Below are 72089 nucleotides of genomic sequence, written 5' to 3'. Positions count from 1 at the left end.
ATATCGAGTATATTCGATATATCGCCCAGCCCTAGACCTGTGTCTTCTTCCTCTGTAGTCTTATTTTTTATTTCTTGTGTTTGGTGGAGCTCTCTCAACCCTTAACTCATTCAGTGCCAGCCGTTCTCAGATTTTCAACCCCCTTCAGTGCCAGCCGTTTTTGAGCATTTTGACTGATTTTAAAGACCCACAGAATATTTTCTACTATGACTATCTGAAAGATTGAAGCCTCTACTTTCATAAAAAAAAAAAAACTTTTGTAATCAGCCATTGAATAGAGCAAGTTTTACACAAATCTTCAGTTTCAGAGCAAAAAGCTGAGAAAACAGGCTTTTTCTTTTGCTTTAGTGACAACTCTAACATCTGTACATCGTTTCCTTATATAAAACAAAAACAAAAAAACGCAGACCGGGCTTTTGATGGCAAAATTATTATTATTTATCTATCTGGGTCAGATTTGAATAGATTTCTTACTGTATTTTGGCGTTCCTCCAACTTTCTCTCCCATCAGTCTGCACACACGCAACTTCCTCTTCCTCCCTGACATACAGAGTGTCACTGCTTGCGCCATTTTTTTATGGTTTTATCTTTAGCTTCCCCACCATCATATGGAGGCCATGTTATGGCCTTACTCATGGTTTCCAAATGAGACTGTGAGCCAGTGTTACCAACTTCTTGGTGGGAAAAGTCACTATTGGTTGTCCAGAAAGGTCACTGGGAATCACTGGATGACACGTGAAGTATGTACTCTACTGGCTTCCACATTCACCAGATCTCTGTCAGAAAGAAACAAGCACAGATATTCTCCAAATAATAAGAGAGAATAATCACCAAACTAAGATAAAAGTCCATTTAACCCTGGAGTAGATTAATGGTTACAGCAGCAGAAAAAACTGACTGAGTCAAAGATCATTATTATTTTCAAACTAATTTAAAGCTATAGCCTCAGCCCACTGCTTTAATGTACTGTGGCTTTGTGATATTTACCAACCAGCTGTGTGATCAGGTCTGTGTGTGCAAGCAAACAATAGGGATTAGTAGAAAAAGTGTCAACGGTGTGAAAATAACTGTAAACAAAGAATACTGCTCAATTATTCATTTTATATCACAGACTGGACATCAGTGCAGCTGCAACCATTGTTAGAATATCTGCCAGTATGGGTTACATTAGCGGAGTTTGAGATTCTTGCCGAGGGGGGCAGAAAATAAAAAATAAAAAATTTAATTTATTAAATACTGTATATAGAACGCCTCGAGTTTAGCTTCACAAATAAGGAATGAAAGCAAATGTACCAATCAAACTGTTTTTATTAGGGTCCGATGTCCCAGAATGGGACAGAGGAACCTATTGTTTTCGCTTTTATTTATTATTATTATGTACCTCCCCACTTTGAACGCTAATTCGACCGCCTAAAAACGCCCGAAAACTCACCGAAAATTGCACGCACCTCGCGCCTGGCGAAAAATTCGATAAATTGGTGGCGTGAAAAAAACCGAACAGAAAACGCACGCGCAGCATCGCCAAAAAACGATTGAACCGCACGACCGCCAGGTTTGACCGATATGTACGAAAATTGCCACATGTAGTCTTCGGCCCAGAATGAGCAAAAAGTTACATTGTGACCCCGCCCAAAACCAAACAGGAAGTCAGCCATCTTGGGTCAAAGGTCAAAAATGGCGTTTCGCCCTCGAAACGCATCTGCGCGAACTAGTCTGAGGGGATTCATCCGATTCGCTTAAAACTTGGCAACACCACAAAGGACCCATTGAAGATGAAAAGTTATCGAAAGAATTTTTGTATCTGTCACGGTTTGGTCGTGGCGCCGCCACAAAAATGCAATGCTAATTTTCGTTAGCACGCAGAAATGTCCAATTCTCCATAACTCTGACACACAAACTACGATCAGCTTCAAATTTCACACAAAGGACATGTGCCCAAGCTTGGTCATGACTGCTTTGAAACATTTCCCATCATGCATTGTGTTTTCGACCGGTGACATTTATGGTCATGTACACGTTAGCATCAACAGGACGCCGTTCTAGGAAAAAGCTTATAACTCTAGATTGCAAAGTTCAAACTGCTTCATATTTGATACACACGATCACTGTCCAGAGCTAAACAACAAACGATAACCAATTTACCCACAATGCCTTGCGTTCTCAGAGGGCGCCGCTTCTGTGGTCGTCCTACACGAGCAGCTGTAGCGGACAGACGATATGTCGTGTTGACTTCAAAACACTGTAGGATGAACCTACACAGAGGGGAGCAAATTCCTATTGAAGAAACAACAGACTGTGGTCAGTGGGAGGGGCCTAAAATGTCACTGGAAAATTCTTCACCATCAACACGCTGTAATAGGAAAATGCTTATACCGCTTCAATGCAAAGTTCAAACTGCTTCATATTTGATACACACGATGATTGTCCATCCATAAACAACGCTCGATGACCAAATTACCCATCATGGCCAGTGGGAGGGGCCTATAATCACACAGGAAAATTCTTCGCCATAACTACGCCGTTATACGAAAACGCTTACAACTCCAGAATGCAAAGTTCAAAGTGCTTCATATTTGATACACATGATGACTGTACAGCCCCAAACAACAAACGATAACCAAAAACACCCACCATGCCTTGCGCTCTCAGAGGGCGCCGCTTCTTGGGCCGTCCTACGCCAGCAGCTCTAGCGGCAAGACGACATGTCGTGTTGACTTCAAAACACTGTAGGCTGAATCTTATTAGATGGAAGCACATTGCTATGGCAAATAGAGCAGGCTGTGAAAAGTGGGAGGGGCCTATCATGACACAGGAAAATCCTTCGCCATAACTACGCCGTTATACGAAAACGCTTACAACTCCAGAATGCAAAGTTCAAAGTGCTTCATATTTGATACACATGATGACTGTACAGCCCCAAACAACAAACGATAACCAAAAACACCCACAATGCCTTGCGCTCTCAGAGGGCGCCGCTTCTTGGGCCGTCCTACGCCAGCAGCTCTAGCGGCAAGACGACATGTCGTGTTGACTTCAAAACACTGTAGGATGAATCTTATTAGATGGAAGCACATTGCTATGGCAAATAGAGCAGGCTGTGAAAAGTGGGAGGGGCCTATCATGACACAGGAAAATCCTTCGCCATAACTACGCCGTTATACAAAAACGCTTACAACTCCAGGCCAATTCCCAAATCCCCAACAGTGGTATATGTGACCGTGGGTTACCGCCCCCGGCCGCTTCATCGGACCCTATGACGCCGCTCGCGGCTTTAATTATTATTATTTCTCATTTCTGGAAAATATGTTTTGAAAGCTGTATTATGGACCTGCCAAAATAAATCCAAAATGCAGCTTGAAATGTTCAGACCCCCTGTAACTTAAAGAAGGAGAGAGTAAAGTTGTTCAATTTAAGCAGTGTGATTATTCATAATGTTCTACATGATATTTGATCCAACACTGGATATATGTGCTTTAATATGGGAGATACACTTTAACATGGATGGACAGACTTGCTGGCAGTTGTAAATCACTAAGTTAGACAACAGGTAGGAGAGAATATAAGGATACATACAGTACATAAAAATGCATTTAAAAATCCAACAACATAGGTTATGGTATTAATAGTTTCTAACAATGTAATTCTGTCTTCGCTGAATGTCTACGTGCTCCTGCAGCTGGTGGATCCCGATTTTGCCGCTCAATCCTCCGCTTTATATCCAGACAAGCACGCACTGATCACGGTGTTTGCTCATGCACTATTCCAGTTGGCTTGTTTTCTCGGTGCATCACTGCAAACAACTAACTTATGAGTCTACGGATCACCCGCGGTGCAAACAAAGCTCTGAGTTACTACGGGAAACGGGAGGGTCAAATGTAATTAGCTGGTGCGTTCCTTGTAAAACTGGTTTTATTATTTCGTAGTCACTGTGTTTTTTGACACTTAGAATATTTGTATATTATGTACATTATATGAAGAATCCTATTTTTTGAATATATTTGGGGAAGCTGTAATGAAGTAACTACCCACCCCCCGCCCTCCCGCAAACTCCACATGTGATGGGTTACCATCAGCCATCATTCTTTTCTGCACTTAATTTAAAGACTCCAATCAGCTTTACATTCATCTTTTTGGACGATTGAAGAAAAGTTCATAGAAAAAAAACCATACTCACTCAAAGGACAAATTCACACTGCTCTCAGAATGATCAAGGCTTGGATCCATTCCAGTGGCATTCATAGGGGGAAAAACCACAGAGAACAGGACATTCATGTGCATAGAATATAGAATAGAATAGAATAGAATGCCTTTATTGTCACTGTACACATGTGCGATGAAAGCCAAGTCCAGCAGCAGTGCAAAACAGTGTAAGAAATAACCAATATATACAATGTTACTTAGGATATAAATAGTACAGGAAAGGAGGTAAAGTGAACAGTCATGGGGAGTATGTACATTTTGCATAAACACTAAATAACCACATTGCTATATACAGTGTCTAGTGTATATGTGTATATAGCACATTATCTATATATACGTACAGTTCAATGGTGTTACACAACAGTGTTTTAAAAAGTGGCTGAGGAGAGTCCGTGGGTATGAATATGAGATCAGTGCATGTGAGAGTTCAGAGTGGTTATTGCATGACGTAGTGTTGTAGACAGCTCCAAGATAGAACCTACTACAGCTCAGAAAAATGAAGGGAACACTTCAACAACACCCTGTGACTCTAAGTCAACCACACGTCTGGGAAATCAACCTGTCCTGTTAGGAAGCAACACTTATTGTGAATCAATTTCAGCTGCTGTTGAGCAAATGTTACAGACAACAGGTAACAACAAGAAGTAATTAACAAGACACAACCTATAAAGGAGCTATTCTGCAGGTAGTGACCGCAGATCATGGCTGTGTTGGAAATGGAACCCTCTGTACTATACACTACAAACTCAATGGCCGTTTCTCAATTCTAAGTATGCATACTCCGTACTTGTGAACTCCTGGGTACGGACTTGTGGGCGCTGACTTGAAGAATGGACTTGCGGAGTGCACAAGCGGATTTTGGCATTCTTGTTGTTTTGGGACAAAGCAAACATTGTTGTGAACAACAGTAAAATAATATGCGTAGATGTCATTGTTGTAAATATTAAATATTTTGTAAACCAATAAAACATTTGGTGATGAATAAAAAAAATTCTGAACAGATTTTATGAACATTTTATGTATAACAACAATAATGAAATCTTTTATATCAAAATAAGGTATTTGAATTCTCACTTAATGATTAATTTTTTTAGGTATTGAATTCATAATTGTTTAAAAAAAAATTATAATAAAAAAAATAAGCTAGAAACTAATAAATAAATAATTCAGGATTGATTTTGGAAATAATTTAGGCGCACAAACAACAAGAATATTATTATTAATAATGATAATAAAAATAATATAAAAGTAATTCTCCATTTTGAATAAGGTTTTTTTTTAATTCTCATTAATTACATGTTTTAGGTATTACATTTAAAAAGAAAAAATAAATTCTGTCCTGAAAATATTTTTTTTAGGTCAAAACAGAATCTGCATCACTTTAGGTATGAAATTAAACTAACTAAACTAAACTAAACTAACCCTAATCAAATGCATTATTATTATTATTATTATTATTATTATTATTATTATTATTATTATTATTATTATTATTATTATTATTATTATTATGTTCAGTATGCTGGTCAATGTATTTTTACACGTGCGGCTTATCCTCCTCCTTCGTCATCTTTGAAATCATGTGCTTGTTCGAAGTGCATGCTGGGAAATATGGCTGATGGAGTACGCACAAGTACTCCATCAACTCCATTGGTAAAATGGGCGGAACAAGTTCTCATCCGCGGATTTACAGCGGACTTGCTGAGAAGCTGACTTTGAATTTGAACAGGACTTGGGCTGCGTGTGATGACGTTTCACGAGTCCACGAGCACATAAGTCTGTACAAGTACACAGATTGAGAAACGGCCAATGAGAATTCCCTCTGAAGTATACTTCCAAGTTTCCCAAGATGCATTTCCAACCTACCACAAAAACCTGAAGCACACTGAGGCTAAATATCTTTGTTGATTCTCCACCTTTGAAAGTTCTGAAAACATTTTAAGTGAGAAACTGACCAACTAGAATATCAGCATGTGGTCATTTGATCCATAAAACTCACCAAAACACATTTCATTCCGACATTTCAGATATTTTCTGAGACCTTCCATTGTGCTACTGACTAAACTTTGGGTTAACTTCAAAACAAGAGCCCTATTTACAAAAGTGTTAAAAACTAATGGAAGACAAGAACAGATGCTTTTGTTTTGAAATGAGGATGTTTGATTTTCAGCTTGAAGCTGGTGTCTTGGTCTGAGTTTACCTCCGTGCTGTGATTATAACCCTACCCTAACATAATTCAATAAACAACTAAAACGTGTCCATTCACTTTGAAAACAAAAATAAACAAAAAATATTTATTTTTTTTTTAGCAAAAATTCATTTTTTGGTTGCGCGCATGCGCATATACAATCTCAGTACGACGTGAACTCAGTACATGACATCGGTCCCAGAACCATTTTACATTCCACTCACAATGCATCATGGGGCGGTTGAGTATGACTAGTGTCCCCATCCTGTATACTTAAAGGTCCCAAACTTGCCTGTTTTCCAGAGTTTTAGCCTCTGAAAAGACACTTTCATGATGCCTTTTCAACAGGTTGTGTTGGGGCCTTCATGCATATGCATGAGTGGGCGTGTCTATAGACTGTTGCTATCCACACACTCTTGTTATTGTTTTCTGCCAAATACTGCACATTACAGTAAAACACATGGCAATTTAAAAAGTGGCTATTGTGACTGAGAGTCCAACAAAAGCTCCTTAAGAGGTTGTGTGTGTATGTGTGTGTGTGTGTGTGTGTGTGTGTGTGTGTGTGTGTGTGTGTGTGTGTGTGTGTGTGTGTGTGTGTGTGTGTGTGTGTGTGTGTGTGTGTGTTTGTGTGTGTGTTTGTGTGTGTGTGTTTGTGCTGCCAAGTCACTTTCTTCTCCTCCTCACCTGTACTAACAACAGGAATAGTGCATTTAAGGTGATGATCATTTATTTTGACCAACTGCTGCGTCGCATTTGGTAGGAGGAGCCAGAATTGTCGGGAGGAGGAGTTTCCGCCTTGTGACATCACAATGCAAAAAAAATCCAACTCTTCCAACTTTTTACAAAATTTGGAATAGCAAGTGAGGAAGGAAACAGAACTTTTTCAACTTTGGCCTCTTGTGGCTAAATGTATATCACTAGCAAAACCATTATAAAGTGCATTTTTTGTAATACTTCCCCTTTAAAAAAGGTCACTATATAATATACATCACTGTATTTCTTGCATACTCAATCTTTTCATACTATCTAATGTGAATGCACTACATACTCATTTTGGCGTCAAACTTAGTATGAGTAGTACGTTAGTGTGCGATTTCAAACACAGTCTTGGTCTGTCTTCATCCTTTCTGGCTGATTTTTTGGTCACTTTTGCTTTTTGCCAGTGCCTTCACTACTAGTTATTTACTGTTTTAGAAAGGGTAAAAAGGACTGTAGAAACACAAACAAAGAGCAGTTGTGGTCTTGATCAGTTAAGAAAAAGTTAAGAATCTGAGATTGAGACAAAACAGAGTGAAAAACATCATAGACAAAGACCAAGTCTTCCATCCATTTTGTCCTAATTCAGGGTCACAGGGAAAAATAATTCCTGAGACCAAGACAACAACACTAGCATGACATCTAAATGTAAGCGTGCTGAAAGATACAGTCATCCAAGCTGCAAAAAAAGGAATGGGCTTTTATAATGGGCTTGCATTTGGAAGAATATTCGGCTGAGTGAGCACACACGACTGTGGTCAAGAGGACAAACATTTAGTACCATGAAAAAATCCCTTCATCCTTCTAGATGCTTCATGCAGATTATGGAATTTGTAGTAATTTGTGCAATAAACGTAGGTAAGGGTTACATCCTGACCACTATATGCAAAGGTCCCACCTGTTTTGCCTAAGATCTCTAACAACATATTTTATTATTCATATCATCGCCCATCATCAAGACTAACTCTGCATCTTACCAAACGTTAAGCTATGCCTGACCAGTTTTTTTACTTCAAAGTTTAGTGTGTTCCGATAAACAATGTATATCGGAACAATTGTTTTAATGCGTGTCTACATACCGAAGATTTTTTGAGGGATAGGTTCTGACTGGAGTGCAGAGTATGAGCATTTTTTTTAGAACATCATCAAAATGTTAAAGAATAAAGAAACAAGCTCCATTAATAAATTACTTTGGTGTTTCTCCAACCAGACAGTCTGGCCTAAAGTCAGCTGACCTTCCATTCAGATATGGGCAACTTCTATATTTGTACCACCAATGTGCTTGCACTACATGACAACAAAAACACAATATGACGACAAAATTGCAAAAAGTGACTCACAAAACACATATCACATAACAAAAAAGCCCAAAATTACAGTCCTGACGAATCAGTTCTCTTAGAAAACCACCTGCCCCCTGTTAGAAGATCCTGGTTGGTGCAGATCTGAGAGCCGCGTTTAGGAAAGAAGATTGTTCAGGATAAATGTAATCCTTTCATTTACCGATGGCATCATTTCGGAAAGATATAGATTTATATCTGATGGACTGGTCTACAGTCAGCTGATGAAGCCTGTGTCTCTGTATGCATGGACCAGTGAGTCATTCATTCATTCATTCATACGCTATAATACGCTGACCGCATCAGCAGGAAAATGCTACAGTGAGACAAGCGCTCTCATCCCAGCGTGTGTGTGATAAATAGGTCTTGAATAGAAAAACGTGTGCGCTGTAAAGGAAACTGATCAGAGCACTGTCCGTTTATCATCCCGCACAGGCTGCTACAATTGCAGATCTTTGTTGTTTTTTCTGTGTGCTGTTTTTGATCCAGCACACTGTTTTAGGCCCGGGATGTGCATGTCTCCTCGCCAGTTTTGCTTTTGTTTATCATCCAATCTGGGTTAATATCATAAATAATCTCACGCTTTTACACATTCACAGAGTCGGCGATTCTTTGCCAGCATTCCTTCCTGGTACGCTGCACTAATTCACTGTTTCTCTTCACTGTCATCATGGATTTAAATTCATTATTGTTGTTTAAGATCATAACCTGTTCCTCCTTTGTAAAGAATCTTGCTCTGCCAGGTTCTCCATTGATTGATCAGACGCTGCAATCTCCACCCCTTTTATGTGAGCGCGCACGTACCCAGAAAAAAATTTGGCTTAAATTAGCGTGTTGTGATCGACTGTCGTAAGAGAGCTCCTCTCTGACAGTGAATGTTTGGTGAGTTGAAGCCCGGAGATGAATCCAGGATATATTTATCTAGATTTGTAGCGTAGAGCCTAGATGTATCCTTCAAGTTGTAAAAATGGGGAAAAGAGGGTCATGTGTTCAACAGCAGAAAGTTAAACGTGCAATTCAAACGTAGGCAACTTTTTTCACAGCAAGGGCAACAAAAATGTGGTTGAAAGATCTGAGGACCAAAGTTCCTGCATTTTTGTTGTTAGTTTTTTGTGTATTTTAATGTTGTTGCCTGTGTTTTTGGTGTCATTTTTATTTGTGTTTTTTGTTTAGTTTTGTATTATGTTGTGTATTTCTGTTGTTGTTTTGTGCATTTTTTGTCATTTTTTGTCATTTTTAACATTTTACAGTTATTCTTCGTACATTTGTTGTTGTTTTGTATTTTTGATTATTATTTATTGTTTATTATTGTTTTCCTGTCATTTTATGTGTTTGGGACCACACAAAACTGGACCAAGGGCCACATGTGGTCTCCGGGCCACCAGTTGCCTATGTCCATGCTATCTGAATGCATGTAAGTATCAGGGAAGTCTTTTATGTGCTCATGAAAGAGAAACAAAAACTTCTTTCACTGATTCTCAGTAACAAACACTATTCACTGTGAACAATGAATAGTAAATGTTTCCACACAGTGGAAGGTACAGTGATGTTAAGTGTTGCTGATCGAAGTCACAGGAGAGACGTGTTTGGTGCCGCGGAGACAAATGTGTTTACTCACAGACCTCAGCTTGATTACAATTCAAAGACAGTCTCACACTGTGAATTCACTCAGGAAATCTGACCTCCATTTTGTAAGAGAATTTGCTGCTTTGATGCTATGAAATTAGACAACTTTTATTTTACCTTGAACAAGATGGACCTTTTTGAAAAGCATGATATAAAATTGAAGAATTTATTAGTCCCATCTCTGGTCTTTTCATTAAGCTCCTTAAGTCTGAGGTTTAGTGGAGGCGTGCAGGGAAAAAAAAGGGAGACAGAGACGTCACATAAACAGCCCGTTACACACATATTTCATGTTTGAGAAGCATTAGCGCTCTACAATTACATCATTCAGGGATATTCTAGAGTCATCACACAGTGGCATTAACCATGGAACATCTGGTTATGAGGTGTGAATATGAAGAGAACGCTACGATTTCAGGACCATTCACACGAAATACATAAATAACCAAAAACGGAACAGCAACCATCCCTATGCCTGTGTGTTTCCTCGGCTAAATTTTATTATTTTGCACCAAAGAGAAATGAATCACTGCACTTAAGCAAAAGAAGTGAATTTATACAAATTCATTTAGGTGATGTGTACAATCAGACCTTCAAATCAGCTTTATTTATGGATCATTCCATGTCATTTCAACACATTTTCAGGACATCCAACGCACTTTGGTCTCAAAAAATTATGAAAATTTTGATTCGATGAACCCTTTTTTCAGATATGGCCAAACTTGTGAGGAGGGTATGTGTTTATTTTCATACGTCCTTATTTTTCTTCTATTTTCTGCTTCCAATATCTCAGGAACTACACCACATAGGAAACTAAAATTTGGTATCGTAATTACCACTGCACGATTATGGCCAAAATGATCATCACCTTTATTTTGATCAATAATGTCATCACGATTATAATCACAATTATTTATCATGTACTACATTTAAATGAACAATATGTACAGTTTGCAGTGCAAAATTAAGCTTTAAATAAGAATAAAACATCGAAGGTGACTTTAAAACTCATAAATAAAACTTCTGAAGTAAAACAAAAGTTTATTCTCTCTCTATATATATATATATTTTGCCATATATTTAATTGGCTAATATTTCTCACCCATTAGTTTTTGTCATGATTTATTTTGTCATAGCTCCTTCAACTAATAAATGACTTCCTTTCATCCTCCATGCTCAAATTTCAAAGGTATTATTGCCTCTAATGAAAATGTGTTATATAACATTTATAACACTTTTTTGTTATATGTTATTATGTTGTAGAGCTGCACGATTATGGCCAAAATGATAAAATGATAATCAAACTTATTTTAATCAGTTTTGTCATCACGATTATAATCACAATTATATGTTGGGGTGAAAAAATCTGTTTTTATTACACTACTTTTAAGTTTTAGACAAACAATGTCTGTACAGTTTACAGTGAAAAATAAAGCTTTAAATAAGAATTATACTAAAAACATTATTTCAAAAAAATTTTACCAAGAATTTAAAATGTACCCAAGGCCATCTGAATAAATGCACTATTACAAAGTGCAGAGGCCATATTTTAATTGTAAATATAAATATTGCAGTCAATCAGGTTAATTTAATCGTGGCAACCAAAATTGTGATCACGATTAAAATTTGATTAATTGTGCAGCCCTAATAGTAATACAGCTCCACCTACTATCCTATTTGGTATACACGCCAGCCCCTCAATATTGGAAAAAAAAAACATTTGGACTTGTACATGTCAGGGCCTTCAATAAACAACTTTGTATATGCCTCAGCTTCCTGTAATTTAAACTGTTCACATCACTGATGATTAGTCACATATATGTATTATTCTTGGGGGGCAGTCTCTTAAAATCCCCAAAAAAATTTTTTCCTGTTTTTATTGACCCATAACTGCATGTGGGAATGTACTAAACTTTGTTTTAATTCATAGTATAAAGATTACTCTTTCTAGGGATATGAAATATTTTTTTTTATGCGACGTCTTCATTTTTATTTTGGACCTCAAATTTGGGTTATTTCACCACTTGTGAATAGGGATGTAACAATTCACTCAACTCTCGATACGATTCGATTCACGATACTGGGTTCACGATACGATTCTCTCATGATTTATTTTACAAAATGGGACTGTAGACATTGATGACTGAAAAATATTACTTTATTTTTTTCGGGAGAAAACTAGAAAATACTGTACTATTTTCCTTTTATTTTTCATTGTCAAAATAATCCCTTGATAAACTATTCAAAACAATGCAAATTAACTAAAAATACATCTTGAATTACCTCAATAAAGGAATAATACAAATAAAGAAGAAGCCAATTAATTTAAATTCTGGTTCTATAGTAAACAATGCAAAACTGCATAATAGTTATTTTTCTTTTTAAAAGTGCAACTGAAAATGTATTTTGTGCCTTAACAATTGGACTTAAAAAAAACAGTCATTGCACTGTATTTACATCAGATATGTGTTTGGACCAGCAGAGGGCGCTGGTAACCCATTGGTCGGTTGGCATGCAGATATCCTTGCAGTGAAGAAGAGATGCTATGCTAGCAGACAGAGCTAATAGAAAAACTTGACTTTTACAGATATTCACATAATATTACAGATATTCTTTCGGTGCTAAAGGGGTAAGGAATCATTTATGAACATGTTTAGGAGTAGAAGGCGGACAGAAAAGGAGATTCCACCTCCCGCCTACGCTTCTGGACAAGAGAAGGATATATAGATAGCGCCCTCTGCTGTTTAAAAAAAGTACTGCGATTCAATTTTCAGAGTATCGATATGAACCGTGATACCTATGAATCAATTTATAACTGCCTTACGATTAATCGTTACATCCCTACTTGTAAATATTAAAAACTCTATACATTTGTTGAAATTACATGGAATGACCCTTATTTCGTTTATGCACTGTATTTACATGCACTACAAAAGCATCAAATGACACTTATCACATGAATAACAAAAGCACTCAGAGAGCAAACCTCCATTAAGCACTAAATATGCTTTTTGTCAGATATGTTCAGTTACCTGGCTCAATGATCAGGATCACGGTCCAATGATCATTCACATTTTAAAGACCTGGAAGTAATTTCTATTCCCATTAATACCCTACAGCAGTGGTTCCCAAACTGGGGTACATGTCCCTCTAGGGGCACTTGAACACCTCTCAGAAGGTACACAGAGACATTTGACAGCTTATTTTTTAATTATAGATTTTTCATGCACACAGACTGTTTTTTTAATAATAATTTGTGGTAGAACTCTTGCAAATACACCAAAAGATGAATTTCAAATTTTAAAATGAGCAAAAAATCAGAAGCAAATAAATAAAAATGCCTAAATTTAAGGTTTAAGGTGTTGGACGAGACACAGGAAAGAGTTTAGACGAGCCTGCAGACACAAATAAGTAATGTATAACATGGGTAGTTGTGATAAGAAATAAAGGCTGGGGTACATGGGGCAATAAAGTTATTGCCCCATGTACCCCATAACATTGCCCTACAGTATAGGTCCAAATGTAAGAACTCTGCAGGGGTAAATCGACATATAGATTTTTGAAATTTCCTTGCTGAAAAACAGATTCCTTTTCTTGTATTCTGTACAATACTGATGCTGCCTCTGGCCAGGTCATCACTGTAAGTGAGAACTGGTTCTCAGTGACCATCCTGAAAAAATGAAGGTAAATAAATAATAAAATAAAATAAACTTTGTAAAATTCTGTAACGGTGCGCAGAGGTATGAAATAAAATAACCCAAGTAAATCCTCTAATAGCTCAGGAGAACATGCAAAATCCTGACAGAAAGACCAAGGCTGGTGAGGCTTTTTAAAAGTAGATATTATACAGTATCTAAGCCCTTTAGCAAGGCCGATCAATGCTGTTTTTGAGTTAGAATGAAATCTAACAGATTAAATGTAACCTCAATGTTTTTGAGATGTCCTCATTTTGTATGTTGACTATAACTGAAGTGTTTTTTTTTCAGCCACTTCCACACCCATTAATCCTCTAACAAAAGCAGTATGACAGTGATAAAATGACCATCTCTGCTACGATGCACAGAACTTCTTTCCAAAGGAGCAGTTCATGAAAGGAGACACTGAGACACTGAGTTTGGAAACAGAAGCTTCAGTGCTGCCAACACACAGTATCTATGACAAGTGATCCAATATTTGCTGAGTTGGAACTTCTTCAATACCCCTTTCTACATCTTCTTAAAGGTGTGAACCGCCCACGTATTTGTCTGAAAGTAGCCACTAAACAAAGTCCCTCTGCTACATTCTGCAATCTAATTCTTTGTCTTTACCTCCACTGGTCATCTCCAACTAAGCCTAAAGCAGATAGAGGCAGAATTACAGTATATAGTGTATCGCACAGTTGGAACAAACCTACTTATAACTTTTCTCTTTATCCAAAAACTTGTCTCAGAGTGGCTGATTAGTTTCTTTTTTGCTCTCACAGCCAGTGTAGGTTTCATCAAGCAGGCCGAGGGTTTCTCATCACAGGAGCCAAATGGAGCACACATGGTTGGGAGACCCTCAGGGACACTTTTCTCATCTCGACTGAGCTTTGGTAAGAAATTAACTTACAATCCAATACGCACATGACACAAAATTACAGTATTTTATGCTCCTTTACTACCATGATCAAGTGTTTGACACCATGTTACATCTGTAGCAAGGGTTTAATGGCTTGTTGTCTGCTGCCCTCCACAGGTCACACAACTACACTGCAAGTTGGTCTTTAATGGCATCACAGTGAAAACTGTATGAAAGAGTTTGTTTTTATGTCATTCATGTTCAACTTAATTAAAATATAACAGGATTTTCCACTGCTGAACAATCACTTTTATCAGTCCTTGTTTTACTGAGTTTCTTTAGCTCATTGAACTAAAAAATGTCATTCCTCTTTAATAAAGTTGATGGAAACATCTTGAAGGTGCAGCTCGGACACTTAATCAGTGATGAACTTAGAGATACAGGCTGTGTTCAAAATCTCACACTAACATACTCCACATTACACACTTAATGAGTACATACTGTCTACTCCGTACTATTAGTATGATTAGAATGGGTCGTTCCCATCTAAGTATACTTCCAAGTTTCCCAAGATGCATTTGGAACCTACAACGCCAAAAACCTGAATCACACTGAGGCTAAATATCTCCAGTAATTCTCCTCCTTTGAAAGTTCTGAAAACCTTTTAAGTGAGAATGTGACCAAGTACAATATCAACATGTGCTCATTTGATCCATAAAACTCACCAAAAGACATTTTATTCCTACATTTTGGAGATTTTTGGAGACCATCCATTGTGCTACTGACAAAACTTCTGGTTAACTTCAAAACAAGAGCCCTATTTACAAAAGAGTTAAAAACTAATGGAAGACAAGAAGAGATGCTTTTATTTTTGATTTTTAGCTTGAAGCCAGTCCCAGAATTATTTTACATGTAGCTCACAATGCATCATGGGACGGTTGAGTATGACTAGTTTGCCCACCGTGCATACTTAAAAAATGTCCTGATATAGTATACATCCTGGTATTTCTCGCATACTCAATCTTTCCATAATATCTAATCAGACTTAGTATGAGTAGTACGTTAGTATGTCATTTAAAGCACTGTCATTGGCTATTTGTTCTCACCTTGGTGACCCAGCTAGTGAATGTTCCTCGGTTTGTGTTTAAACACAATCTCCCCCCACTTGATTCACAGCCACCTCAAAGCATTTTCTGCAGCTTCACTGATTTTGTTGGTGGCTTTTTCTCCTGCAACCTCAGAATCCTAAAAGCCCAGTGCAGAGACTGCAGTTTTTCACCACTACTCCCCGGGGACTGGGAGCTCTCAGAGCACCACTTACTTTAGGAAGCATCGTGTGTACACGTTGGCTGGGCTAGAGAGGACTTCATACACCGACTGAATCAGAAAGTTGAGCTTTCACAGTTCTGACCTCCAAATCTCTGTCCAGGTGATCTTTTTGTCAGATTCATGGTCCTGTTTGATCCAAGTTTCTCTATGGAGTATGGTTCCATCCCTCTCTTCCTCTTTGTCAGACCACAAAAATGCTGAGTTTTAGCCTCACCCCATTTATTTAATGTCAATAGAATACAACAGAAGTTTAAAAATAATCATTAACATTTATATATTTTGAGCTCTAATAATATAATACAAATGAGAGGCATTGCAATTTAAAGGAAAAATACTAATAATGTTTTTAAAGTAGCAGGATCTAGAAATCAGACTCCATAGTGACACCACGGTGGTTAGTGTAACTGCAGCCATCAGTCAAGCTACCACGGGAACGCACATCTAATGTTTGTTGACAATGGCTATAAATACGTAATACGTGTAAATAGACCGGCAGTCTATCCAGTTTATGTCACGTGATAGGTGCACCACTTGACTTAAAGTTCCGTCAGTTTTATTTTAGCTCATAGTTATTTTTAGCTACCCCGCTAACCCTTTTATTTTAGCCCTACCCTTACCCAGGAAATACCCTAAAATGTTTTTTTTTTTTTTTTGTATATGTATTTCTAACGGTGGAATTTGCCAAGTTAAATATATTAAAATGAAAAAATATATATGTCAAAAGTGGGATTCAAACGGCAGATCCTTAGGGCAAGGAGAATGGAGCAGAGGAAAATTATAAAGAAATACACAGTTGAATCATTTCTTTTTCTGCACAATGACATGGATTATCTTTGATACATGGATTATGTAAATAGATCCGATGGGTCTCTTGCGTGTCTTTTGTTTGTGTTTTGCTTTCGCTTGTTTCCAATGCACTGATCTGATGTTGACGTTCACAATTGTTTGTTAATAAAATTAGTGCTTACAACCTAAAGGTATTGTGGACAATGTTATTTTTGCTTCAGATTCCGTGTGGATCGTCAAGACTATTGGTCCTCCAAATTGTCAATCATTCTGGTGATATGTTTACGTAAGGTCGATGTACGTGCTTGTCCCAAGCTAGTTTTCAAAAAGTGGAGAGGGCGTTTCTGTTCTAAACTTCGGGAAAATCCACTCTATCTGTAGCACGGTTATTTATTTACTCTCCGTTCATTGACTGTTTACTGCAAGACCTGCGCACATGCCTCTGCATCTATCTGTGGAACCAAACAGTAATTTAGTCCCCTGTGCTTGTCTCCAAGCCGTCTTTTTCTCTTTCTTTTTTATTGCCGGGTTATTAGGACGGCTCTCCAAGCTGTCGTGAATGTGCACCAGCGTAATTTCATGTCATCACCAGCGTCATTTGACTCAACTAACCGACCTACCTACCTACCAACCAACCAACCGACCGACCAACCAACCAACCAACCTAAATACCTACCTACCTATCATCTATCTAACATTATTAGGTGGTCCCAGGTTCTCTTTTTATTGGTTAAGTGGTCCTTGCTCTGTAAATGTTTGAGAACCACTGCCCCAGCACTAACATGTCCAGAGTGGTGTCATTTGACACCTATACCTTTAAAGTCCAAGCTGGTGTCAGATGGCGGGTGTGAACAACTCAGCTTGTGACCATTGTTATGTTCCTGAGGCCACTACTCCCCCCTCAGCTAGGGTGGGGGGGTGGCTGGGTAGGTTCCAGGACACAAAGACCTTTTGTATTCTCTTTTGTGTTTCCCATACAGCAGCTACAGAGAAGTTGCAACTTATATTTCAACTTTTGCGACAGAAAGTCGTAAGTAGTAATAGTGAGACGTCAACACAGTTTGTTTGCATTCTTGGTGAAATTTATTTCTTAGAGATTTTGTGAACATTTCTGGCACTGCCACACCTCCTTTATGCATTTGCCACATGCAAACTTGTCACAACTTTTTCAAACTTTCACTATGGTTCAGTACTTCCGCATTGGGTCAAAGGTCAAGAGGGATAATGTCAGCATAACTGATGGTGTAAACAGAGATTTAGATTATTTTTCCCTGTTGAAGCATTGATTCTTTGTGCATCTTGTGCACTTTCTTCAAATTTGTAAAATAATAGCTTAATAAAATAATCATGGCCCTGGTTAGTGAATGGTGGACCTCGTGAATTTACCTTTTTAAAGTGAGAACTCAAACAGTCCTTTTCACACTCGGAAATCTCGCTTTACCATAAATAGCAACAATACATTTTATTTATAAGCACTTTTCAAAAACAATAAAGGTAAATAGTGAAAATACAGGAGTAGGAAACAGGAGCTTGGTTGCTTTAATACTAGGGATGTAACGATTCACTCAACTCCCGATACGATTCGATTCACGATTCTGGGTTCACGATACGATTTTCTCACGATTTATTTAAAAAATGGGAATGTTGACAAATGACTGAAAAATACTCCTTTATTTTTTTGGGGAAAATACTGTACTATTTTCCTTTTATTTTTCATTGTCAAAAGAATCCCTTGATAAACTATTCAAAATGATGCAATTTAACTAAAAATAAATCTTGAATGAAATAAATAATGGAATAATACAAATGAAGAAGCCTATTAATTTAAATTCTGGTTCTATAATAAACAATTCAAAACTGCATAATAGTTCATTTTCTTTTTAAAAGTGCAACTGAAAATGTATTTTGTGCCTTAACAATTGGACTTTTAAAAAAAAAACAAAAAAAACAGTCATTTTACTGTATTTACGTCAGATATTTGTTTAGACCAGCAGAGGGCGCTAGTAACCCAGTGGTCGGTCGGCATGCAGATATTCCACCAGTGAAGAAGAGAAGCTACGCTAGCAGACAGAGTTAATAGAAAAACGTGACTTTTACAGATATTCACATAATATTACAGATATTCTTTCGGTGCTACAGGAGTAAAGAATCATTTATGAGCATGTTTAACAGTAAATGGCGGCCAGAAAGAAAATAGTAGCAGATTTCCGCCCGTCCCATCCGCTTCTGGAAGGATTAATATATAGCGCCCTCTGCTGTTTAAAAAAAGTACTGCGATTCAATTTTCAGAGAATCGATGTGAACCGTGGTACCTATGAATCGATTTTTAACTGCCTTACGATTAATCGTTACATCCATATTTAATACTGTTTTTCTTATTCTAATTTTATTTATTGTGGTTTATTAATTGATCACAACACACATGGCTCATATTAATTTGGCCATTCTTATCCAATAATTCCATATAATGTTATTTGGATTAACAAACATCATCTACCTGGGACAAACACTGGTTTCTCAACACTGGCCATCATTTACACCAACCCCCAAAGTTTGTCACTGCCCAGCTGCACATTCCGATCGAATGGCTGCATTTACATAAGAGACGTGGCCCACTGAGTTGCAAATCAGTGTCATTTGGCGGCCTCTGGGCAGGGCAACAGGAGTAGGAAAATCTTGGGCATGCTAGTGCTAGAGACTTATTATGGACCGTTTTACCTTTGCCAAGATCACAGCAGACATATTGAAGCCCAGAACAAGGTTGCTGAGGAGGTGAGTAGTTGGAAGGTTTCACAGAGTTCCCTCTGAACATTGTCTTCTCTATGCACAATAATCAGTAAAACTTGTCACTGTAGGTGTCTCAGCAGGCTGTGGGCATCCGATGGCTGGTGTAGGGATGAGACAGCAGCAAACTTTCCTCCTCCCAGCCAGACTTCTCTCTTTTATCAGCTGTACCAACTCTTTGCACCACAGGTCTGGTACAAGTTTACATACTGGTCTCACAAGAGCACAGTGCTAAAACTCACCAAACAAAGAACACAACTTCAGGCCAAAACCATGCTGGATAAACACTGCCATCTTGTGGGCACAGTAGCAGTTCAGATGACACTGGGATATTATATCCCCAGCACGAATAGAGGGATAGAAAGTTTTCTACTTCCTGGAGGCTTTTAAGAGCTCAGCTCAAGCATGGAAACCAAACCATTCAGCCTAGTTTCAGTCTTCAAATGCAATCCCCAGCTCTAATGTTGCCTGAGGTCTCAGAGAAAAGTATCTGATTAATGTGGTTTCAATTAAGGATTCTGTGTTGCAAAACTTATTTGAAATCAGTTAAGCCTTGAGGAAGTGTGTGAATTGTAGATCAGTGCTGATAAGACAGCACAATAGAGGGAAAACATGCAGATATTGTGTCTAAAGGTGTAAAGAATACTAATATCTGCTACTCAAGTAGAAGCACTGTTACTTTATTGAAATTGTACTCAAGTACAAGTAAGTCATACATAAAATACTCAAGTACAAGTAAAAAGTATCTCAATTAAATATTACTCAAAGTACTATTTACTTTCACCCCCCATGTTTCTTTTTGGTAATAAATCTCAGGCTCTAAGTATAGATAAATGTTGTTTATTATTTATTATTGTTTATATTATCTATTTTACAGTATAGCTAAATTAATTTATTTTTTATTATTTATTATAGTTAATATTAACTATTCTGCGATGGACTGGTGCCCTGTCCAGGGTGTACCCCCGCCCAGCGCCCAATGAGAGCCGGAGATTGGCACCGGCAGACCCCCACGACCCTGAACAGGAATAAGTGGGTCTGAAAATGGATTGGTGAATGAATATTATCTATTTTATAGTATAGCTAAATTTATTAACTCTAAAACTGAGAAAATAACATCCATTCAGTGCTGTTTTGGCGCCGTGTATTACGTTTAATCTGGTTGGTCGGTTATAATAAGATCCATTTGATTGTTGCCTGGTCATTTCATTTTTTGTAGTTTCACAATGTCTGTTGATCATTTTTAAAACAAATAATAATAATTTACTCAGTAACAGTTGGGTGTAGAAATGTAACTATTTACTTTACTTATTTTGAAACATACTTATGTACAAGTAAAATTACTGACTTGGAAATACAGTATACTCAAAAAAGTACAAGTACCCATAAAAGCAACTCAATTACAGTAATGTGAGTGCTTGTAATTCATTACTTTCACCTGTGCAAATGGTTATATGAGTTATTACCAGGCCCTCATCACCTAACTACTGTAACTTACTTCCAGTTGAGTTCCAGTTGAGTGGCATTGGTATGTCATATAATACTATTCAGCTGGATTTTGACCAAATGACCAAAATTATACAATCTTAACTGCTTGCATATTTAAATTCTTGTCAGAATCAGAAATACTTTTATAACCCCAGGGGGAATTACTTTTGTTACAGTGGTTATGACAAGGTGAAGAGAAAGAAACATAAACAAAAGATACCTACATGTTTAAAAAGTCAGAGACCAAGACAATAATTATAATAACACAAGATTGAATACAAGTGCAACTAAACGTGCAAATATATTTCAAATATACAGGTAAAAGCAGGTGTCTACAAACTACACTATATAATCCAAGAAGCTGTTGGGTTAAAGTGAGATGTTGGAGAGTTTGGGGGCCACAAGCAGGAAGGGTTTCCTGTGGCGTTCTTATGAGCACCGTGGTGGGATCAGCCTGGAGCAGAAGCTGCTCCTGTAGCTGACCAGCACGTCATGGAGTGGGTGGGACACATTGCCGCAGATGGATTTAACATGGACAGCATCCTCCTCTCCCTCACTGCCAACTACAAGAGAGTTGGAGACAAAGTGGAGGGGCGCACACACACATGCATGCTTCTGCGTCCACCACCGCCCTCAAATGGAAAGAAGTCTGCAGTATAAAAACGAAAGTAAATGGGAGCGCAGATGCTGCCCCTGCTTTCAGAGCCGGTAGACTGGAGAAGAAGTCCGGTGCTCAGCCGCTTCGCTTCAACCAAGAGAAACAATGCAATGGCAGCATCTACAGAAAGTTAATCACGACAATGACGTCAATCGGATCCGCAAATTAAGACATTAAAGCCGATCACATCAATTGCATATTATCGGCCGATCCAATATGACCCATCAGATCGGTGTAAAGCCTAGGTATTGGCATGTCGTATCTACTCAGAGCTTAACTTCCCTGTACCAGCGTGACAGTGGTTTCCCTGTGCGTCTTCTACTTCTCACCCACCATTCTTTCTCTTCTGGGGAGTGGTCGCAGGAAAAAAACTGGTGCATACGTAGAACGCCTTTTTGCAAATTTAACATACTTGGACCATTAGCAAGATTTGTTCGTCAATCACATTATCTTGCTTTGGGAGCTTACGAGTTTACATGCATTAAGAATCCAGTTACTAATGCACTAAGCCATTTATTCACTATATCAAACCCACTGACTGAAGCAGAATTTTGAAAACAGGTTTTTTTTTTTTCTTTTACCGGGTTCTTTTGTTGAAGCGCTTAAGGACAGATGACAAAATTTGTACTATTTCAATGTGGTTTATTCTAGTTATAGTCACAAGTAAAGTTTTTAACAGGCCTGCTGTTCCATAAACAGAGCTCACACACAGGTGGTTAGCAGAAGGAAGTCTGTTAAAAAGTGAAAGTGGAGAACAGATCTTTTTTGGGCTGGACTATGATGCAATTCATTTTACAGTCATTTTACACACAATTCTACATACTGCAGCTTTAACTGTGGATAAATTACATTAAAACGGTTCAAACAGCTATTCACAACCATGGCTGGGGGATTGGGTAGGTAAGAAAATCCTCATCAACTTTGAGAAGAGTTTTCTTGGATTTATTTATTTATTTTTGAGACTCTCAACATTGAAAAGGTCATAACTTCTTCAAACATTCTCTGATTTCAATGTGTGTAACACCATTGGAAAAGTTAGAATCCAAACTTCAAGAATATGTAAAACACCCCCTGGCTGACATGTATGGATGTAGATTTAGTTCTCTATTATTCAATTTAAAAAAAAAAAAAAAAAAAACCCGAAACTAATGAAATAAAAAAAAGGGTTCAAAAAGTGTTCAAATGGGGAAAAAAGCATTTGAATATGTTTTTTTTTAATTGAAGTGAGTTAATTTTTGTGATTATTTGGATTTGAACACTTTTTTATTTGGTTGAAATTTGTTTTTAGACGAATTGTCTTTTTTATTAAAGCAACTTTTGTTGATTGAATAACAAAGACACAACTTGTAGTTTTTTCATGGCCTGTCACATTTATCGTACATTTTTTATTATTTACTTTTTTATTTGCCAGAGTGGGATTTTGCACCGCATATTCTGCACCACATTTTAGTCATTTGCAATGCCTGCCATGTGTGCTGGCTTACATTCATTTAAATACCCAATGTGGCCTGCAGAGGGCACAATAATATAAATACAGCTCATGTTTGACTGTGGCCCTAAATGTTAGAGAAAGGAGAATCTGTGCTGCTAACATAAGATGTTGACTACACACTTAGTGTATATTCACTGAAATATTTGTTAAAGCTCTTGAGAATCACATACTGTATAATGTTAGGGCCCTAGCAGGCTGGGAAGAGCAGCAAATTCATGTTTCCATTGAACAAGTGTAAAAATGACTCATGGTTTATCATTTTCATCTGAAGAGCGGTCGACTCACTTCCTCATCATGTCATTTTTCAAAGAATTTCATCATGTGCAATAAGGAGACAAATGACCATATTAGGATAAATTGTATCGCCCTGACACTTTCTAGTGTTTCTAATCGTTGTGTTCTTATAACTTTTCAATCAGCCCATTTAGATTTTGTCTATCGAGGTAAAAACATAACTATTACCAAGTAAACAATATTAAAAAATGATCAAAATCAGCACAGAACTCAATAACAAATTACATAATACATTTGGACATTTCATAGATTCCTGTTTTCAGTATAGACATTGAATTAGTTTTTCTCAGTACATTTCTCAGATCAGAAATTCTCAAAACTGCTTGTTTAATCATCACATCATTGTGTTACTTGTGCACAGGCAGTTTCACATTTGATTGAATTGAATTGAGTTTGTTTAAATGATTATGTACAATTCTCTGCTGTTTCGTACATTATCAATTGTCATGTTCATCAAAATGTATTATATGGGTATCTGTTGAATAGTCTCACCCTCCACAACAATGATGCATGGATTCATCACATATGTCTTAACATATAAAATGGTTGAACAAGATGTCATAAAATGTTAAACACATTTCTATACATTTCCATTAGACTTTTTTTCTAAGTCTAATCTGAATTGGTAAATTGCTTCGAGATGAATCTTGACTTGAATGTGTGAAGCATTAGATCAATGTTTCTCAAATGGGGGTACGCAACGGCATTACAGGGGGTACTTGAGAGAGAGAGAGTTTAGAAAATTACAAATGAAAACATTAGAAATATGGGCTTTTATAATGTTTGCGTTAGTTAAAAATACTAAATATTACCAGCAACTCACAAAACAACAACAAAAACACACAATAAGAGAAAAATATACTGAATAATAAAAAGAACATAGAAACAATGAGGAAAATACACAAAATGACACCAACAACTACTCGCACTAAGAGAGAAAAATACTTTTACCAGCAACTAGCAAAATGACAACAAAGACACCCTAAATGAAAGAAAAATACACAAGATCACTACAAAATGCACAAAAAAATAACAGAGAAACATACAAAACAAAACACACACACTTAGAGAGAATAATTTAAATTATAACAACAACACAAAAAAATGACGACAAAAACACACAAAATAAGAGAAAAATATGCTGAATAATAAAAAATAACCATCAAGTGTATACCCATATACCCTGTATCGCAAGAGTACAACATTGTTACCATATCTTACAATAGGAGGACATGGAATCAGATGGGGTGATCTCAGCCAGAGGAAAGAAGAGGAAGAGGAGTGAGGCTGCGTGGCATAGGAGTTTGGAGAAACAAGTTCTGATGAACTATGGCCGGGTCCGCGAAACGTCTCCACGTCAAGTAGCACATACCACGTTCCCAAGAATTCCGTGAAATGACTTGGTTCCACCGAGTAAAACAAATGAAATTGTGCGACGTAAAAACATAGTCAACGTTGAATTGCCTTTGAAACGATACATCACACGACTATGTTACGATAAATTTAGAAATTACTGGAAAAAAGGTCTTTGAGACTTTCTTGACATTTGCTCATAGAATGTCCATGTCAAATTACAGCCTGATTCAATGAGCATTGACGGAGAAGTAGTCATTTGAAGAATGGGGCCTCCGGGAGGCCCCTGGCACCCCCGTGGCACATATGGAGTAATGGGCCCCATTCATATATTGGTATGTGTCAATGATTCTGTACCACCAACTGTCGCAATATATGACTCAAAAATAAATGAAAAAACAACTTTAATGGAAATTTCCTAAAAAAAGAGGGGCCTGTCGGGCCCCTAATCAAATTATGTGAGGCATAATCGTAATCTACGTTAAATTAACTTTGAAACAATATATCACACGGCTATTTTCCCATACATTTAGAAATTACTAGAAATGGGGGGGGTCCCCTACCCTATTTCAAAAAAAGGCTCAGAGTGTCTCATCATATTCATTCGTAGAGTATTTATACCAAACTGCATTCCAATCTAACGAGAACTAACGGAGGAGTAGTCATTTGAATAATGGGGCCCCTGGGGTCCCCCTGGCGCCCCTGCAAGGGGTAATGGGCCCCGTTTATATACTGGTATGTGCCAATGATTTGGTACCACCAACCGTCGTAATATTTGACTTTCAAAATAATAGATTATACTTACCAAATTACAGCCTGATCTGTTCATGAATAACAGAGGAGTAGTGATTTTAACTAGTGTACACAACAACAACAACAACAACAACAACAACAACAACAACAACAACAACAACAACAACAACAACAACAACAACAACAACAACAAGAACAGCGTGAGTGGTGTTTTGTGTCTAGTAACCCGGCCTAAAAACAGAGGAGGAGACAGAATATAGATGGTCCTGATGAGATAAGAGCTGCACTGGTAGACCACGTTCTCAATCATAGACTTACAACGGTTGATGCTGGTCCAAGGGTCCAGATAAATGTTGGGAGAACAACTTTGTCCTCATTCATTCAGACTTTTTATCAAGCGCACACTACAGCTCTGCATGTACAGTTTTCCTTTCAGAGATTGTCCTTATGTTTACATTTCTACTTTAGTTTTTATTTGTTTTTTTGTGCTATGCAGTCCTGCCTTTTCTTTTCTGACATTGTCTGTCAACAAATTACAGTGTAAACAAAAAAAGCATAAACATGAATCTGTGTCTCGCAATCAATGTCCCACATACTCTACAGCAGTGGTTCTCAAACTTTTTATGATGGAATCAACCAGTGATAACACACATTTCTAAGAATCCCATAATAAGTGGAAAGAAACAATATTTAGTATAGAGTGGTTCCCAATCTTTTTTGGATCGTGACCCCATTCTGATATCAAGAATTTCTGGCGACCCCAAAGACATTTTCTTTTTAGAATTAGTTTTTTATCATGTTTGAGCTCAGACATTTTTTTTTATTTTTACTGCACTTGAACTAGATTTATATTTCATAAAGTGAAATTATAAAAAACAGTTGTTTAAGATTGTGTTATTTAATTTTTCTTTTCATTATTCCAAAATAAATTTTTATTTTTCAGAAATTTCCGGTGACCCCACATGGGGTCCCGACCCCAAGGTTGAAAAAAACGAATTTAGTGGCTACTGAATAGATTTATTTGTATAGTGTTTATCATTTCCGGTCATCTCACGCCTGGGGTGGGACCAAGACTGACACTTTATTCATTTTCCTCTCTCTCTCTCTCTCCCTCTCTCTCTCTCTCGCTCTCTCTTTCTCTCTCTCTCTCGCTCTCTCTCTCTCTCTCTCTCTCTCTCTCTCTCTTTCTCACTTAATTTTTTAATGAAATTCCAAACATCTTTATTGGCATGAGCAACAAGTTGACATTGCCAAAGCATAGAAGTGTGACATAGAAGGATGTACACACAAAAAGAAGAAATATTAAAAAATAGCTACATTTGTGACATGCAAAACAATGAAATAAAATAAAATCTCTCTCTCTCTCTCTCTCTCTCTCTCTCTCAAGAACCCCCTATAATGCCATTGCGTACCCCTAGGGGTACACTTACACACTCAAGCACACCCACACCCACACACACAAACACACAGGAACAGTGTAATTGAACAATATTTATGGAGGGAGAGATATATTTATGTCTATGAATTCAGTAACACTACATGGGGTGTAGACACAGTAGACTAGTATAGAAGAAGAAAGTGGCATGCGTGATGTGTGACATAGGACACGTCTCACCCGGGGAGTGAAACTACTCATGACGCCTCTGCAAGAAAGTGACAAACACACATACAACACAACAGCTTGGGTGTGAAGGGACTGAGAGGTAGAGGGGTTGTGCTGACAGGGACTGACAAAAGCCACAAACACACAACAGATACCTGACCTCTTGACATTTTCAAAACTTCCATCATTAGAAGAGAACATTTTTCTTTAGGTGCGATACATTTTGGTTGTGGGTGAAGACTTCTTTGGACTTCCTCTTTGAATCTTCCTCTTCTGTATCTAATGTGATATTTTTGTTTTTCACTTTTACAAGAAGTTTGCTCTTGAAATGACTCACGGTTCATCATCTTCATCTGAACAATGAGGACTTCCTCATCAAGACATTTTAGTTGGAGATTTCATCAGCCAAAATCACATCATTTTCGAAAGAATTACATCATGTGGAATAAAGTGACTAATGACCCTATTAGGATAAATAGCATCACCCAGATACTTACTAGTGTTTCCAATCATGGCAGAATACAGAGAAACATTATGAAATAAAGGCTGTTTGTATTGGGTAATTTACTAATTTAGAGGTTTTCTGTTATACCTGTTTTTGTCATGATTAAAAAAAATAAAAAAAACATTCCTATATACGATATACATAATATATGTATATATGATATACATAAACATAATTTTACCAAGTAAACAACAGACAAAAGACAAACAAAAATAGAAAACCTAGCAGAGCAGCCCAAGTTACGATAGAGAAACAGACAATTATTTCACTCTGTGACGTCAGGAGTAGTTGTACATTCCATTAGTCCAGTGGTTCTCAAACTTCTTCTGTTTTGCCCCCATTTGAAGTGACATTTTTTTCTGATATTAATTTTTAGTCCAACATTTTTTTACATCAAATTTCTAGCACTGAATTTTTTTTGCTTATGATATTTTTTTGGCCATGGCTACGGGTACGGTAAACGTATCCATAGACTGCTGCTTTTTGGATACGCAGCGCCCCTCATTGGCCAGTTTAGGTCACGTGATAGGTGCACCACGTGACTTAAAGTTCCGTCATTTGTATTTTAGCTCATATTTATTTTTAGCTACCCCGCGAACTCTTTTATTTTAGCCCTAACCCTAACTCTATTCCTAACCCTAAAATGTTTATTTTTGTCGGAAATGTATTTTTAAAGGTGGAATTTGGTAACATAGAAACATTGTGCTTATGTAGAAAAGCTCCGGAAAAGTATCTATAGTCCCAGGGGCTATGGCTACGCTTAAGTACCTCCAGACACTTTCTATTTTTTTCAATGTTTAAAAAAATTCAATGTAAAATAATTAAATGTCTCGAAAAATTCAGTGTAAAAATGTTCAACGTCATTAACCAAGGAGAAGCAATCGATCCCTGTATCAAATCATCCAACGTCCAGCCAATCAAGTTACCCTAATTACCCTATGACAAAACCTGCCAACGAGCAGGTTCAGTTTACTGAGTATGTTACCATGGTGACATACTCATAATAGAACTACGGAAGAGGATTAGCATAGAACTCATCTCACGTTCAGGAAAATACTCAAAATTTTCCTCATTTCAGCCCGAACATGAGTTTGAACATAACCCGCTTTCTGGAATACAGTACAGCTCAGGTGCTCATGAAGGGTAACAGATTTAACTTTTTTCCCATATATCAGCATTCTACAAGTTCTTAAAAAAAAAAAAGAAAAGATATTGAATTTTCTGGTTTAAAAACCACATCTTATTATTTTAGGGACATTTGTTGTATTTTTTTTTACACAAGTACATTTAGTAGCATGTACTTTTTAACTTTTACTCAAGTAAGGGAGCAACTTCAGTACTTTTACTTTTAACAGAGTCATTTTTTTATTCAAGTACCTATACTTTTACTTGAGTACTGAAGACTAGCACTTTTGCCAGGATCAACACGTGGGTGATTTTACTCAGAAGAAGAACAACTAGCCCCGCCCTCATGTACTGACTATTTAAACATCTGACAGATCCAGATGCTGAGGTGACAGTGCCGGTAACACGAGGGAGAACCGCCCAGAGAAAGTTCAATAGAGCAGACTTTATTTATTTATAATATAGAAACAATAAAAACAGGAGTTACACCTTCAGTGCGCGGGAACACTTTCTGCTTTAGTTTATTATCCACTATACACACCGAACAATGGCGGTAGAGAAGAACCCGGTGGAAGACGGTACCGTGGGGTCCAAAGAGGCGGAGGAGAAGGAGGACAGTAAAGTGAGCATCCCGGAGAAGAGCCCGGAAAAGGTGTTTGTGCACCCGGAGGGCGGCTGGGGCTGGGTGGTCATGCTGGCTGCGATGTGGTGTAACGGCTCCGTGTTTGGGATCCAGAACGCGTTCGGGCTCATGTTTCTGTCCCTGCTCAGAGAGTTCGGCTCCGAGGACGATGATGACCTCCGCTTTAAGACAGGTGAGCCCTCACTACGTTACCATAGAAACACCGTCAGCTATAATAAGTGACTTTATTCTCACTTTTCCTATATTTTACTATAAACCTGAAAACGCTCTAGAACAGTGGTTCTCAAACTTTTGGTTTTTGTGTGTGTGTTTTTTTTTAGCTCTAGTACCCCTTTTTTCTTATTACTGACTCCATGTACCCCCCCTTTGTCTGACTACAACAGTTTGCTTAGAAAACTATTTAAAAACAACTATAGAGCATATTCTAATGATGGAATCAACGAGTGATAACACATTTTAATTAATCTCATTTTGTAACTAAGTGGTAATAAACTGTATTTAGTGAAGTGGTTCCCAACCTTTTTTTGGATCGTAACCCCATTTTGATATCAAGAATTTATTATTTTTTTTTTCTAAAATTATTTATTTATTTTCTTTACTGCATTTTAGTTGGAACTAGATTTATATTTCACAAAGTAAAAGTGTAGAAATACAGTTTAAGATTGTGTGTTTTAATTTAAAAAAGGAACAATAATTAATAAATTTCAAAAAATCTATTTTAATTTTTCAGAAATTTCAGGCAACCCCATTTAAACTCCAGGCGTGGTCCAGACCCCAAGGTTGAAAAACATCAATTTTGTGGCTCCCGAGTCCTGAACAGATTTAGTTCTATAGTTTTTTTTTTTTTTTTTTTTTTTTTCATTTCTGGTCATCTCAGACCTGGAGATGGACCAAGACTGACACTTTGTTAATTTTCTACTCTCTCTTTCTCTCATGTACCCCCTGTAGTGCCATTGCGTACCCCTAGGGGTACACATACCCCCATTTGAGAACCACCTCTCTAGAGCAGTGGTTCTCAATCCTTTCACAGTCCCGTATTCCTTCAGACATTTAACCTGAAGCCATGTACCTCCTATTCCTGCATACTTAAAAAAAACATAATAAAGTAACAATGACTCTGAATTTTACTTTTCCTGTTGAGGAATAATATATAAGAAGAAAAAACTAAAATTATCTGTAAGCACACAAGAAAACATCTTATTTACAACTATCACTCGATTTATTTAATTTAACCTTCTGGGATTTTCCTTGAGACAAAAAAAATTGTTGAAAGTGTCACTATTGGCTTAAAAGTGGCAGAAATGGGGGGAGGGGGGTTGGGGTAGTGTAATTTAAAAAGTAGGAACAATCAGTTTCAACTGGCAAATAATGGGCATGTCAAATTGTGAATGTGGTTAAATTGGAAAAAATAAATATGAAATATGGTGAAAAGAGTCACAATAATGGGTAACAGTATGCTACATTAAGTGGTGGGAAGGGTTTATAAGTGCCGAAAATGTCTTGGAAGTAGAAAAAATGTGCAGAAAAGGCATCAAAATGTGATGGAGAAGTGGCAAAAATGAGAGTAATGTAGCAAAAATACATTAAAAGGAGCAAAAATATGACAAGAAAAAGTGATGAAAATAAGTTAAAATTTGGCAAGTTTGGTGTAGATGCATAAAAAGGGTCAAAATAAGCAAAGTGAGCTCAAATTGTTAAAAAAATATTCTTAGTTTCTTGAAGGCATGTGTCTTGCATGTGTCTCCTGACTCCAAGGTTCGACACACGTGCTCTAGAACGTTTAAACTAGAAACTTTTACTCCCCCACTTTCTACCCCTTTGTTACTTGTCTGTATTCTGGGGCTGCTTTTTACATTCTCTAAGTCAGTACGTAATGGTAGATGTCATTTCCTTCTTGCTGTTAAAGGGGAGGGCCATGCCTTATGGTATATAAATCAGCTTTACTGACAACTCAGTCATTTAGAGCAAAACAACAAAAGTAAAGAATCATTCCCATCATTCCCAACCACAGATCAGATGGTTATTTTTTCTGGAATGTGACATAGTGTTGAATCACAATGTGTGTTTAAGTTTTTCTTTTCTCCAGCCTTAGTGAAGCACTACAGTACATACTTTTATATAAGGGAAGCATATGGACAGGGAGAGAGCGTGGGCTGCATGGCAAGCTGCACAAAGTTGTTCATGTAAAACTTCCTGTTGTAGGAATATTTATAGTTTGATGCCTGACTTAATCAGTCTGCTGAAGTGTCCTAGAGTAGTGTTTCTCAAAGGAAGTTACGTGCACCCTTATGGGTACGCAATGGCACTACAGGGGGTACTTGAGGGACAGAGTAAATGTTAAGTTCATCAGATTCTACTTGGCATGTTAAGTTTGGGTCTGACTTTAAAGGACTGTGTGCTTTGAACCCCTTTAACGCTGCACCTGGTTGGTCCAGGATGTCCACTCATATTTGGAGGTTTCCCCGAAAAACTAAGAATAGAGAACTCAACATGTGCTGTTATTCATTTAACCCAAATATACTTCACCACACGCTGGACTTTATTTACATTAGGCATATATTTCACCGTGTTTGTAGTAGTTGTGCTTCATTCATCATTCTAAAAGTAGTCTTTGAATCCAAAATAAACAATACCAATGGAATCCCATATTTGACAAAACCATCTTTATGACCAAAAGAATGCAGCATGTGCTGGATTAAGAACACTAAGTAGAATTTTGTAATGCTAAGTAAATAAATACATGGAGGGATTCATTTGACAGTAAAATTCTTGTCTCTACTTACACTGGTTCCCCTTAGGGACTTCCACTTCAGGGATAGGGTCAAAGTGACACGCCCTAAGGTCTTTTTCAAGGAGCCAAAGCAGTGATGATCAGGAAACTTGATCCAACATGCTTCCATTTACTGCTTGACTGCTTTAACCACTAAGCTATTGGTCCACTGCTTTGACCACCGACCCCCCACCACTGGCCTAAGATGTACCTGTGAAGTAGTGCGGAAATATATTCTGTGAGAAAATAAATATAGATTCACAATATTTTGCAGTTTTTATGTGACGATAATAAATATCAATATTTTTTACCAGAATAGATTTTTTTTTTTCTTTTTCACCAGGTCTGCATTTGTCGCCGTAGGTTAAGGCTACATGTAGTTTAGTACAATTTCATGTGCAGTTTAAATAAATGTCAGACCAACTGACTTACTTGTTGTTTGGAACTATGGCTTGTAAATCTTCTCCAAAAGTGTATGATTCAACTTCAGTTTTGACTTCAGTCAGATTACCAGTAAATATGTTCTCTCAATAAAACGAGAGTTACGTATGTAACTACGGTTCTATGAATCCTGGATGACCGCCAGAGCCGGTGCTTAAAGCACTGGATGTTCCATCTCGCGCATGCGCAGGTCGAGTAATTATATCAACAAAGTCACCTGTGACCCCTGGATGACGCAGAGAGTCTATATCTACCGGTGTCATCAGGTGATCTGTTCCTGTCAAAATCTTCTTGCGAGGACACAAGGATCCTGAGTGACAGGATGCTCTGGCAGTCATCCAGGATTCATAGAACCGTAGTTACATACGTAACTCTCGTTCTATTTCATCCTTACTGACCGCCAGAGGCGGTGCTTCAAGCACTGGATGACTTATACCAGAAAGGTCACGAAAGAATCCTCACCTACTCAAGGCCTGAAGCTGTGGACAGCACGGCCATTGCCATAGGCTGGACACCAGCAACGATCACCCTGTAGAAACGTCCAAAGGTGCATGATGAGGACCAGGTAGCTGCAGCACAGATGTCCTGCAGGGGAACGCCCCTCAAGGCGGCCCATGACGCGGCCATGCCTCTAGTAGAATGGCACTTTATGCCCTGAGACATCGGGATGTTCAGTGCACTATAGGCATACTGAATGACCTCCACTACCCAGTAAGAGAGTCTCTGTTTAGAAAGGGCGGTCCCCTTTCCACAGCCTCCATGGCAGACGAAAAGGCAGTCTGTCGTTTGTAGGCTAGCTGTCACCTCCATATAGGCCTTAAGCGCCCGCACGTGGGCACAACAGTGTTGATGGCTCGCCATTCCCCCCAGAGGAGCCCGGAGGACTGAAGGCAGCCAACTCGATAGGCTGGTTCACATGATGAGGGGGCAGCCACTTGGGCAAAAACGAAGGATTTGGCCTGAGACTCACCCCAGAGCCATTAGCCTTCCAGCGGAGACATGCCTGGCTCACTGACAGAGCATGCAGTTTCCCCACACGTTTCGCCGTTACCACAGCAAGAAGAAAGGCCGTCTTGAGAGACAGCCACTTCAAATCAGTGTGTCCCAGCGGCTCAAAGGGCGGCTGGGAAAGGGACTGAAGGACAACTTGCAAGTCCCATGATGGCGACCCATAGACCCGACGTGGTCTGAGTTTCTGAGTCCCTTTCAAAAACTGCTAGACCAGATAATGTGATCCCACTGTCTGGCCATCCACCTTTGTATGATTGGCCGAGATAGCAGCCACATACACCCTGAGGGTGGAAGTAGTCCTGTTTTTGTCAAAAACTGACTGCAGGAAACTAGGGACATAACGATTAATCGTAAAGCAGTTAAAAATCGATTCATAGGTATCACGGTTGATATCGATTTTCTGAAAATTGAATCGCAGTACCTTTTTTAACCACAATTGTAGGCGGCGGGCGGAGTCTGCTAATACTTTCTTTCTGGCCGCCTTCTACTCTTAAATATGTTAATAAATGATTCATTACCCCTTTAGCACCGAAAGAATATCTGTAATATTACTTGAATATCTGTAAAAGTCACGCTTTTCTATTAGCTCTGTCTGCTAGAATAGCTTCTCTTCTTCACTGCATGCCAACCGACCACTCTGTTACCAGCGCCCTCTGCTGGTCCAAACAAATATGACGTAAAAGTCCAATTGTTAAGGCACAAAATACGTTTAAGTTGCACTTTTAAAAGAAAAAGAACTATTATGCAGTTTTGCATTGTTTATTATTGAACCAGAATTTAAATTAATAGGCTTCATTTTCATTTGTATTATTCCTTTATTTATTTCATTCAAGATTTATATTTAGTTAAATTGCATTGTTTTGAATAGTTTATCAAGGAATTCTTTTGACAATGAAAAATAAAAGGAAAATACTACAGCATTTTCTAGTTTTTTTCCCAAAAAAAAAATTTGTCTACAGTCCCATTATGTAAAATAAATCGTGAGAGAATCGTATCGTGAACCCAGTATCGTGAATCGAATCGTATCGGGAGTTGAGTGAATCGTTACATCCCTACAGGAAACGCAGTAATACCACCACTGAACATGTTCCCGGCACCTCGTTGTGACTGTGACACCACTCCACAAATAGCCTCCACCTGTTAGCGTATAGCGCCCTGGTGGATGGTGCTCGACAGTTCTAAATTGTGTGGGCAACCGCCCTATCGCAGGACGCCAAAAGTGGGTCCACGACTGTAGGGGCCACAAGAACAGCCTCAAACGACCCGGACTTGGGTGCCATATGCGGCCGTTGACCTGAGACAGGAGGTCTTTCCTCTCCGGAAGACGCCACGGTGTCCCCCGCAGGAGTTTGAGCAACAGTGGGAACCATGGTCTTCCTGGCCAGCATGGAGCGACCAGAAGCAGGCGGATACCACCCTGCTGGGCCCTGTGAAGCGTTGCTGGTATGAGGGAGAGTGGAGGAAATGCATAAAGTAGGCCGTCTGGCCAGGTATGCGCCAGGGCGTCCCGCCTGAGGGGGCTGGTCTCTTCTCTCAGAGAGAACCAGAGAGGGCAGTGAGTCGTCGCCTCTGAGGCAAATAGGTCCACTGCTGCTCTGCCAAACGTGGCCCATATCACAGCCACCACCTCTGGGTGAAGTCTCCACTCCCCGGATGGAGGCTTCTGATGGGAGAGGAGATCCGCGGCAGTGTTCCCGAGGCCAGGAACATGCATTGCCCGGAGGCTCAGGAAGTTGGGGTAAGCCCACATGAGGAGCCGGTGTGCCACCCTCAGACACATCAGAGATCTGGTGCCGCCCTGGTGGTTAATGTGGTGCACAGGCCCCTGACAGTCCTGGACTGCCACACAGCACCCCAACCCATAAGAGAGGCGCCATGCTGGAAACGCCGTAGAAGGCCTAGGATGGCGGAGACTCGCTCTGGAGAGAGGGAGGCCCGCATTACTGATGAATCCAGCACAAGCCCCAAGTACCTCACCAACTGGCTGGGTACGAGGTTGCTCTTGGCATAATTCACCTTGAGGCCTAGATTGCCTATGTGACTGAAAAGAGCAGTAGTGTCCCTCAACACCTGCCCGAGTCGGGGAAATGACGAGCCAGTCGTCCAGATCGGGGAGTATTGAAACTCCGCTGGCCTGTAACGGTGACAGAGCAGCTGCCACACACCGGGTAAATATTCGAGGGGCCAGGGATAGCCCAAACGACAGAACCCTGAACTGATAAACCATGTCCATGAACATGAAACAAAGGAACGGTCTGTGATGAGGGGCAATGGGAACATGAAAGTAAGCATCTTTCAGATCCACCGTCACCAGCCAGTCTCCTGCTGAGACAGTCCGAAGGACATCTGCTACACGCAGCATATGGAAGGGGAGAACTTTCAGAAACCAGTTCAACCTCCTCAAGTCTAGGATTGCGCGAAATCCGCCCTCTTTTTTGGGCACAAGAAAATAAGTGGAGTAAAACCCGCAGAGGCAAGCCTCCGGTTCCACTAGCTCGATGGCACTCTTCCCACGGCAAATTGGTCCGTTTCCAGACAAGCGTGTGTGCTGATCGTAGTGTTTGCTCGTGTCATACAACACTCTGTTTTGGTCAAGTTAGAAATGATCCAAAAGTGCATGTAATCGTTACTATCAAATTGAAATTCTTGTAGAGTCGCAATAAATCAGAAACGCAATATATATAGAATCGGCATCCAAGAATCATGATTAAATTGAATAGGGACAAACACTTATTGTCCCAGCTCTAGTATTATCTCCCGCCACAAAGTTTGGAAAGGGGATATAGGTTTGAGCCCCGTCCGTTCGTCCATGGGACAGCTTTTCTCAGAAACCGATTAAGATAGGATAACCAAATCCGGTGTGTGGCTTCATGGTATCAATACCTTGATGGAGTTCGAAAATGACAAGTTCGTAATTATTTTGTGCGGTGTTATTGCCTTTGTTCTCTTTTTCTTTACTCTGCTCGAGGTATCTTCAAAGGGGACAGCTTTTCTTAGAAACCGTTTAAAATAGTAATTTTAGATTCTGATGTGATAATATTTGCTTATGTATACATCTAAGTCCTTTGATGTAAAATTCTTAGGAAAAGGTTGTGAGTTATTATGACAACCAATCTGGCAGGGGATGTTGATGACTATGTCTTCTTGTTGTCGTGAATGGAGCACATCTTAATGTAATCACTACATCACAGTTTTTCAGCCATGTCGATCGCCACAGGCGTGCATTTAAAGTGCTTTTTATTTATTGTATTTATTGCACATGCAACTTCTAAATCACCTGTCATTCGTACTAGCAAAGCTTACTTCAAATAATGTTTTACCTGAGCTCACTTTGTCCTTTGGTTTGAGTATTTGTTCAGGGGGTGCAAAGACTGTCATTATGGAGTTGAGGATTTGTCCTGCTTTTTAGTGTTTGACCATTTTTAGTATTGACTAACAAAGTTCTCCTGTACTGTAGCTATTGTTTGCTCCTCTGTTTCTTCTAAATACAGCAGATGTTTCCATTTTGAGTTTGAAGTTGTTACGTCAGGAGCAGATTGGTGCGTTAAAGAGGAGGCTACAGAGCTCTGCAGTCCTTGCTTCGTTTGAACTTGACTACCCCAAGTCTTTTTCCCTTTTTTTGCCTCAGGCTTGCAGTTTGTGGACTTAACCAGCGCTGACATCATCCACAGATGTCGGTGTGTTTCAGAGGATTGTGGAATTGTGTAACTTCTCTCACTTATAGAGTAAATAACGTACAAGAATTATTTCACAGGTTTAAGTTTGTAACCTGTCATAATCATAAAACGTTTACATGTGCCTGGTGGTGTGCACAAAGCCAAGAGTTCATTTCCTCCTCTACCACCAGCAGTGTTCCTGCTGTAGATGACAGAAACCTTTGCGACTCTACTTTCCCACCAGTGCTTCTGTCAGACTTCTGACGTGAACACCCATTCATGAGTTTTTCCTCAAACTGGTTTACTTGTTCCCAACTAGCTAGCATGAAGTGCTGCTCCTATGAAGACATGCTATTCTTTTTCTGAGTGCTGGGCTGATGAATGGCGAGGAAATGCCACAAGTGGTGGTGAAAGAGGCAGAATGAAGGCCCGATAACATCATTCATTATCATCCTGGTGCTACTTCCTTTCCATATAGGTATTTTTAATTCTGTGAGAGAAGCCTTGCGTTGTACCTTTACAATTCTTTCTCAAATACTCACATTGTACATGTTGTTTTAGGTTTCAGAGACAATTTTTTTTAATGTACGTACATGAGGTAACTGAATAACAGTTGTAGAGGAAAATTTGGAAGAAAGGAAACCAAACCAATAGTCAGATGTCAGAACATCACAATTGACTTTAATTTCAACTGAAAATAAATATAAAAGAGCACAATAAAATGTGTGAGGATCCAGACCCAGGCCAACAATATCACCTCATGAACATAAAATTGTTTGGAATATCTGCTCGTACTTTTTTTTTGCTCCTATCCGAAAACAACCATGAACTCACAATCTAGCACAGACATGGGCAACTGACGGCCCCCGCCCTAGTTTTGTGCGACCCCCTAAAGTAAATGCACAAAATGACTCCAAAAACCAAACAAACCACAAAACAACAACTCAAACATACAAAGTGAGAGAAAAATATGTAAAACATTAAATAAAAAAAAAAAACGGGAATGATCACAAAAACACACAGAATTACTCCAAAAATACATACGAGGGACACAAACATAACAGAGAAACACACAAAACAATACAACAAAATGACAAAAATACACAAATTAACTACTAAAACACAAGACAACTACAAATACCTGTATACACAAAATTAAATTAGACACAATATAATCAAAAGTACTCAAATTTACTCCAGACACAACAAAAACACACAAACCTTTTGTTCTGACTTGATGATAATGTGGCCCTCGTATCAGGAAATTACATTTTGTCATTTTTGTGTGGCCCTTGCTTTGATAAAAGTTGCTCATCTCTGATCCAACAGGTAGCGATCCCAAGCACTTCATTACAAACAAATTTAACAAATTTATTTTTGTTTGAACAGCACAGTCACAAAGAAAATGAGAACACTCAGCCATTTAAAATATAGAGGTTTGTGAAGTGAAGCATTTGGAGGTGAGTAATAAATGTGAGCAGTCGCAAAGTAATGAGCCACCGGAGTATGTAAACATACTGACATACCATTCACTTGTTGCAACATGCTCTTTCTCATATTCAGCCCCACATGCTGTCAAACATGCTTAACCATCCTAACTGTATTGTTAAGAAAACACTTTAGAGTTTGTTGGCAAGAAAAACACAAACCCCCAATTGTCAATGTTTGAAATAAGTAAGTGAAATGTGTTTGAGAATCAGTTTTGTAGTGCATGTGTGGCTTTAAAGATGCATGTAGATCATTGGGAGGCAATATGAAATTCCTTCCTTTGTTTTGGGGATTATTGATGGACATTATGGGATTCAAAATGAATTAGCAAGCACCTGCTCTATACTTTACTACTTCAAGTTACAGGAAGTTCACATAATTTCAAACTTCTCTTCTGGTTGTTTAATGATATGCAGTTGCTCAACTTGTCTGTTTACCCATTTCCACATCAGTTTACTCATTACCATTTCTGTTATAGTCCCTGTTTGGATGAATTTACTATTAAACTACAAATTTAGTCTTTTAAACTACCTGAAATCCTATTAAACATGCAACAGTATATAGGATTAATCAGGTTATATTAATTTATATTAATTTCATATTTACATGCTTAAGATGACTTAAAGAAGCTGGGAGGGTTACGCTAAAATCACGTGAGCGTATGTCGTAAGAAATCTGTTTGCTACACCATTGAAATGTGTGATATGATCCCAAAACATGTAAGAAGCTTCCATTGCAGATTTTTGCAAAAATAATAGCAATATTTCTAAATGTTGACAAAGTATAATTGCACTTTCCATTTCCATTGAACTTTGTTTTGGGCAAGAGAAATCTCATCCCATGAGACTTTGCTGCAGGCATATGGACACTCCAAACCTCCTTATAACATTCTGTATTCCTTTGTTCTTATCTGATGTGACAGTAATAATGCTAAAAAATGTCCTGTCTCCTCTTCTGTCCACACGTACCGCATCATTTTTTCTCAGAGAGAAGTGGTAATGTGACCAGGTATGTCATGTCCTGTGACGTGTATTTGCGGAAAAAGTGTTTTTCCGTAGAGGTTTTGCGAAACGCCTGAAATACCTCCTCGTGAAAGCTTAAAAACATTTTAGTGATGTTTGAGTGTTTTTTTTTTTTATTCAGGCTACTGAGGCCATTGTCCATGTCATCTAGTTATTCCCATTTTGTTTTTTCATAAAATCTTGCGCAGCCGTGTGATTACGTAGCGAGAGTTTGAAAGAGGTTTTGAACAAAATTTGACATATTACTTATTCTGTTTGCTAGACATTCAGTTAGGGGTGGGCTATATGTTTAAAAATGGTGGGATTCGGCAGAAGAGAAACCACTTTGGATGTGGCTGTGTATTGGAAAACAGCCACATTCAACATTAAATGTGACTTCTCTCACTTTATAGTATGAACTCAAGTGACCCACATGTGCAAAACAGGTCCTGAGATAATACTTGATCACGCAGGTACGCACTGTTTATGGAAGTAAATATGTCGTGGGTGACACTGATGAAGTTTCTGTACAACCGTCGTTTCACCAGAACAGTCAACTAATTTTGAGAAGAAAATTGAAACAGTTTTTTTCCTTCCTTCCTACTTCTGGGATGCAGAATTGTGATGTTTATTGCATTTCATCCCAGATAAAATATGGATGTGAGCCACATCTTGCAACAGACTGGGACTTTTTGTGTTCTTTTAACCCGTACATAATAAATGTGAGCCAAAATTGGCCCACATTTGATGCTGCAGATATGGGCAGTTTTGGCTGAATTATGGCAAATTAGCATCAACAAATCTGGACGTGAGCCAAAAGTGGCCCATCTATAACGTACCATGTCTATTTGGTCTATCCTTGGCACAAATCTGCCTTGGTTGTGGCCAGGTTTTGGCAAACAGTAGCAGAGTGCCCAAATGTCACTGGGCCAGATATAGACCAAAAGAATTTTTCTATCTGGGAATGTAAAGAGTGGATTGACTGTCTTAAAAAGACTCTGTCTATTCTAGTGTAGAAGGATGTTCCTGTGTGTGTGTGTGTGTCCTGTCACTGAAGCTGCTCCTCTTTAAGGTCATCAACTTGCCCACTACACTACTCTCAGCTTTCCCTCTACTTTTCCCAGCCTAGTGCTGGAGCAAAAAGAGTCTTCTGCTCCTCAGACTGGCCTCAGCTGTGACTTAGCATTTGTCACTGGCCTCAGTTCTTTTCCTGTGGGAATGTCGGATGGAGTTATTCTCGTGCCACAAAAGCCACTTGCCTGTTGTCTGGGGTCAGACCTGCAAGAGACCTTTGAACCAAATATAGTTTGGAGTCCTTGATTCTTCTGTTTTGTTGGTATAACCTGGAGACAAATAGTAGACAGATGTTTACGCCCGCGCACAGCTGTGTTACAATACTTTAACAGCAGTTATTCAGTGAACAGATGTGAGATCCCATCAGGATGATTTGGTTTGTCAGGGCTCAATATTATCACTTGCCACTGGCAAGTTATCAATCAATATCCCACAAGGTTTGCTATCTGTTCAAGGAAGGTTGTAACAAGCTACCGCTTGTTGAAATTCAGATGTGAACTCATCAAATTTTTTTCCCACACAATTACATAAAATAATCACCTTGGTGTGCTTCCGAGGCAGATTGAGCTCCAACCTCATCTTATCAAATCTAACATCTTCCATGTAAAGTCTTGGGCAATAGATGGCCTTACCGTAGGTAAGAATGTACTCTGCTATCTCAATTCATTCACATTTGTACCTGTCCATTTTGAAAATGTGTTATATCTAAGGAATGTGAAGGTGGTCAACTGTATATTCACAGTTTTGTTTGGCATTTCTGTTAATGATGCACAATATTAGATTTTTGGCAAATTTGCCGATATAATACTGCTCATTTGGCCGATAACCAATGTCGATATCGACATTTTGTTCCTCACATCTAATTGCAGAGATCATGTACTGGTAGTTTATGTAGTGGAATTAACATCCTGAATTATTCTGCTCACTCTTTATCGTGTTGGCCCAAAACACAGAGATAAGACTAAGCTGAAAATGAAGTAACATCAGTATCATTCCTTGTGCAAAATAAGTAAAATACTTCAACTTACATTCTGTAAAACATTAAAGAAGTTTACATTTTGTATTTGAGCAGTAAAATCTGCATTTTTATAAGATCCAAGCATTCTTTGTCACAGCTATATAAGAGGAAACAAATCTAAACATTTGGAAATCAGTAAATTCAGTGAATAATTCTTCTTTGAGTTTGTTTATTTTGTCTTACCTCCGTTGATTAACCAGCACTCCTGAAGTCAAACACACAGTCTTAGTCACGCCTCTCCACGGGCGATGAGACATCTATGTATATGATGTCTATGGAAGGAATTTGAAATATGGAACCGATATAGCAATGAAATAGCTGATATTCGATGCTTCATTTTAAAGCTGATATCGGCCGATACTGATAAGGGGCTGATTATATCGTGCCTCACTAAATTCTATCAATGAAAATGTAGACACAGGTTGTACTATTGTCACACTGATTTATTGGTAAACATGGTAAACACGTATTATCTGGTAACTTTTAGTTTTAGTTCCTTTAGCAGATACAAAAACAGAAGTTTCTGCAGCACACAGTGATGCATTTAAGTACACCTCACAGTAATGGAAAATCTGATACACTTTTCACATCCCGCACTTAAAGAAAAAGTATTGTAGTGGGTTTTCACTTTAAAAATTCCCATAGAACTGACTTCAAGACCAAACAAAAAGCTTGTTAAACGAAGAATATCACATAAATTGATATGCTTGTCCTGTGAGTTTTATCGCATCAAAACATTTGAAGATATTAGTGAAGTGAATAGCAATAGACTGGGTTACTGGTGAATCTTTGACAGGTCTTTTGATCTCAGGCGTCTGAGAGAAGGTGAAGGTTGTTGACAGATAACGTTTGGAGCAGGTAAACATATTGAAATCTATCTAGAGAACCACTTCAGAGGCAATTGTTGACCTAGCTGCACGTGGCATGCATCATCATGGTAGGAGGACACAGAGTAAAAGGACAGTGGAGGCCATGGTGTCAGGCATCGGCTGCCTTTATGATGTCACTAAATCAGCAGCATTTAGTAAAAATGACATTTCATTCATTGTTTTTGTCACACGTTGACTACAAATAATAATTGAACTAAGTGGAAGCGTTATTGGAAGGCTCAGGAAGGGCTTCCACATTGTGTGATTTAATTAAACTCTATGCAGACTGACAGGAAATGTGGTTTGCTGATTAAATACATCATACATCACAGACAATGCCACATGGCTGTTAATCAGATTTGTATGTCTGCTTTGTTACCATGACGATGGTTGAAACCATTGTGTGTGTGTCCTATTAGCTTTCACTCTCTTTTTTGGCATTACCATAGTGCTGGGTGGAAAAAAAGTGTCCAAGATTTCGGTTTTGCTTGATAAGTTATTCTTTAACTGATAAATAAAGTACACGTGCTGTCATTTGGACCAACTACAAAAATGTGTCACATTTAGTGTTGACGAAGCAGCTGGTCTAACTTTATCATGGTCAGATACCAGTCAAACCAGCAATTCTGGTGCAGAATAAGAGCCAATCAGGGGTTGATCCCTACATCTTGTGGCCACCTCTATACCATGTGTTCAAAAAGTGGGTGGAGGAGTAGTTCCCCCTATCACCAGCCAGCCCCAACATACCACCCCTCCAACACCATGGATCCACCAGTACAAGCCTTCATAGGTCGGGTTCTTCCTCTGTTTTATGCTGAGTCATAAATTAGTCAAAAAGCGCACAGATGGAGCCTGGGATGCATTTCTGACTGCCTTTAATGAAGCAGCCAGCAACAAATGCCTTCCAGATGCTGGGACTCAAACACAGAGTAATGGCAGAGATGCTATAGGGTTCACCCAGACCCAGATGTGGCGCTTCAGTACCGAGCGGCCCCCATTCAGGTTATGACTGGGTGTTTTGTGACTGAAGTCAGGTTTTATCCACAACCATAGCTAGCACGGGGTTTCATTTATCATGGTGCTGCAGCTGTGAGAAATAGCTTCAGTGTTTAGTAAGGGCATGCTGACACAGGCAAGTCCTAGAGTGTTTTATATGAACAACACGCAAACGTCTGTGTTTGAAATCAGCGACCTTTCTACGTTTCTAGGAAATTGATGCCTCTGGTGGATAGCTGAACAAGTCCCTGAAAAACAACCCATCATAAAGCATTAAAGCCATTATCCGGAGGATGAAAAGAGAGAGAGAAAATTCAAAAGCGAACATCTAGCTGTCCCTTCCTCCCCCTGCCTCTGCCAATCTACCAGAAGCCACGCCTCTACTTTTGTGCATGCGCATAGCGGAACATAACAACAATGTTTAACACACCAACTCACGTGTAGTATGGTTTTCAGTAATAAAACACTTATGGTAGTTTGATTAAAACATGTTTAATACCTGTCCATAAGAAATGTCGCCAAATTCTGGTTCGTTCAGAATCCTTTTAAAAGCAGCTCTGAGATCAATTCTGTTGGGGTCATGAAGACGTTTATCCGCAAGCTTTGTACCCGGACTTTTCCTTAGTTTTTTTTTTAGAAGCTTTGGAGTTACGAAGCGCTCCTCCATGATTCTACGCTGCTCAGAGCGATAACTGTTTGCTATTGTGACGAGCGGCCTTGTTTCCATGCACAGTTTACGCACACACATTCACTTTGATTGACAGTCTCCGCTACCAGAAGTCGAAGCCTATTGGCTGGGTGATCGCGGTGCAATTTTCTATTTGTATAAGGGTCTATAGGAGGAAGGCGGGACTAATATACATTGACATATATGAATGACCACCGGCAGTAGACCATAGTAAAAGACTAGTTAGGCATTTTTTCGCATTTCAAAAGAATGATACATAAACATGGATTCCTGAGAACCCAAGTGTTTGTTTTTACTTCTTACTCACTTCTCACCAAATATTTTTTGATCTGGAGAAGTGTTGCATTCTTGACTTAGTTTTAGTCGTAGTGTTTTGACAAAAAAATAAAAAACTAATTTGAGGAAATGAGGACTGGACGTGTTCAGCGCATCACAATAATGCGCCCACAATCCATTTAGTGCGTTTAACTCTGATGAGTATGTAAAGTAGGCGGATCACAAAATGGGTGGGGCAAATGCAAAGAGAAAAGCACAAAACAAAATTACTGATTCAGAAATATTCTCAAAAAAGTACAAGTACCCATAAAGGCAAGTCAATTACAGTAATGTGATTACTTGTAATTCATTACTTTCACCTCCATTACTTTCACCTACCACATTGCTAGTTTCAACCATAGAGTGAATTCTGAGAGGTCCACCCCCTTCCCCCATTTTAGGGCATCCACCACTTAGAAGATGCGACACAGCCTGGGCTATAAGCAGAGGGCTGTGCTGTCAGTTGTTACGTTATATCTATTTTAGAAGAACATGCACAGGACTCACAGGAAGAATCATTTTTTCACCACCTCCTTCACTCAGCAAACAAACACATCACCTTCTATTGGCCTATCATAGCAACAGCTCCAAATGGCTTTCAAGAAAGTTATGTGTCATTGTTGGAGTTGTAAGTGACTTAATACATTTATTCTTGATAATAAGACTAAACATAAAATTCCTTAATGTGTACTTTCTAATGATATATTTCTCAATAAATTCACTTTTTATACACACATCTGACTAGGCCGCTCACTTGGCTTTTCTGAGACATAAGGAATTAATGATTATTTTAATTATTACCCTCATGTATTAGATTAATCAGGCTATCACTGATTAATCAACATTGGTCAATAGACTTTATTATATTATGTAACTAACCTAATGCTCCATGATATCTTGACAGTAATGATTGCAAATTGACATTGTTGGGAGAAGTGCACTAGTCAATTCTTTACTTTACCATCTTCCATTTACTTACATTAACCGTCTGATTATTTAACAACTTATTGTTAGTAATGCTACTTGTAAAAATGTTATGATTTTTTTTGAAAAATAAATCTTTGTAGGTTTTATAAAAAAAATTGACAAAAACAGTAGTCCTTTAAGCTCTATAAGATTATGTGTCTTTATTAAAATATTCTGCCTAAACTCATTCAGGACAACACTTTAATTATCCTGGCCTAATCCATTATCCATGTATCTCCAAGCAGATCCTTGTGGCTGCGCTCATATCTTTACAAATCACTTGTATGAGAAATATGTAATGGATGTCTCAATACAACTTTTTTAATTTCATACAATACTGATTTGCAACCTTTCGTATTGGCAAATACTGATATTGATCTGATACAAGCGCAGATCATACATACTTTTGTTACTTATTTTGTAATGTGGAATGTAATTTAGAAGATAATTGATCAAGGGATATTATAGTCAGCAACAGTAGGTATGAGAAAAACTGACTCATTTATTAGAAGTGCTGGAGTAAAGTCTGGAATGGACTGTTTGTATCGGAGTGCTTATAGTGGCCGATATAGTCTAATACTCCTTTTTGAAGTTTTTTTGCTAATATCAGACCAATATCCATTATTAATATCCCCTAATTTACATTAACGGTCCAGTATTATGCTATTTTTCATACATCTTCCTTTGTTCTAAGAACCCCAACAATGTAGTATTTGAGGTTTATTTTCCCAAACACATCAGATCATCCCATAAAGGTGATACAAGGTGGTATAACGGCTACTAAAAGTGAAACTGTTGTGAGCGCTCTTCGGTTTAGCTATATACTGGATTATCTATATACTGAACGTAAATATATAAACTGTCATATCAACCTGCCTTTTCTATGTTAGGAGTTGTTTTACATGTGAGGTAGTTTGAGAGGGAGGAGCTTACATTCTTATGTTGGGTAAGCAGAGCCAGGATTGTCAGGAGGAGGAGTTTCTCCCTTATGAGTCATAAAAAGGCAAAAATCCAAGTTGCCAATTTGGAGCTGACTTTTTACAAAATGTGAAATAACAAGGGAGGGAGGAAACAGAACTTTTTCAACTTTGGCCCTCTGAATGAAAAAGGAATGTATATCACTGTAGCAAAACCATTATAAAGTGAATTTTTCATAATTCTGCCCCTTTAACATCACACACGTATCAGTAGCAGTTTGTATGTAATATAGTCTAGCATAAAGATTGGCAACTGGGGCTACAAAATTGTCATTGTCTGATGCAAGTCTCATTATCCAGGAGTCCATCCATCCATTTCATTGTGGTCTGTCAGCTTTTTTTTGGTGCTATATGGCGGTACACCCTGGACAGGGCGCCAGTCCAACACACACACACACACACACCATCCTAACAGTCGTGTTATTAGATTGTGGAAGGAAACCAGAGCATCTGGAGAAATCCCACACCAGGATGGGGGAAAATCCATATTCCACACAGAAAAGACTCAAGTGTCCAGGGCTTGAACCCAGGACCTTCTTGCTGAGTTTGTAGTGATTTCAGTTTTTGCTTAGTTTAATTTTTTCTCAAAATATGTGTTATTGTTCTGTTTTGTGTGTTTTTGAATTTTTTGTTGTTTCTTTGTTGCTTTTTCTTTATTATTATTATTATTTTGTGCGATTATTTAAATGGCTGTTCAATTTAGCAAGGGCTCCTGGGCCGCAAGTTACGTGTGTCTGCTTTAGCAACTACCCTCACATCAAATAATAAACATGGTTTTTATATATGGTATTAAGTCCATATTACATATCAGTAATTAAAAATACAAATTGATTTATTAAAACCTTTTCTGCGTCAGCATTAAAATAATGTTAATTTGAGCATATAGTCATTATGTTCCTATCCAATTTTTATTAAAGGTAACTTGTTAGGTGTGCAAAAAGTGTTTGTAAAAGGAAATTGTATGTTTACACTTTGTAAGTGACTCCAAGCCCACAGCAAAAGAGTTATCAAACAGGGAGGTACACAGCTTTAATGTTAACTCAAAGTAAATAGACAATGTAAACAGTGTTCAAACCTGACAGTTGGAACAGTTAGCCTACATGGTGATTAAGCTCAAGTGCAAATATAGTACTGCAGAGATAATGGCTGTGTTGGAAATGGCACACTACGTACTATGCACTGGAACCTCAATGAGTATATACTGCCAACTATATGTATATTATATATATACTATTAGTATGTTAGGATGATGAGTGTTCCCACTGAAGTATACTTCCAAGTTTCCCAAGATGCATTTGGAACCTACAGCGACAAAAACCTGAAGCACACTGAGGCTAAATATCTCTTTTGATTCTCCACTTTTGAAAGTTCTGGATGCTTTTTAAGTGAGAAAGTGACCAAGTAGAATATCAACATGTGGTCATTTCATCTATATAACTCATCTATACACATTTAATTCCCACATTTCTGAAAATTTCAGAGACCCTCCATTGTGCTACTGACAAAACTTCCGGTTAACTTCAAAACAAGAGCCCTATTTACAAAAGTGTCAAAAAAAACTAATGGAAGACTAGAATAAATGCTTTTGTTTTGAAAAGTAGATGTTTGATTTTTAGCTTTAAGCTGGTCCCAGGACCATTTTGTTTTCAGCTCGCAATGCATCATGGGGTGGTTGAGTATGACTAGTGTGCCCACCGTGCATACTTAAAAATGTCAAATCTCAAATCTAATGTGATCGCGCTACATACTCATTTTGAAGTCATAATTAGTATGAGTAGTAGGTTGCTATGACGTTTCCAACACAGCCAATGTATTCTGTGGTCCTACTCAGAGGTTGTTCTCACACCACTGAAAACGACCAAAAATTAAGCCCTTAAAATCAGCCGATAATAAGAATGTAGAATCATCTAAAGAAATCAAAATCACATCATATTTTATCTAGTTACTGTCATCAAGTAGAGGAACCAGCATGCCACTGGTTGCTTTGAAGACTTATTGTGGGTCAAGAGGACTGTGACCTGCCCTTTCCATTGGCTGTTCTGTGCCTTCCTCTCGCTCGGTGCTCATGTTCTCTGCTGTAGGTCCATGTATCATCATCATGGGGTCAGTGAGTTCAAGGCAGAGGCTCCTCTAAGAGAAAAGCAGACAAATGACTCCGGGCATATCTGCCTGCTGTCAGTGTCTGCTGTGGACTGGAGGTGAGCTGTGCAGGTCACCAGGACAGAGGGAGGCCGAATATTACATTTTTCCATCCAGAATGTTGTCTGATGTGTAACTATGTTTAAATCAAGACAGACAGCAGAACACAGCAGCAATTTCCTGTCGTCTTTAAGGGATCCTTTGTCCCTCTTTTACACTGGCCTTTATTACATTATGTAGCTTAAAGCAGGGTGATATCCCCACAAACATGCCTTGTTCTGATTGGCTGGTGCCTGAAAGACATTTTAAAGAGGCTTTGACAGGGAAACCCATGTTGGGAATTACAGCGGTCAGAAACTAAATAGGTCACAGTGTGACCTGTGGGTCAGTATGAGCTCCCAAATTGTTTCCAGTGCCGCTCACTGCATGACTGGTATGTCTTCATATGCCTTCAGTCTACATAAGTGGTCAAAATGAGCTGTATCAGGAAATTTATCAAATCTGTAAATGCACTGCACTATCACAACAATATGTCACCACTTTGTTGATTAAAAGGACTTTTTAGAAAGATTTCATCCCTTGGGGCATAAACTATGGGGAGCCGCCATTTTGGTCAGGATATGATGCACATTTGTTGATTCCTGATACAGGGTTCCTACAGCTTCAGTCAAATTAAATGAGACTTTTTAAGACTTTTCATTGCCATTTGAAATTAAATTTAAAGACCAACTTCACAGTAAACAGAATTGAAGGGAGAAAAAACCACAATAATTATATAGGGTTAATTTCCATTTTTTTCCAGTATCTAGTGCAGACGTGCAGCTGGGACCCATATAGTAAACGCAAAAATACACAAAATGACAATAAAATACACAAGACTGAAATAATCAAAATCACTCTAAAAAGACACAAAAGGACTGCAGAAATCTATAAAACAACAACAAAAATAAAAATCATCAATAAAAATCTTCATTGGACAGGAAATGTTTGTTAAATTTACATTTCCCCATGTTATTGAAAGTCCTGCTGCAGCCACGTCACTGTTTTGTAGTTGGTTCCGTTGTCTTGTAATAATTATACATTTAAATGAACGTTACCATTTATTTTGAAATGTCAAACTATTTACAATCATAAAATCATACTTGTGTCAAAAATTAAGACTTTTGAAACATTGATTTAAGACATTTTAATGACAATTAAGGCCTTTTTAGATTAATGAATGTAATGCTTTTTAAGACATTTTAAGGATCTGCAGGAACCCTGTGTTAGCTGTTACCAGGCAACAGTGTTCCGTTGGTCTACAGGCTGAATGACGATTGGTTAACCTATCATCCGTCCATCGCTGCATCACGTTTCTGAACGTATTTTTACACTCCCAACACCGAACTACTCAGCCATGGCTCGTTTCTGCTCGTATGCACAGAAATGATTCATTCCCAGTTCTACACAGCCTAACAACAGTTTTCCAAAGGCTAACCTTTGTGATAAAATAGGAACTTTTTTGAAGCCAAGTTGCACACAGTGTAATTTGTCATTTGAAGGCTTGTGAGCATTTTTAGCTGATAGGTGATGTTTTTGTCTATTCACTGTAGGCTGTAGAAAAGATGCTCCTAAAACTGGGACATAAAGCAGACTGGATGAGTGTTTTCAGGGTACCTGTGTGTTTTTCCCTCAGCGCTTCTTATCCATGTTTTTAGGAAACCTGAGTGTGGAAAATACTCTGACTGCATGTGGTAAGGCAAGGATTTGGCACAAATAAGGAGGCAGCCATAACAGCCGTGGCTGCCATGAAATCTGACACACTGCGCTCCAACGTTAAAGACCGGCAGCAAAAACACTCTCTGGCCGCTAAACCTCTTCCCACAAGTTTCATCTGACTGAGTTTCAGTGCTACACAAACAACTTGTGCGTATCCTTATGTCAAATGAGCTGCCTGGTCCTTCACCTGAGCAATGACTTCCATCCGACCTTTAATATCTTTTCATGTTTGTGTTACATTATAATGATGATTAGAAAAAAACCTGGTACCCACTTTCATTCCCATCATCGTACGGATCAACAGTAGTTCCATTTCACAATCAAGTGAAAACAAGTCAAACCGCAACATTACCTGTTACATCACCAAGTGACTAAGTATATTTCAATGTGTTTCTATCGTGTAAAGTGTTTTTTTACTTAATATGATACTAAAAAGATGTACTGTAGCAGTAATGACGATACTTCCTCTATGTTTAGCACGCGCACACGTTTAGAAGTAGGAAGTCCACACAGCATGAGAAAGATAAAGATGTTCAGATGCAAAAAGATAACGATAATGGTACTAACATTATGTTTTTGAACAGTGTTGGATCTGGATCCAATTCGCACTCAAGCGAGAGAGAAAAAAAGTCAGACCGTAAAACTACGGTAGATCCCATATAATCTCAATGTGCCATCCACAAGCTTTTTTTCATCGAATCATTTTCACATGACTTAGCATGGTACTAAAATGATTTACTGTGGCAGTAATGACAGATACATTACTTACTTCTACGTTTAGCAATGATTTACTCATGTGTTCCCAGTCTTCTACTTAAAATTACCTTTTATTTAAAGACATTTGCTCATTTCAAACACTACCAAGTAGCTATAAACATAAAAAATTGGGGTTAACTTTTAACATTTTTTTAGCTTTGTTAGTTTGAATAAAAAAGGAAAAATAAATCAATGAAATACTACTTCAAGCTACACCTTTGGTTCAGTTAGAAGAGTGGATTAAAAAAGATCAGTAGCTGTGTTGATTAAAGTGACAAAATGTTTATACAATACGTAGGTTTCTTGGTTCGCTCTGTTTGTGGGTTTTAAAGTTTTCAATGGTCCCACATTCCCTGCATCTATGCCCTTGCTCTGGAATTGCTTGTATAGTAGAATTCCATCAGTTCTGTTTTCTGCCTTTGTCCATGTTCCAGTCGCCCATTCGCCAACAAGTTGCCCTGGTTTCCAACACCTGTATACTAAAGCATTGTCACTATTCAGTTGATCTTAAATACATAGTTAATCCAAACCAATAAATTGCCTCATCTAAACGTGCAATCAGAATTAAGAATCTGCATTACCTGTTTTGTAATTTTTCTTCCAATATAAATTTATCGTTTGTATATTTTTTGTGTATTTTGTGTTTATCTTTTTTTTTTTTCAATATTGATCTCAGGCTATAAAAGTAAAAGTGAACTTACTACTCAAACTTCTCCATGACCTGTTTTACACTTCCTGATTGTGGCTTCCTGTGTGTGTTCTTAGTGTTTACTTAATGTAGTGAGGTTAAAAGGTGTCTGTAACCTGGTTTCCTTCAAGATGAGTAAAACACTAGATACAGAAACAACAGTGCACTGTAACATTCTGTGTGTCACATTGCAGTTATCTAACATTTGGACTGAAAAGTCTTCTCCACATTTGTCTGTTTATGACTCACTAAATCTTGTCTTGTCTTCTTTGTTTCTCTGTGCCTGCAGCATGGGTCGGCTCCCTCTCCATGGGCATGATCTTCTTCTGCTCTCCTATTGTCAGCATCTTCACAGATATGCTTGGCTGCAGAGTGACAGCAGTGGGTGGTGCTGCTGTCGGACTGGTTGGCCTCTTGGCCAGTTCCTTTGTGACGTAAGTACACACTTTCAATCAAAGATCAACCATATACAGGGTGGTGTGTAGCTCAGTGGGTTGAGCGCCCGCCCCATGTACGGAGGCTGTAGTTCCTCACCTGCAGCCGGTCCCAGGTTCGATTCCCGGCTTGGGACCCTTTGCTGCGTGTCATTCCCTGCTCTCTCTGATCCCTTTCCTGTTGAGCAACTGTCATATAAAGGCCACTAGAGCCCAAAAAAAAAAAAAAAAAAAAAAGATCAACCATATGATCTGCACTCTACCTCGGCTCAAGTACCCCCTTTTCTCTTACTCCTGAATCCATGTACTCCCTTTTTCCAACTACAACATTTTGCTAAGAATTCTATGAAAAACAATTATAGGAATGGATGAGTTATAATAACACACATTTTAAAGAATCTCTTATTTTGTGTTTTGTTGGTTAGGGGTGGGATATATATTGTGGAAATGTGTGATATTCCTTATCATATAACTTATTCTACTTCAGAGGGTGAAGTCCAACATATTGTGTCATATTATGAGAGATTTTGAAACGTATGACCACTTGTTTACAAACAGAAATTGCATGCTAATGTGTAATATTTTTCCATGCATGCATGTTAGGGTATATTCAGTTTCATATTGCAATTTTTGCTTGATTTTGTTTAAAAAAAGAAGTTTCAGCAGCTTAAGGTTGATGATACTTAAGCATGAAAAATAGAAAAAGAAATCATTTTCACTTAATTAATAAAGAGCTTTATTACTGTCCCAAAAGTATGAGTTATTAATAGTAATTTGTATGATATTTGAAAAAAAATATTGAAATGTTTTATTTTTTAAAAAAAAGGTCATGCATTTTTAATCTTTCCATTTAATTTAAAGTAAAATAACATTGTTGCGATGGGAGTGCCCTGAGAGGTTTTTGTCTTTGCACTTTATTAATAAAGCACTTTATTACTGTTCGAAAAGTAGTTATTTTAATGAGATTTGAAGAAATTTTTAGTTTTTCAACAAAGGTCACACTTTTTTTTTTTAGCCTTTTTTTCCTACATTTTGTAGCAATGGGGCTCTGAGAGTTTTTCATTCCTCAAAGGGGGGCACAGCTGAAAACGTTAGGGAACCACTTCTCTAAGGGCTTTTAAAAACACAACACAACACCCTGTTTGTTCTGATGGCTTTTTATTATATATTATAAAGGTTTGCTTGTGTTATCCACTCCTTCCTCTTTATTTTAAAGTCCGTAACACATAAACAATGCATCTAAAACAAACGGTAACTGACATAGAGTAGTGGGGTCACAATCCCTGGGTAATTCAAATGTAGTGGATCCCTCTGCTACAGCTACTCATGGTTTGTGTGCTCAGCACGGCAGGACTTTGTACAATGGTACAAAAAGCAGAACACATCAACATGTGGCCATGTGGAGGAAGAAATAACATGGCATTGAGTTAACATTAGGAAACGTGTTATTTTGTTCTCCAAATAGAGAAGGTTTACAAGTGTTTTATTGAAAAGCTAAGCTAAAATAACAGCTATGTACCTGTTACCTGTATAATAAAAGGCTATGAATAAATAAATAAAGTTACATTTGATGGAATAAATAACAGAATAATACTGAATAATAATATATTTTCTTTTATACTTTGAAAAAAGGTTTCGGCTGGTTTTTATGTCAGGATGATTTCTCACCGCTCGGCATATGGCTCTCACATTTTATCATATCTGTGTGGGTAAGAGGCTCTGTGCTAACACGCTGCTGTTAATAATTTCTTAGAATCTGATGTTGATCGACACGTGATAAATTTCTCACAAGCACACAGGACTAAATCAACACAGCCTCTATCTGTGCCTGTCTCACATTATTATCACATTTTGGGTCAGTCATAAAGCAGTAAAAATAGTGCTTATCAAAGTGATTACAATAACAAAAACACCTAGTCAGTTGCCTGACAGGTGGCATGTCAGTTAACTGAAGAAGGACTTTGAACTTTGTATGGTTGTTCATTTAACGTGAATGTCCCAAAATCATAAATATCACAAGAAACAGCGAATAGTCAGGCTTCATATGTAGATTTTACTTTAATGTTCTTATGCATGTGTACTTTGTAAAGGTGTAACGACTAGATTTGATATGCTTCAATGACTTGACATGGATTCAGTAAAATAATAATTCAACTAGTGTGACTGCGACTGTGTAATACATGTCAGTACAGGTGAGCTTAGGTTCCTGTGGTTTCTTGTAAGGCACATGTGTCAAACTCAAGGCCCAGGGGCCAAATCCAGCCCTTTAAAGCTCCCAGTTTGGCCCACAGGAGAAAGTAAAAATGACATCAAAAACATACATGACTTATTGTGTAAATCACCAAAAGTAAATCAGTTGAACGTATCTCAGTACCTCTAAATACACGAATTCAATGAAACTGCACATTTTTACAATGATGTTCTCAAAAACCCATGTTCAATTAAAACTCAACTACAATTATAGAGACCAGCATTTTTCCAGTTACAATTAAATTACAACTTTTTTTTTATCCTCAGAAAGTCAATTACAATTCTGTTCTCAATTACTAAAGTTCAACTACAATTAATCACAATTACTGAGTGTGAAATATATAACCTAATAAAAGTTAACCTTCCTCTTGTGTTAGCTTTCCGTTAGCATCTCTCATGATAATGAGTCCTAAATCAGCTGTAAAATACACTAAATACAAATATCTATCATCTATTGGTTACCTTATTAGGCTTCCTAATCAATGAAAATATAGGTTTTAATATGTTTGGTGTGGACATCTGAGCCTTGTTTGTGTCGATTTCAAAAAATTAAAAATGGTAAAACGTGGGAAAGCTTGATATGAAACACATTTTAATAATTATTAACTACATATGTGTAGAACTGTACATAGAACTGCAACATGGTTCAACAGTTAAATTAGAATTGAACCTTTTTCTAGAATTTTCATAATTACAAAGTCAATTATCTGAACTCAATTACAATTTAATTACGATCATGACAGCAACAGATCTTTGAAATTACAATTTAGATTATAATGGTGCCATAATTGTAATTAATTATCAATTCCGCGATTACAATTATTATTGACCCTAACCCTAATTCTGCCTACCTGGACTCTCTCATCCAGATCTACACTCCCTCTGGTCTGCTACACTTTGCCTGTGGTGCTGCCAGCCCAGCATGGCTCTAAACCTCTAGACCAGGGGTGGCCAATCCTGGTCTTCAAGGGCCATTATCCAGCATGTTTTAGATGTTTCCCTCTTCCAACACACCTGATTCAAATGATTAACTCATCATCAAGCTCTGCAGAAGCCTGATAATGATCCTGGTCATTTCAATTTTTGGTCCGTATTACTCAGCCTTAGTTGTCGCCTTGGAAAAAAGCAACGGCTAAATGAAATTGTAGGATTGTAGAAGTAAACAAAACAACATTTAATGGCAAGTGTATTCACATGTCATTTGAATAAAGTGCAACCAACACTTTAGTTTAAATGGACAGGTTGTTAAACATTTTTGATCTCATATTCAATAAATGTTCAATAAAAATATATTTAACAATAGGTTTTCTTGACTCTTCTGCTTGTTTTTTCAACATAAAAAAATATTACAATATAATGTAAAAAATGAAGTGCAACCACGATCTGTTGAAGTTAACTGAGCAGTGGGTGAAGTTGCTGCTACTTTTTGTTTTCACATGATGGCGAGGCCCCTGAAGTCGCTGCCAGACGTTCCTGGGTTGTGTGAAATCTCATGGTGCATTAGTAGGACGTTGGTGTGATTTGTCATGTTGCTGTGGTATTTTATTTGACCTTTACATATCTTATAAACAGTGAATGACTCTTATAGAACATATCATAAGTGTTTCCACACGCTGGACCCCAAAGGTGGATTATTGATCATTTCAGCTTCTCTGCCATGCTACTGTTTTGTTTTGTTGACGTCACACACAGGCAAAGTGCTTTAAGACACACATCCATATAAAGCCTACTGTGCTTAAATCCAATGTGTTATTTCCTTGTATCGATACAATCGATTGATTACCTTTTAAAACTATGTTAGATCAGTATGTGTCATCCAACAATTGATGTTGTTAGCTCATAGGAATATAAACATTCATCGATCGAATGGATGAATTGTTACACCCTCAAAGGTCCAGTATTATGGTATTTTTCACCCATCTCCATTTGGATATGAACGTCAACAACAGTATTTGGGGTTAATTTTCCAAAAGTTGCCTGTTTTCCAGAGTTTTAGCCCTCTGAAAAGTCACTTTCAGAGTCTTCTTAAAAACAGGCTGTTTTTTGGGCCTTCATGCATATGCATGAGTGGGCGTAAACACACGCTGCTCAGTGTGTGTTTAACACAGCAGCAGTAAATCATTAACTAGGTTAATTTTTCATAATACTGCCCCTTTAAGGTGCACACCAAACGTGACTTCAGTCACTATAGTTGCTTAATCTCGCCTGGCGTTAAGCCACACCCACTTCCTTACTTTTTGTAAGAAAGTGGGTGTGGTAATGCAGCCATTTCTGGTCACTTTCTGGGTTCGAAAGAAACAGAGCCAACGCCAACAGAAAGAACGTCATATCTCCTGCGCCAATCAGTGTCAAATCAAGCATGGCGGCCATCACGGAGAAATGCTCGGAAACGCTGCTCTGCTCTGTTTTAAAAAACCTGGATGTATTGTTGAAACCGCAGCAACAAGAGGCTTTAAACCCGTACCGTACTAGACGCTAGTTTCTTTTTCCGCCCCCAGAACTTAAACGCCTGATGAGCACTTCCAGACTAATCGCCTATATTAATCATTAAATAATATAATAATTGTTTTTCTTCAGCTTTTTACTTAGAAATAATAAGATAAGGAACATTGAAATAATTTACATCTTTTTTGCTTCGACTAAGCTCACAAACCAGGGAACATGGTCTTCACTGAGACAACATCCAGAGATGGAGATTGTTTTTTTCTGCAGAACACGTCTCCTGGCCTTCCAGCACCAATAACCTTGTTTTATCTTGTCCTAGGTCCCTGGGTCCCCTGTACTTTACCTACGGCATTGTGTTTGCCTGTGGCTGTTCGTTTGCATACCAGCCTAGCCTGGTAATCCTGGGTCATTACTTCAAGAAGCGTCTGGGCCTGGTTAATGGTATCGTGACAGCCGGCAGCAGCATCTTTACCATCACTCTGCCCTTTGTGCTGTCTGATCTACTGGAGAAAGTCGGGCTATTCAACACCATGCGCATCCTGTGCATCCTCATGTTTGTGCTGATGCTGGCTGGTTTCACATACAAGCCCCTGCTGCCCACAAAACCAAAATCCACTGAGAAAGGATGTGCACGTCTGAGACAGATTTTCAATGTCAACATCTGGAAGTCTTCTGGGTATCGCATCTGGGCCTTCGGCATCCCTGCTGCCCTCTATGGCTACTTTGTGCCTTATGTTCACCTGGTGAGTTTTTACCATTATTACTACGATTTTATCAATTAACCAAAAATTCTGATTAACCTAAAGTACTCAGGTTAAGCAACATAAATTCAACAACAAACAAAATGACTGAGATCAACAAAAAACACAAGATGACTCCAAAAACACAGAAAATGGCAACAGAAACATACAAAATTACTTGAAAAACACACAAGACTACAATAAAAATATATACTATAACTAAAAAAAAACATGCATTACAGAAAATGCACAAAACGACATAGAAAATTCACAAAATGTCTTCAAAAACACACAAAACCCTTTGTTCTTTAATGCTGAATTCCATTTATTATTATTCATTCTAAATGAGGGCATGTCTGTTGATGAGGCCCTTGGATCGGACAAGGACATTTTTGCGGCCCCCACTGGGATTAAAGCTATTAAACCATTTAAAAATGCTGGTATGTTAAAATTAGAAGGAATCAGGAGGAATTGAACCGACACAGCCCATCTATTAGTGTTACCATGGCCACCCATTCAGCACACTGACTGTAGGTCTTTGCAGTTTTCCAATGACTGTTTATGGCTGGGGTGGAGCAGCGATTTTAAAAGTGAGGGCGTCCTAAGGGTAGTGCAACCGTTGACTCCCAGTTTAGTTTTTACGATACTCTGATTGAAAATGAATGCATTTTTGCTCTCCATTACAATAATATGCAAATACAATAACATCCTGTTTCAAGATGTACATTGGAGTACCAAACACTTTACGACAACATCATTTTTTGTATTGTTATTGTTGAATTTTGCAATGATTTACGACTCTTTACGACAGCACAAACCATGCCCGTGCCTCATACCCAGTGTAATTTGGTGATATTTTCAAGAATACTGCAGCTTTCACATTATATGTCCAAATCTATTTGAAATCAGTCAACTCAAAACCAGTCTCATAAAAAGAAAACCAAATGTTTTTTTAATCGAATCCTGAACAAACAATGCAAAATCATTGGGATCATAAACCATGTGTCATTCAGCCTGAGCCAAGATGTGTAAATACAGTTAAAGTCTTACAGTCAGTTAACATTACACCACAGTGTTTTATTGCTTCATTACAGGTAGAGTAGGGGATTTTCTCCAAATACGCTTTGTAAATTTTTGGTTGAAATTGTCTTTATGTGCTGACAGAAATTAAGATCTTATGTCCTCTGAAAAAGGAACAAAGAAAATATGCCATCTGTAGTAGCTGTAAACCTGTAAGTATGACCAATGAAAAAAAACGTTTTTTTTTGTCTCCCTGCTCGTTCTTAACCCCTTGCGTGCGCGAGTTCACACTCAAAGCGCGTCACCGTGATGGACTTAAAACTGAGTTTTAATATCATGCCCTACAACATAGTATTTGAAGTTTATTTTCCCACACTAGCCTGTTTTTTGGAGTTTTTGCCCCCTGAAAAGTCACTTTCTGAGTGTTCCTTAAAACAGGCTGTTTTTTGGGCCTTCATGCATATGCATGAGTGCAAAAATCCAACTCGCCCGTTTGGAGCAGACTTTTTACAAAATGTGGAATAACAAGGGAGGGAAGAAACACAACTTTTTCAACTTTGGCCCTCTGAATGAGGCTAAAGCAAAAGTACAGTATATATACTGTACTGCCCCTTTAACTTTTTGTTTACCTTCTCGGAACAGTGGCCTCATCAAATGGCCGGCTGTGATTGGCACGATCGCCATTCAATCAATCTAACTGGACCAATATCTTTTCAACAGTGAATGTCTCTGTAAAAAGTGAAAGGGATGAATTTTTGTTTTCATGGTCCTAAAGCATATCTCACAGGACTTCATCTAAATATCTCCTTTCCATCATAAAGCCCCTGATGTTAATGTCATGGAGGTGAGTGGACCCTCTCTCAGGGATCCCTGGCTGTGTTTTCCTAACACTTTTCCTGTGTCTCCTACTCACACTACAAACACCACAGGGATTAGTTGTGCTCTGCAGCCCCCATTTAACCCCTAGCCTTCTACACACAGCAGCTGTCAACAGGACTCCCCTCGTGTCAGGCCAAAAGGCAGCTTTTATTTGTGACATGTGACATTGTACTGCCTTAAAGTTTTATTCTTCCTCTTTTTATGGTGTAACTGTGTTGCTAAGTGCAGACTTCTGACCAAAGTGCTGAGTGCAATCTGTTAGAGCTTCACATAAAGTCTCTGTATCTGCCAAAACCGTCTAACACAGTAATATAAATCACACACAACCTTTTAACAGAAAATCCTCAGTAATGTGACATGTATACAGATTACAGTGGGCCCTCTGTGTAGAAGCCAGGACATTTTTAAACAAGCATTTAGATCAGAAAAACAAAAAAAATAAAATTCGAAGCAAACTTTGGACAACTTTGGTTGATCAGAGACTAACAATGTTTAAACACAACTGCCTGGAGAGTAATGTGTATTTCCATTATGAATGAGTGAATAGTGCTGCCATTGCGGAGCAATACATGCTGCATGATGCTATTTGGAGAGCACTCAATAACTTTTAATCAGCAGCTTATTTGTATGAATGTAGTCCATTCAGTTTAGATTCATTTTTTTCCTTGTTCTTTTTTTTCTTCTTCTTTTTCCTTTGAAACCTATATAAATCTGTAGGTCCTATAAAGCTACTATAGCATGTGGGAACATGTTTCACTTTTAAAAATGAATCCGACCTGGATAATGCAGTGACTGTCTTGTAAAATGGGTTTAATTTACTCATTTGTGTTTCTATCAGTGAGGCCTGTTTTAAATCACTCTATGTCAGTTAGTTTATTTAATGAGGTTTACATGCTGCGCTGGCATTTTACTACTCATTAAACAGTTCATCAGAGGAAACGTGGACTGGTGCAGAGTTTGTGTTTATACATTTTGTTAGTGTTGTTACACCATTTTGAGTCCCAAATTAAATGCCTAGATATATTTTAACTGCAGGGTTTAAAAAAGACTTATCTTTTGATGACAAATCAGATTCATATAGCACGTCGAGGATCATAAAATTCTTATCCTGTGCAATGATCACTGGTCAGAGTCTGTTGATAACGTGGGAGGAACACCGTGTACTCACATGTATGGTATAAAGCATCTGTTTCATTTATTTAAGCATCAGTAAGGAGACAGATGAGTAGGAATCAGGCTCAGTAATTAATTAATCGTAATTGAACTTCAGTAATTGAAAACGTAGTTGAAATTGACATTATGTGGATAAAAATTAATTGTAATTTCATTGTAATTGGAAAAAATGCTGGTCACTGTAATCATAATTGAATTGTAAGTGAATATGGGGAATTGAAATCGTAACTTAAAAATGTAATTGACCCCAACCCTGGTAGGGATTGACAATGCTAGCTGATCTTAGAGAGAACATGACCCAAACACCTCTCATATCTTAGTGAAGGATCTTTTGTTTGAAGCATTAGTGACTTTGACGGGTCACGTGCACATAAATATAGCATCAGGACCCTCGTGAGGACAGAGCATTCTCTTATTGTGCACAGAGTAATGCTGGGGTCTCTGCTGTGGACCTGCAGGGATATTGTGGGTGAGTGGATGCTGTAGACACTCAGACCCTTTGAGCTGGACTGTTGCAAGTGGCCTGAAGCTTTTTTTTTCCTACAACAGGCGCCTTTTTGCCCACTGGCTCTTTAACTCAGGCTGCAGTGAGTTCTGGGGAAGTTCTTCTCACAGCCTAATGTGGAAAATATGTTGAGTGGCAGCAGAGTACATAGTATGAAAAATAGTGAAAGTCTTTGACACTGTAACGACAACACATGGCAGACTCCAGTCTGTACATTCTGTCAAGTCAATGTTTGACCTCTGCTCTGCTTTCTAAGCATTGCTGACGATGAAATCCCTCTTTTTCCTGCTAAAGCCTGCAGAATGCTGACATCATGTAAAATACAAGTATCACATCCTCTGTGTGAGATGTTGTGTAATCTTCACACTTTCACATCCACGTGTGTGGTGAGTAGAATAATGTCTCTTTTATCAGCTGCTGCTAGAGGTGGCCAAAGTACTCGTCTTTATTACTCAAGTGGTGGGGGGCCTTGGGGTTCGTGGCAGGGTGCGCTGGGTCTTCGGATCCTTGGGGCTTTCTCGGGTGTGTATGTGGGGAGCGGTGGCTGCCTGGCCGGCCGGGGATCTCTGGGTGGGCTGCTTGGGAGTGGGGGGTGGCCCCCGCTCTTTCTGCTAGCCTTGCTGCATCTTCGGGCCCGGGGCGGCACTTGGGTTCGCAAAAGCGGTTCTTGCACAAACATTGGTCTTGGATTCACTGGCTTTGGGCTGAGGGATAAAAACTCTTACTGGTCTTAATCTTAGACACGTTGATCCCAAATACCAGTTTTAGGTATAACCACTCACTCCTTCCCTCTGTTCACAGCCACCATCATTATACTTAAGCTGGGGGCTTTGTTGCCCACTTCAATTTCTCCACACTTGTCACCAGACTGACTGAACTGATTACACAACACAATAAGCACAATATGCACAACTATAACATCACATTTCACTCTCACTTTAAAACAGTCGACTTTTCCCCACCCCTTCCATTTCCTACCCTGACTCCCTCTTCCCTGTTCCCTTCCCCCTCACCGAGGTGTAACACTTCCCTCCCTTGTTATATCCTCCTTTTAATAAAGTGTTTATTACCGTACCTTAGGGAGGGAGGGTAATAAACCTTCCTCCTTATTTTATTGCCACAATTATGCAATAAAATAAATTCATTTAGTTAGTTGCAATAACAAAACATGCATTGTTGTCTTAAAAAGATTGCATTTCTTGTAGTGATTTATTGCAATTTAAGTCATGCAAGTTTAATGAATAGCTTGAAATGGTATAGAGGTACCATTTGTTCCTCTGAACAGCCAGAGGTTAAAAAAAAAGTTTGGTTACACAAAACTGAAAAATAATGTACATTTCAGAATTATACAAAATAGGCCTTTTTCAGTGGTTTTACATAGAGATACACCGAATATTCGGCCACCAAATATATTCGGCCGAATATTGCCAAAAAAGCAACATTCCGCCTTCGGTTAAGTGAGTTAAAAGCAAGGCCGAATAGTAGCGTGTGACGTAATCAAACAACGTGCAGTGATTTTGAGTCGGAAAAGTGTGTGCGCGTTGCCGCAGGAGCACAGCAGCTCCTCCTTTCCGCACACAAACACAGCGAGACTCTCTCCTTTCCGCTTACCGCTCTCCGTTGTCCATCATCGTTTAAAAGTTGGAAACCGTCCAGTTGTTAGCGCTGTGAGCCACGAATTAGTAAACATCCCCATCGTTTCCTCCTTCCACTACACCGGGTCTCGCTGTATAGGCTGGTGTAGCATTAGCACAGAGTGCTAACAGCTGATGTGTGTAAACAATGGGTTCATGGCTCCAAGCAGTGACTCCCAACATGATCGGCAGCAGAAAAAGTAGTGCAGTTTGGGCGTCCAGTAGTGCAGTTTGCATTTACATATATGGCAATAAAGTATAATATATAATCTATATTATGTGTTTGTTTTAGCTGTTAGATAGTTGGAGAGGGAGGAGCTCACATTTTAGGAGGCGTGTTATGTGACGTCAGCTGCCAACGTGGGCAAAATCCAACTGTCCCGTTTAGAGCTGACTTTTTACTAAATGTGGAATAACAAAGGAGGGATGGAACATAACTTTTTACACTTTGGCCCTCTGAATGAGGCTAAAGAGATGTATGTCACTGTAGCAAAACCATTATAAAGTTATTTTTTCATCATACCTCCCCTTTAATGCACTTTTTTGGAATGCATGTTTTGTTTTATTTGAAGGGCTAATATAAATGAAAAACTTTGTTGTACTTTTTTTGAAAAGCAAAGGCTACTGGAATATTTTAAAAATGTCAGAATATTCAATAAACATTTACTTTCTTTAAAAAAACATGTCTAAAAATCAGTGACGTGCCGTGACCACTAGGGTTGGGTAGGCACGTTGCAAATCGAGACCACCAATGACGATTTCATATGTTTCTGCTGACAAGTGTTAATTCAATTCAAATCAATTTTATTTGTATAAAGCAATTTCCAACAAAGTCATCTCAATGCGCTTATCAAAATATAAAATTCATAATAAGAAAGAAAAAACCCAATAAGATCCACATGAACAAGCATTTAGCCATCTAACAAAATCAACATCATAAACACCATTGAAGAAACATAAACAATTATTTAATATAGTCTCCATACTCTCCCAACAAGATATATCTCATGACACGGCAGCACATCTGTTGTTTGTGTTGGAAACATTGAAAAAATGACAACTTAGAACAGCCTCAGTGAGGAGCATCCACAAAGTCAATCCTTCCTTTTGTACCATTCACTGTGAAAAGTATGAAACATGTTCTGACCTTACCTTTGCTGAAGCTCTGGTAGCTCAGGTGTTGGTCTCCATCATTTAAAAGCTGTCGTTTTTCCTCAAAACAAAGTTTCTCTATCGTCTCTAGCGCTGTCATCCACACTGTAGTGTTATCTCCCCCACGAGCTAGAGAACGTAGCAGCAGCGGTCACGTGATATCAATTCACTAATACTACTGTGAACTTACGTATAGCATTTAGCATAGCGCAGTTACGTGCAAAGGCAGCTCTCGACACTGCCTTTTTACGTAAATGGTTTTCATCATGGGCAGCTGACTGCGCATGCGCAAACACGTAAAATCACACAATGAGAACGAAGGCAGAGGAGCAATGTGCCTTTGGCAGGGGGCGTGGCCTTCCTCTGCCTTACAGCGGAGCGAAAAAAAAAAGACAGCTGTTCCAGGAAATAGCGCTGTTTAGTATTTTGGGCTATGAAATGCACAAAATGCGGACACTTTCAAACTTATAGGTACTGTAAGCTATTGGAAATGGAAAAATGAATAATTTATAATTCTATGATAATTTAAAAAAAAAATTATAATTAAATAATCGAAATATCAATTCATCCTTGGGTAGACACTGCCTACCTTGCCTACCCTGACGGCACGTCACTGCTAAAAATTTATTCTAGGCTATTTATGCACTAATAAAAAAAATAGTGAAAAACTTAACAACTGCATTCAATATTCGGTATTTGGCCAAGCGTTTATATTTGCTTCTGCCTCAAATTTTCATTTGGGTGCATCCCTAGTTTTACAGGGTTAAATCTGTTCTGCAGCAATAAAGGTTGAATCAGCCTTGAAAACTGGTGCGACTAATTCCTACAAGTGTTTCAACTTTTCTTGGTTGCTTACATCAGGTGTTGTAAATCAACCTATCAGGGGTTGATTGAATCAATCAGCTGGTCAAGCTCGAGGTCTGGCTTTCTTTCAGGTTAAGTTGAGCCTCCTTCTTGGAATAGATCCCAGGAGCTAAGCTGACTTGTTCACATGTTGTTGCTGCTCAGTTCTTGTGACATTCCAATAACCACCATACCAAGAACTCACACTCACTAACTAGAGTATTTCTGCTGAAAGCTGTTTGTCATTCCCACTGCACCGTGGAGGGGAAGTGATTCTAAAGTGAATCCGTTAAGTAATCTGCTTCACCTCCTGTCTACAGATGAACCATGTGGAGGAGCGCTTTGGAAAAGACACCAACAAAGAAGTGCTGCTCATGTGCATTGGGATTACGTCCGGAGTGGGTCGGCTCATCTTCGGCCAGGTGGCAGACTACGTCGCCGGAGTCAACAAAGTGTACCTGCAGGTGAGTGGGTGAACTCAGCCGTCAGCATCCTCACTGATGATCATGTGCACTCATCTCTTCTCTGACATCCATCATAACATTTGGACCTATTATTTGATAGTGAAAAACGTCATCTTTAGCCGGGGGTGTTAACCTAACTGAGCATCATTAGAGCCTCCGATTTTTCCTTTCATAATTTCCTCAAATCCGAGTTTGCCTATTTCCACATCAGTTTACCTTTTCCCTTTTTATGTAATAACAGGCTATTACATGCTTAATACATGTAACTGAGTTAACAATTCATTATTATTGATTTAACATTCTGCAGTAGAATTGCACTGAATTCACGCTCTGAAATCACACGAGATTTTACGCAAGATTTCACCTTCAAGCTACACATTAGACAACCTCTTTAATATCATGAAAATGTGTGATATTGTATCAAAATATGTTGGTGAGTGTTTAGTCCGTGCCATGTAGCTATTTTAATTTAAGAAAATGAAATATGGTGTCACTTATTGTAACATTTTGTGCAATAATTGCCTTTTCCCTCTTTCTGACCCCCGTTTAGAGTGAAAAAGTGCGTGTAAATGTGTGATATTGTCCCCAAACATGCCTCTGACGCTACGTCCAGTGTCATATTGCAATTTCCACTTGATTTTGTTTAAAAATAATAATTAAAATAATGATTTACAATATTGCTATTTTCAATTTCAGTGTACTCCATATTTTCCATCCATTTGGAGGCCTTAATTCAGTGTTGGCTGTTTTTCTAATTTCAATTTTTTGGAATATAAAAATGTTATAATGTTACTACACCTGCTTGAACAAAAAAAAATCTAAGATTATTCTGTTCTAGGTGACGTCATTCTTCGTGATTGGTCTGATGTCTATGATGATACCCCTGTGCCACATCTTTGGGGGTCTGATCGCTGTGTGCCTGTTGATGGGACTGTTTGACGGATGCTTCATCTGCATCATGGCTCCAATCGCCTTTGAGTTGGTCGGAGCCAACGACGTGTCCCAGGCTATCGGCTTTTTGCTGGGCCTCATGTCAGTGCCCATGGTCGTAGGGCCGCCAATCGCAGGTAAGAAAAGAAGTGTTTGTGTCAATTAGTGATGTGCATTGCCATTAATCTGACAATACAATACGATTCACGATTTGCATGTTACAATAAGATATATCCCGATTCTAAACAATACGATATACATTGTATTGTTTCATCGTTACAAGGAAAAAATGGTATGAAATACAATTTTTTTTCATTTTGTGAGAACAACTAAATGGTAACTAACTGTAATTAAAGAACCAATAACAAAAACAAGTGGTATCTTTATCAAATTGTCAAATTATATTTTTAAGAAAAGTTTAACTTTTGCTTATACAACACAATCTGATTCTGTTAAGTTCTTAAATTATTAAACCACATACTGTAAATCTATAAAAGTGCCCAGTATGTTTGATGAAAATAAAGTACAATCAACTTCCAGCTAAATTACATCAGAGTGAGGTAGTTTAATAAGGTCTGATGGCTTTCACTGAAACCTAGTGACCGGGCGTTTACCTGCTATGCATATATTAGCACAAGTAAATGGTTTTTCATTAATAAACATGATTTAAAAAATGTATTGGACATTTTTTGGATTGATACGATAATCGCATGGAGAAATATTGCGATATATCGCCAAATCAGTTTTTTGTTACACCTTTAGCGTCAAACATGGTTGTTTTAGCCATGACTCATTGGACTCATGAGACTATATGATTGCATTCAGGACAAAAAATAGCAAAAAGTTTAAAGGTGTTAAAATCCAATAATAAAGGCCATGTACGTAGGGTTAAGCCTGAGTTTATGGTTATTTTTTCAATTTGTGTACCCTTTGTTCTTTGGTTCTTCTGTTTTAAAAACCAAATCAAAACAACAAATAAAAAGTGTCAAAACAGAAATACAGATATACAGTGATATTTGGATATTTACCGTGAAATTACAACGAGAGCTTATGCATGTCACATTCTGTCAGAGTATGTTATGGTCCAAATAGTATCTAAATAAACTGGTGACTGACTATGACTGTGAGGCTGGTGTGAGGAGCAATAGACGTTTGAACTTCTACCTTTTGACACTTTTACAATAACACAGCTATTTTGCCTGTTTTAATACCACTAACCACTAACAGCAGCCGTCAACACACACAAAAGTTGATCACAAGAAACGAGGAGGACCAGTAGATTCATTACACCACCTCGTGTTCCTTTAATCACATATCATGTGTGTGCTTTTTGTAACATCCATTTTTTGTTTTGATTTATCAATATATAATAATGTTTCAATACACCAGTTCATCAGTAATGTGACTTTATGTGTTGCTCCTGTTTTTGTCAAGGAGTAAAAGTCTGCCCCCGTCTGTGGGTCCACTCTGTGTGGTGAGAGTAAAACATGAAGCTCTCATTCTATATCCAAATATCACACAAACATCTTTAACTTTAAAACAGAAAAACGCTGCTTATCTGGTTTTTGATTTTTCTGTCAGTTAAAGTTATTAAAACAAAATAACCACATCGTTTATTTGTTATTTTGATATGGTTTTAAAACAGAAGAACCAAAGAACGAAGGGTACACAGATTTTTTTTTAACATTTCATTGTCAGTGACAATGATTCTTCTTTATTTGCATTCAGGCGCTCTCAGGGACAAACTGGGCAGCTACGACGTGGCCTTCTACCTGGCGGGGATCCCCCCAATTATCGGAGGTGCTTTGCTGTGCCTTATTCCATGGGTGGAGGCCAAGCGCAGGAAGAAGCAGGCCATGAGCAAAGAGCAGGAGGTCAGCCAGAAGATGATAGAGCACAACAAAGCTCAGGAAGATGCACAGTGTAAGGGTGGAGAGTCCATTCTCTAAACAGACTCACTAATAGACTCCTGAGATCAAACTGTGTGTGTGTGTGAATGCTTTGAACCAAGATCGTAAGGACTGTTGAAATGCTAACGTGATGAAACATATCAGATGTGATCTATACACCAGACTGAACAAATCTTACATCAGGAAAAGGGAACATTTCATGGCTGGAACACAAATGACTAAATGACTGCTTCCCTATGTACAGCATCATCATCATCATCATCTGCTGCTGTTTACATGTGTAGAGTCATGTGTAGGATCTAAAGTTAATCCCAATAATCATCAGACTCAGGCCTCAATGTCAATGAAAGACAGGCGTGCATTTTATATTCTACTTTTATATTTCATAATATAACCTTAATGAGATGTCATCATTTAATAGTTTTAGTGACACAATCGTCTGGTTTTGTGTCCGAAGTATTTTAACCGTGGTTTAGGAGACGATCGAGTGGACCGAGCTGGTCCTGAGTGAAGCGACCAGATAGCCAAGTGCTCTATACTCATCATTTTATTGTGTTTACATTATTTATTCTACCAAAGGCTGAAGAAAAACCAAAGAAAATGTGTGTGATTGAAAGTGTTTCAGGATGAGCTGTACCAAACGTCGACCAATGAAGAGGTGATACCAACTGTGTATGAGTTTGTATTTTTCCTACTCTGTTCGTTTGAAACTTTTATTTATTGTAAGACGCACAGACTCCGAATTTCACTCGATAAATGGGAAGAAGCTGCTGTCCCACCACGACAACAGAAAGCAACAAAAAAAAAAGCCTTTTTACATTAGTTTTCCTCAGGTTTTTGTTATAGATATACTGAGAGTGTAAAAATGTTTATATCAAAAAATAAAATACAAAGACACATGCGGAGGTTTGTTAAGGATAGAGAAAGAGTAGAAGCAGAGCACATAGACCTGTGTTGGTCGAAATAATAATAAATGATCACTTTTCCTAATCCCAGAAAAGCCTTTTGGGCGTATACTATGAAGCTAGATTAACTCTTATCGCGCTAACTTCCAGGATTTATTCGATGTATGCTGGACTATACTGGCTAACGTTTTACGGAGCTAAATCACCATGGTAACTTAGGCTGAACAGCTAACCTGGTCGGGACCAGGTTTTGTTCTGGCTAGGATATAAGCGAGTAACTAAGTCCCGCCTCATGATCAATCAATTCTCTTAGAAAACAAAAAGGAGGAACATTGTGTGAACACGTCACTGTGTGGATCTGATGTGACACTGACAGGACCTACCTGATAACATCCTATAGGAAATTTAGATTATTATCTGATGGACTGACATACATTAGTCAGCTGATAAAACGTTCGTGCGTCGGACGCTTTCAGACCGATAATTAATCATTCTATTGTTCATTCATGTATTCTGTAGTGACGCCAAGAGCCAAAATCCTGTTAGAAACTGATCAATGTCTGTTTATTCTCTGTTTATAATTTCACTAATTTAAGTGTTACGCTCATCAATTCCTGCATTCATCCCTTGCTGCTTTTACTGCTGCAACAGTGTTAGGTCTGAATTATGGATTTTAATTCTTCATATTTTTAAAGAATGATTCCTCAGTTATAGACGTAAATTGTTCTGCACAGTTCCTCTGTGATGGTGATTGGTCTGATGCTGTAATCTCCTCTGTAACAAGAGCGGGCACGTAGTTAGGCTGAAATCAACTCGTTTAACTTAGCGAGTTGTAATCAAGATTCATAGGACAGCTTCTGTCTGGCGGAGAATCTTTGGTTAAGTGGAGCCCGCTAACGGAGATAAATCCAGGATATAGTTATCTAGCTTCGTAGTATAGGCCCCTATAGTTCAACTAATGATTGACGAGGGACCATCAGTTTATCATTAACTGTTTAGTAACAGGGTTCACACTGAGTCCAGCACCTGTTTATTTTAGCCTTACCTGTGCGTGGGTGTGTTTGTTTGTGTGTGTGTGTGTGTTTTGTGACTGGCAGTCGTCAGTCTCCAACCTTATTTTACCCAAAGACGAATTAGTCCTGAAAACCCTTCTGTCACCATTTGACCTTTTGACCTTTTCTCACTCACTGAAAGAAGTGCTGCAAGCGTCCCACGTGTGACTCTCTCTACCTCAGAAGTCTGCTCCCCTGTAGGACAGTCCTGTGACCAACACTGACTTTTCCTCAGCTGGGAACCAGTGCTGTTTTAAAGCCTTCCAATAACCAAAGATCTTTAGTGTTTACATTATATTTGAAATAATATTAAACCCCATAATAACCCTTCTACTGATGTGTTTTTCTCTTTACCTTAGTACTTTTTAAACTTGGTTAATGGTGCCAAATATGTGTTTTTGTTGTTGTTATTGTTTCTTTTTTGTTAATGTATTTAGCTTTCCTTTAATATCTTGGTCTTGAATTGATATCTCATCCAAAGAGGCTGTAAATATGTATTCTCAATGCATAGTTGATGCTTTAGACTACCATGTTCTTAGTGTTTTCTGCTTTTATTATGTACAGAGAAGATGCTTTGTTTGAGTCACATGAGCCCTTTTATATCTTATACATCATGTGTTTCATGTCTTCATTTCTTATTTTAAACTGTTATCTTTGTGTTGTCTGTGGGTTCTGCCTCTAAAGTGTTGTTCCTGACTCACTCAATTTATGCAATGTCTGTACACAATCAGAATAGATTATTTTTGAAACTATTAAAAAAAAGAGTGTAAAACTGTAATATCTGGGTCCTTTTTTCTGTTAGTTTTTTCATCTCCTCTAACTGTGACAAAAATATGTCATTCACAAGTCTTGAGCGCACACTCACTTTTATTATGAGGACCAGTGGCCCCATCTTTAATTAAAGACTGGTACTGCACCCACTGTCCCAGTGCGTAATAAATTAAATAAAGTTTCGATATCAAAGGTTCCACTGCTCTAATATAAAGCACTGTAATTACTTTTTCATGCTATAAACAATATTAAAACCTACATTTTAGTCAGTGTTTGGGGACTAAAAAAAAGATGTATAAATGTTGATGAAGTGAGGTTTAAATAAAGCAAACCGAAGTTGTAGAAAACTAATCTGTTACACTGGAGAAGTGTATTTTCTACGTTTGAGATACTGTAGACTTTTTTAATATAGACTGTACAGAGTCCACCCCATTCCCAGTTGCACATCTATAGAGTTTGCATGTTCTCACATGAATTAAATTGTCCATATTCTATAGGGCACAGGATTTGGACCCCCCTATATAAACTGTGTATTGTACTATCTAGGTCCATGTTTACTGTATTTTCCCAAAATCGCCTGTTTACCAGAGTTTTAGCCCTCTGAAAAATGACTTTCATGATGCTTCTAAAAACAGGCTGTTTTGGAGCCTTCATGCATATGCATGAGGGGCGTGTCTGTAGACGCAGCCTTGCTCTTGGAGAGGGTGATTACCATAGTGATTTTCTTTTGCTATCCACACACTCGTCTTCAGCCCCAAAAAACCCTACACATTAGAGTAAAACACATGGCTATTTAAGAGGCTATTGTGATTGTGAGTCAGACAAACGCTGCTTCAGGATGTGTGTTGATCACATCAGCAGCGGAGTAAGTCATCTGTTTCAAACACTCACTGGAGTGTTAAGCTGCTAAGT

At 38.3% G+C, this 72089-nt stretch overlaps 1 protein-coding gene across 1 annotated transcript; it reads left to right on the top strand.

Annotated features, from left to right (window-relative positions):
- Positions 1-29193: 29193 nt before the first annotated feature.
- On the top strand, positions 29194-71184 carry slc16a10 (solute carrier family 16 member 10). The gene is made up of 6 exons (XM_028439873.1): positions 29194-29631; positions 52360-52504; positions 57519-57942; positions 65466-65609; positions 66448-66676; positions 68268-71184. Exons 1-6 carry the CDS (start codon positions 29364-29366, stop codon positions 68486-68488), a joined length of 1431 nt encoding a protein of 476 aa, XP_028295674.1. The 5' UTR covers positions 29194-29363; the 3' UTR covers positions 68489-71184.
- Positions 71185-72089: the final 905 nt, after the last annotated feature.

Source organism: Gouania willdenowi, chromosome 24, assembly GCF_900634775.1.
Source record: "Gouania willdenowi chromosome 24, fGouWil2.1, whole genome shotgun sequence".
Taxonomy (NCBI): Eukaryota; Metazoa; Chordata; class Actinopteri; order Blenniiformes; family Gobiesocidae; genus Gouania; species Gouania willdenowi.
This window is presented reverse-complemented; position numbering and strand designations above follow the sequence as displayed.

What these genes read in the sequence shown, in the direction of transcription:
- slc16a10 (XM_028439873.1), top strand. Translation starts at nt 29,364, where the DNA reads ATGGCGGTAGAGAAGAACCCGGTGGAAGACGGTACCGTGGGGTCCAAA. An exon ending in TGACCTCCGCTTTAAGACAG is followed by an intron (nt 29,632 to 52,359) that starts GTGAGCCCTCAC and finishes CTGTGCCTGCAG; the next exon opens with CATGGGTCGGCTCCCTCTCC. An exon ending in CGTAGGGCCGCCAATCGCAG is followed by an intron (nt 66,677 to 68,267) that starts GTAAGAAAAGAA and finishes ATTTGCATTCAG; the next exon opens with GCGCTCTCAGGGACAAACTG.